This window comes from Callithrix jacchus, chromosome 9 (genome assembly GCF_049354715.1).
Source record: "Callithrix jacchus isolate 240 chromosome 9, calJac240_pri, whole genome shotgun sequence".
Lineage (NCBI taxonomy): Eukaryota > Metazoa > Chordata > Mammalia > Primates > Cebidae > Callithrix > Callithrix jacchus.
In genome coordinates this window covers 25,180,291-25,252,379 of record NC_133510.1, presented here as the reverse complement: position 1 = coordinate 25,252,379, position 72,089 = coordinate 25,180,291, and the positions used below count along the sequence as shown (strand labels likewise).

At 44.1% G+C, this 72,089-nt stretch overlaps 1 pseudogene across 1 annotated transcript; it reads right to left on the bottom strand.

The window, feature by feature from the left end:
- Positions 1-14,505: 14,505 nt before the first annotated feature.
- LOC118144128 (gamma-tubulin complex component 5-like) lies at positions 14,506-70,525 on the bottom strand (annotated as a pseudogene). The gene is made up of 12 exons (XR_013522295.1): positions 70,322-70,525; positions 69,692-69,733; positions 69,497-69,598; positions 60,242-60,377; positions 51,009-51,123; positions 49,949-50,038; positions 48,896-48,989; positions 47,782-48,028; positions 45,918-46,140; positions 44,203-44,364; positions 42,705-42,914; positions 14,506-34,625 (listed from the first exon to the last, which is right to left on the bottom strand). The product of XR_013522295.1 is annotated as a gamma-tubulin complex component 5-like (transcript).
- Positions 70,526-72,089: the final 1,564 nt, after the last annotated feature.

The following is a 72,089-nucleotide window of genomic DNA, read 5'->3' as shown; positions in this document are numbered from 1 at the left end:
CACATCTCACTTTCAACAATATACAGGTCATCCAGACAGAAAACAATAAGGACCCAGCCGACTTAAACAACATTATAGACCAAATGAACCAATCAAATATAAACCTAACATTTCAATGAACTGCAACAGAATATATACTCTTCAAATGGACATATAGAACCTATGTTAGACTACAAATTAAGCCTTAACAAATTTAAGAAGACTGAAATAATATTAAACATTCTTTCCACTCACAATGATATTAAATTAGAAATCAATAACAGGATGAAAATCAGAAATTTACAAATATGTAGAAATTAAACAACATATTCCTGAATACTGAGTCAGAGAAGAAATTAAGAAAGAAAATAAAAAAGTATCTTGACACAAGTGAAAATGGAAAAACGACATATCAACACTTACAAGATGCAGTAAAAGCAGTTCTAAAAGGAAAGTTTAGAGTAACAAGTGCCTACATTTTAAAAAAAAGAAATATTTCAAATGAACAATCTAATGTTATACCTCAAATAACTAGAAAAGAACAACTAAATACAAAGTCAGCAGAACTAAGAAAATAATAAATAATGGAGCAGAAAAAATGAAATAGCGTCTAGAATGACAATAGAAAGATCAACAAAACTAAGATTTGATTTTGGAAAGATAGCACTGACAGAACTTTAGTTATATGATGAAATAAAAGGAGAGATGACTCTCAGATAACTATAATTATGAAAGTAAGAGAAGACATTATAAATGGTAACAAAGAAAAACAAATGATAAGAGACTGCTATGAACAATTTTGCACAAATTTGATAACCTAAAAGAAATGGATAAATTCCCAGAAACAAACATCCTACAATACTAAACCTACAATGCTAAAAAAAATGAAACTAAGAAGAGACAAATAAAGGGTAAGGAGATGAAATCAGTAATAAAAACCTCCTAACAAAGAAAAAGTCCAGGACCTGATGAATATGCTGGCAAACTCTAATGAACATTTACAGTAGAATAATTGTTAATTTTTCTCACAGGCTTCCAAAAGAAATTGAACAATAGAGAACATTTACAAACTAATTTTAAAAGGCCAGCATTACCCTAATACCAAAGGCAGACAAGTACACTACAAGAAAAATAATTATAGGCCAATGTCCCTGGTAAACGAAGACGCAAAAATCCGCAAAAATATACTAGCAAACCTAATTCAACAGCATATTAAAACAATTATATACTGTGATCAAGTGGGATTTATCTCTGAGGTACAAATATGGTTCAATATGTACAATTTGATAAGTCAAATTAACAGAATGTAGGATAAAAATATAACTATCTTAATAGTACAGCAAAAAACATTCCATGTAATTCAACATCCACAAATTTTTAAAAAATCTCTCTACAAATGAAACACAGAAGGAATGTATCTCAACACAATGAAGGCCATAGATCAAAAGTTTATAGACTAACATACTCAATGTTAAAAATTTGAAAACGTTTCCTCAAAAATCAGGAACAAAACAAGGAAGCCAACTCACATCAGTTCTCAGTGTTGTACCTAGAAGTCATAGCCAGAGCAAGTAGGCCATAATAAGACATATGATGCATGCAAATCAGAAACAAAAAAGTAAAATTATCCATTTGCAGATAACATACTCTTATATATAGAAAACCCTAACGACTCCATCAAAAACTACTAAAACTAATAAACAAAATCAGTAAGGTTACAAGACACAAATTCAACATACAAAAATGGGTTGTTTTTTTATATACACAATGAACTATCCACAAAGGAAATTTTTTAAAAAAATCCCATTTACAATTGCATCCAAACATAAAATACTAAGTAACAAATTTAACCAAGCAGGTAAAACTTCTGCACATTAAAATCTAGAAAACATTATGGGAGAAAAAAAACTAATGTTACAAATAAATGAAAAAATATTATGTGTGAAGCAATGCTGACCAGCTCTTATAATCAGCTGGCTGATTATTCTACTTTTAGCTTTTCCTTAGAAAAATTAAATTTTAGACACACATAAGAGAGGAAAAATTCTCCAAATTATCTCTGTGCCTACTTCTGAGAAAGAGTCACAAACCTTACAATTAGAACATACAGATTAAGCTTCATTAAGCTTTTTCATTAGTGCACATAGATTGTTTCATTTTTCATTAAACATAGGTATTCCTAAAGCAACAACTATATTAAATGCAATTTTAAAGGGAAACATAGGAATACTCACTTTTTGGGTAATCCTTTTCTAATTAATAGTGGTTAAATCTCCAATGGCATTGTGCCCAGGTCTTAATTTACAAAGTTTACTGAGGGATAACATGGAGAGTCTGATGCCATTAAGAGATTTTTAATATTCAGAGTTGCTGAAGAAACAAGATGCACACAGCATGCCACACAGGGCCTCACAGGAAAGACACTAAGGTGGTCAGGAGGCAGAAGACAAGAGCAGGAATGTTTAGGCCACTGCCTTTATTGGGGGTTCTATAGGAAAGGACAGGAAGGGCAAGATTGGGATTGCCTAGCTTGAACAATTTTAGTAGGCATTGGGCTATAGGGGTCATCCCCAGTTGCCTGGCTCATGGCTCTGGGATAATTCAAGCACAGGAATATTGCCTCTTGGTATATCTGGACCAGTTATAGGAGATATGACTAATGGTTAAGTTTAACTGTTCAAGAGGGACAGCTCTTCTCTCCCTAGGAAATAACCTTTCAAAGAGAGTAAAAAACTTCATTACCATAGTTGACCTAAAAGCAGCCACCAATTAAGAAAGTGTTCATGTTCAATATTTAAGTATTTCAATTCTACTCACTTTACTAAATCCCTAACATCACATTGGACTAATCTATTAATAGAAGCAATAATGTTATCATAAGTAACCAAAGCATTCTCTCCTGCATAAGCTTATATCAGACTGGAATAACTACTGCCAGTTAACAGCCAAATTATAATAACTTATATTCTAAAAACGTTAGAATTAAACTGTTAAACCGACTCAGGCGTGTCCTTAAGGAAAGATTTTAAAAAGTAAAAGGAACTCGGCAAACCTTACCCCCACCTGGCTACCAAATACATCACCTCAAGCATTACCAGTATTAGAGGCACTGCCTGCCCATTGACACATGTTCAATGGCTATGGTACCCTGACTGTGTAAAGGTGGCATGATCACTTGTTCCCTAAATAGGGACTTGTATGAACTGTCTCTTACTCTTCATCAGTGAAACTGATCTATCCCTGAAGAGGTGGATATTACCAAATACGATGAGAAGATTCTATGGAGTTTAAATTTCCTAATACAAACAACACTCAAAAAACTTACAGGCATTAACTTATCATCCATGCATTAAAATTTTTGGTTGGGGTGACCTCAGTGTACAATATAACCTCCAAACAATGCAAACTATGACTGCACTAGTCTAACTAAATTAACACACATTGGCCGAATAACTTGATCAACGAACCAAGTTACCCTATGGATAAGAGTAAAATCCTATTCTAGAGTTCATATAGACAGTGGGGTTTACCACCTCAATGTTGGATCAGGATATCCCAATGGTGCAGCCACTATTAAAAGTTCATTTTTTTTTCAACGATTTAAGTACTACATGATCTGAGTTCAGACCAAATACATCCAGGTTGGTTTTTATCTAATATTTCTCCCAGTATGAATGAACAAGAGAAAGAGAGCCTACTTCACAAAGTTCCCTAACCCAACAGATGATATTATCTTAATCTAACAAACAATTTTCCCTGCCTGAGAACAGGGCTCGTTAAGATGGTAGAGCCTGGTACCCACATAAGACTCAAAGCTTTATAATCAGAGGTTGAATTCTTCTTCTTAACAGCATTTTCATGATTAACCTCCTCCTATTAATTATTCTTGCCCTAATTGGCATTTCCAACACTCATCAAACAAAAAATTCTAGGCTATATAAAACTACGTAAAGGGCCCAACATCATAGGTCCCTACTCAATATTTCAACCATTCACCAACACAATAAAACTTTTTATAAAAGAATTCTTACGACCCTCCACATTCACTGTAATCCTTTACATAACTGCTCCAACCTTAGCCCTTTCCATTGCCCTCATCCTATGAGCTCCTCTCCCCATGTCAGATTCCCCAATCAATTTCAACTTAGGCCTTCTATTTATATTAGCCTCATCAAGCCTGGCCATTTATTCCACTCTATGATCCAGATGAGCACCAAATTCAAACTCTGCACCAATTGGTGCATTACTAACTGTAGCCCAGCCAATTTCACATGAAGTCACCCTAGCCATCATTCCATTACCAGTCCTACTAATCAGCAGCTCATTTAATTTACATACACTCATTACAACACAAGAACATCTCTGACTTCTACCACCACGACTCCTAGCCATAATATGATTTATCACCACATTAGCAGAAACCAACCAAGCTCCTTTCGACCTGACAGAAGGAGAATCAGAACTAGTCTCAGGTTTCAACACTGAATATGCTGCAGGTTCACTCACTCTTTTTTTTAGCAGAATACATAAATATTTTTATAATAACTGCATTAACTACCACTATTTTTTTAAGAGCACTCCACACCATAATTACACCAGAACTTTACACAATACATTTTATCACCAAAACCCTTCTCTTAACCACTCTATGTTTATGAATTCTAATGAATCCTAAATTCTCATATGACCAACTAATACATTTAATATGAAAAAAATTTTTGTCACTTACACTAGCACTATGCATATGACATATATCTCAATAACTATTCAAATGTCCAGCATCCCACCCAAAACACAAGAAATATGTCCAGAAAAAGAGTTACTTTGATAGAGTGAATTTTAGAGTTTTAAATCCTCTTATTTTTAAGGCTATAGAAATTGAACCTACACCTGGGAATTCCAAACATTCCATGCTACGTATTACACCATGCACTAAAGTAAGTTCAGCTAAACAAGCTATACCCCAAAAATGTTGGTTTAATCTTTCCTGTACTAATTAACCCACTAGCGCAAATCACCATCTCCCTTATTATCCTTACAGGAAGTTTCATTACAATATTTTGCTCACACTGATTCCTCATCTGAAGAGGTTTAGAAATAAATTTATTAGCCATCATGCCAATCCTAATGAAAAATATAAGCCACAGCTCAATGGATGCAGCCACAAAATACGTCCTAACAAAAACAAGCACATCCACAATTCTTTTTTTCTATTTTTTATTGCATTTTAGGTTTTGGGATACATGTGAAGAACATGCAAGATTGTTGCATAGGTACACACATAGCAGTGTGATTTGCTGCCTTCCTCCCCATTGCCTATATCTGGCATTCCTCCCGATGGTATCTCCCCCCAACTCCCCACACCCCGCTTTCCCTCCCCTATTTCCCCCAAACAGACCCCAGTGCTCCCCTCCCTGTGTCCATGTGTTCTCATTGTTCATCACCCGCCTATAAGTGAGAACATATAGTGTTTGATTTTCTGCTCTTGTGTCAGTTTGCTGAGAATGATGGTTTCCAGGTTCATCCACGTCCCTACAAAGGACAAGAACCCATCGTTTTTGAGGGATGCATAATATCCCGTGGTATATATGTGCGACATTTTCCCTGTCCAGTCTATAATCGATGGGAATTTTGGTTGGTTTGAGGTCTTTGCTAATGTAAACTGTGCTGCAATGAACATTCGTGTGCCTGTGTCCTTATAGCAGAACAATTTATAATTCTCTGGATATATACCCAGTAATGGGATTGCTGGGTCAAATGGAATTTCTATTTCTAGTTCCTTGAGGAATCGCCATACCATCTTCCACAATGGCTGAACTAATTTACACTCCCACCAGCAGTGTAAAAGTGTTCCTATTTGTCTACATCCTCTCCAGCATTTGTTGTCTCCAGATGTTTTAATGGCATTCTAACTGGCATGAGATGGTATCTCAATGTACTTTTGATATGCATTTCTCTAATGACCAGTGATGATGAGCATTTTTTCAAATGTTTGCTGGCCTCATGTATGTATTCTTTTGTAAAATGTCTGTTCATGTCCTTTGCCCGCTTTTGAATGGGCTTGTTTGTTTTGTTCTTGTAAATCTGTTTTAGCTCTTTGTAAATTCCGGATATCAGCCCTTTGTCAGATGGGTAAAGTGCAAAATTATTTTCCTAGTCTGTTGGTTGCTGGTTCACTCTAATGACTGTTTCTTTTGCTGTGCAGAAGCTGTGGAGTTTGATTAGGTCCCATTTGTCTATTTTGGCTTTTGTTGCCAATGCTTTTTGTGTTTTGGTCATATAGTGTTTGCCTATGCCTGAATGGTTTTGCCTAGATTTTCCTCTAGGGTTTTTATGGTGTTGGGTCTTATGTCTAAGTCTTTCATCCATCTGTAGTTAATTTTAGCATAAGGTGTCAGAAAGGGGTTCAGTTTCTGCTTTCCGCAAATGGCTAGCCAGTTTTTCCAACAACATTTATTAAACAGGGAATCTTTCCCCGTTGCTTGTTTTTGTCAGGTTTGTAAAAGATTGGATGGCTGCAGGTATGTTGTGTTGCCCCCGAGATTTCTGTTCTGTTCCATTGGTCTATATCTCTGTTTTGTTACCAGTACCATGCTGGTTTGATTGCTGTAGTCTTGTAGAATAGTTTGAAGTCCGAGAGTGTGATGCCTCCCACTTTGTTCTTTTTGCTTAGAATTGACTTGGCTATGCGGGCTCACTTTTGGTTCCATATGAAGTTTAAGGTGTTTTTTTCCAGTTCTGGGAAGAAGTCATTGGTAGCTTGATGGGAATAGCATTGAATCTGTAAATTACTCTGGGCAGTATGGCCATTTTTACGATATTGATTCTACCTAACCATGAACATGGAATGTTTCTCCATCTGTTTGTGCCCTCTCTTATTTCATTGAGCAGTGGTTTGCAGTTCTCCTTGAAGACGTCCTTTATGTTCCATGTTAGTTGCATTCCTAGATACTTTATTCTCTTTGTAGCAATTGTGAATGGCAGTTCATTCTTGATTTCGCTCTCTTTAAGTCTGTTATTTGTGTATAGAAATGCTTGTGATTTTTGCACATTCATCTATATCCTGAGACTTTGCTGAAGTTGCTTATCAGTTTCAGATTTTAAGCTGAGACGATGAGGTCTTTTGTATATACAATCATGTCGTCTGCAAATAGAGACAGTTTGATTTCATCCTTTCCTATTTGAATGCCCTTTATTTCTTTTTCTTGCCTGATTACTCTGGCTAGAACTTCCAGAACTATAATGAATAGGAGTGGTGAGAGAGGGCATTCTTGTCTAGTGCCAGATTTCAAAGGGAATGCTTCCAGTTTTTGCCAATTCAGTATGATATTGGTTGTTGGTTTGTCATAAATAGCTTTTATTATTTTGAGATGTGTTCCTTCAATACCTAGTATATTTAGTGTTTTTAGCATAAAGGGCTGTTGAAGTTTGTCATAGGCCTCCTCTGCATCAATTGAGATAATCGTGGTTTTTGTCTTTGGTTCTGTTTATGTGGTGAATTACGTTTATAGACTTGTGTATGTTGAAACAGCCTTGCACCTAGGGATGAATCCTACTTGATCATGGTGGATAAGCTTTTTGATGTACTGTTGCAATCGGCTTCCAAGTATTTTATTGAAGATTTTTGCATCTATGTTCATCATGGATATTGGCCTGAAGTTTTCTTTTCTTGTTGATTCTCTGCCAGGTTTTGGTATCAGGATGATGTTGGTCTCATAAAATGATTTGGAAAGGATTCCCTCTTTTTGGATTATTTAGAATAGTTTCAGAATGAAAGGTATCAGCTCCTCTTTGTATGTTTGGTAGCATTCAGCTGTGAACCCGTCTGGACCTGGACTTTTTGTGTGTGGTAGGCTCTTAATTTCTGCCTCAACTTCAGACCTTTTTATTGGGCTACTCAGGGTTTCAACTTCTTCCTGGTTTAGGCTTGGGAGGAGGCAAGTGTCCAGGAATTCATCCATTTCTTCCAGGTTTCTAGTTTATGTGCATAGAGTTATTTGTACTAATCTCTGATGATGGTTTTAATTTATGTGGAATCTGTGGTGATATAATTTTTATCGTTTTTTATTGCATCTATTTGCTTATTCTCTCTCTTCTTTTTATTAATCTGTCTAGTGGTCTGTCTATTTTGTTGATCTTTTTGAAAAAACAGCTTCTGGATTTATTGATATTTTGAAGGGTCTTTTATGTCTCTATCTCCACCCGTTCTGCTCTGATCTTAGTTATTTCCTGTCTTCTGCTAGGTTTTGAGTCTTTTTTGATCTTGCTCCTCTAGTTTTTCAATTTTGGTGACAGGGTGTCAATTTTAGATCTCTCCTTGCTTCTCATGTGGGCACTTATTGCTATATATTTTCCTCTAGAGACTGCTTTAAATGTGTCCCACGGATTCTGGTATGTTGTGTCTTCATTCTTGTTGGTTTCGAAGAACATCTTTATTTCTGCCTTCATTTCATTGTTTCTCCAGTCAACATTCAAAAGCCAGTTGTTCAGTTTCCATGAAGCTGCGTGGTTCTGAGTTAGTTTTGAATTCTGAGTTCTAACTTGATTGCATTGTGGTCTGAGAGATGGTTTGTTATGATTTTCATTCTTTTGCATTTGCTGAGGAGTGATTCACTTCCAAATATGTGGTCAATTTTAGAGTAGGTGTCATGTGGTGCTGAGAAGAATGTATATTCTGTGGATTTGGGGTGGAGAGTTCTGTAAACGTTTATTAGGTTTGCTTGTTCCAGCTCTGAGTTCAACTCCTAGCTATCTCTGTTAATTTTCTCTCTGGTTGATCTGTCTAATATTGACAATGTGGTGTTCAAGTCTCCCACTGTTACTGTGTTGGAGTCTAAGTCTCTTTGTAAGTCATTAAGAACTTGCCTTATGTATCTGGGTGCTCCTGTATTGGGTGCATATATATTTAGGACCATTAGCTCTTCTTGTTGCATCGATCCTTTTACCATTACGTAATGTCCTTCTTTGTCTCTTTTGATCTTTGTTGCTTTAACATCTACTTTTATCAGAGACGAGAATTGCAACTTTTGCTTTTATTTCTCTCCATTTGCTTCGTAAATCTTCCCCAATGCTTTATTTTGAGCCTTTGTGTATCCTTGCATGTGAGATGGGTTTCTTGGATACAGCACACTGATGGCTTTTGGCTTTTATCCAATTTGCCATTCTGTGTCTTTTGATTGGGGTATTTAGTCTATTTATATTTAGGGTTAATATTGTTATGTGTGAATTTGATACTGCCATTTTGATGCTAGCTGGCTGTTTTGCCTGTTAGTTGATGCAGATTCTTCATTTTGTTAATGCTCTTCACCATTTGGTATGCTTTTGGAATGGCTGGTACTGGTTGTTTTTTTCTATGTGTAGTGCCTCTTTCAGGAGCTCTTGTAAAGAAGGCCTGGTGGTGACAAAATTTCTGAGTGCTTGCTTGTTCACCAAGGATTTTCTTTTTCTTTCACTTATGAAGCTTAGTTTGGCTGCATATGAAATTCTGGATTGAAAGTTCTTTTTTTTTTAAATTTTTTATTGGATTTTAGGTTTCGGGGTACATGAGCAGAGCATGTAAGACAGTTGCGTAGGTACACACATGGCAGTGTGCTTTGCTTTGCTTCTCCCCTTCACCCACATTTGGCATTTCTCCCCAGGCTATCCCTCCCCACCTCCCCCTCCCACTGGCCCTCCCCTTTTCCCCCCAATAGACCCCAGTGTTTAGTACTCCCCTTTCTGTGTCCATATGTTCTCATTTTTCATCACCCGCCTATGAGTGAGAATATGTGGTGTTTCACTTTCTGTTCTTGTGTCAGTTTGCTGAGGATGATGTTCTCCAGATTCATCCATGTCCCTACAAACGACACAAACTCATCATTTCTGATTGCTGCATAATATTCCATGGTGTATATGTGCCACATTTTTCCAATCCAGTCTATCATCAATGGGCATTTGGGTTGATTCCAGGTCTTTGCTATTGTAAACAGTGCTGCAATGAACATTCGTGTACATGTGTCCTTATAGTAGAACGATTTATAGTCTTTTGGATATATACCCAGTAATGGGATTGCTGGGTCAAATGGAATTTCTATTTCTAAGGCCTTGAGGAATCGCCACACTGTCTTCCACAATGGTTGAACTAATTTACACTCCCACCAACAGTGTAAAAGTGTTCCTTTTTCTCCACATCCTCTCCAGCATCTGTTGTCCCCAGATTTTTTAATGATCGCCATTCTAACTGGCGTGAGATGGTATCTCAATGTGGTTTTGATTTGCATCTCTCTGATGACCAGTGACGATGAGCATTTTTTCATAGGATTGTTGGCCTCATATATGTCTTCTTTCGTAAAGTGTCTGTTCATATCCTTTGCCCATTTTTGAATGGGCTTGTTTGTTTTTTTCCTGTAAATCTGTTTGAGTTCTTTGTAAATTCTGGATATCAGCCCTTTGTCAGATGGGTAAACTGCAAAAATTTTTTCCATTCTGTTGGTTGCCGATCCACTCTAGTGACTGTTTCTTTAGTTCTTTTCTTTAAGGATGTTGAATATCGGCCCCCACTCTCTTCTGGCTTGTAGGGTTTCTGCTGAGAGATCTGCTGTGAGGCTGATGAGCTCCCCTTTGTGGGTAACCTGACCTTTCTCTTTGGCTACCCTTAGCATTTTCTCTTTCATTTCAACCCTGACGAGTCTGATGATTATGTGCCTTGGGGTTGCTCTTCTTGAGGAATGTCTTTGTGGTGCTCTCTGTATTTCCTGGACTTGAATATTGACCTACCTTGCTAGGTTTGGGAAGTTTTCCTGGATAATAAAATGAAGAGTATTTTCCAGCTTGGATTCATTCTCTTCATCACATTCAGGTACGCTTATCAAACGTGTATTAGGTCTTTTCAAATAGTCTCATATTTCTTGGAGACTTTGTTCATTCCTTTTTATGCTTTTTTGTCTAATCTTGCTGTCTCATTTTATTTCATTGAGTTGATCCTTGACCTCTGATATCCATTCTTCTTCTTGATTAATTTTTTTTGGCTGTTGAAACTTGTGCATGCTTCACCGATTTCTCGTGTTGTGTTTTTCAGCTCCATCAATTCACTTACATTCCTTTCTAAGTTGTCCATTTTCGTTAGCATTTCCTCAAATCTTTTCTCAATGTTCTTAGTTTCTTTGCATTGGGTTAGTACATGTTCTTTTAACTCACAGAAGTTTCTCATTACCCACCTTCTGAAGTCTGATTCTGTCATTTCATCACACTCATTCTCCATGCTTCCTCATTCCCTTGCTGGTGAGGAGTTGTAGGAGGTGAGGTGTTCTGGTTTCGGATGTTTTCCCCTTTTTTTGCACTGGTTTCTTCCCATCTTTGTGGATTTATCCACCTGTTGTCTTTGTATTTGCTGATTTTCAGATTTGGTCTCTGAGTGGACATCCAGTTGATGATGAAGTTATTTCTGTTTCTTATTTTTCCTTCTAACATTCTGGCCCCTCTGCTGTAGGACTTCTGAGGTCCACTCCAGGACCTGCTTGCCTGGGTATCACCTGCAGCAGCTGCAGAGCAGTAAGGATTGCTACCAGTTTCTTCTTCTGCTATCTTTGTCCATGAAGGATACCCACCAAATGTCAGTCTGACCTCTCATTTATAAGGTGACTCTTTGGATACAGGGGTCAGAGAGCTGCTTGAGGAGACAGTCTGTCTTTATAGGAGCTCAAGTGCTGAGCGGTGAGCTAAGGTTGTTCATTCAGAGCTGTTGGGCAGTTACGTTTATGTCTGCTGCAGCAGAACTCATAAACCGCTTTTTGTTCCCAGGTGCTCTGTCCCAGGGGGTTAGGGCTTTATTTATGAGTATCCATTGTGCTGCTGCCTTTTTTTCAGGGCTGCCCTGCACAGCAAGGCGGCAGCCTAGTCACTGTCTTCCTGCAGAGGCTTTGCTGAGCTGCTGTGGGCTCTGCACAGCTGCCATGTGAACTTCCCTGCAGTCCTGTTTATATGGGAATTGTTAGAACTGCCTCAGCTATGGTGGCCCACCACTGTATTGACGGACTCTCTCTGTAATGGCGGGTTGCCTTGGCAATGGCAGGGTGCCTCAGCAGTGGTGGACTACCTCCATAGTGGTGGAGTGCCTCGGTAATGGCAGATGCCCCTTTCCCACAAAGCTGGACCTTCTTGGGTTCAGCTGTGCTTGCTGTAAAACTCTCAATCCAGAGAGTTTCTGATTGCTGTTCTTTTGTATGGGTAGGACCAGCTGAGCCTGATCACCTCACTCCCTGCCTCAGAGCCTTTTTTTTTATCTGAACAGTAGACTCTCTCGCAGGTGTTCCAGGGACCACCTGAGCCTGATTGCCTCTCTCCCTGCCTCAGAGCCTTTTTTTTATTAAAACAGTAGACTCTCTCCCAGGTGTTCCAGTTGCCTGTTTAAAAGTTGCTGGGATCTCCGTGATTTCTTGTGTGGTGACTTACTGCCCTGGCTTAAACAGTGGCACTGAGATTTGTGGTGCTTTCTTTGCCCAGGAATCTTCTGGCTTGGCTCCCTGTTTAGTCCCCTTTTTAATGAGATGAAATGGGTGCCTTCTCGGGGCTCGAATTGCCACCAAATGGCACCCAGACCAGTGTATTTTGTACAGAGAACAGCTGTGCCATGGCACAGACAAAGAAGCTGCACTGGGCAAAGCAGCCTCACTGGCCAAAACAGCTGCACCAGCCAAAACAGCCATGTTGGCGACCTGTGGGGCTCCTCCATTTTGGAATCTCCTGGTCTGTGGGCAATGCAAATCCATCTGGAAATGTGGCATCCACTCACCCTCTGCACTTTCACTGGAAGTTGCAATCCTGAGCTGTTTCTAAATGGCCATCTTGGATCTTCCCTCCATAATTCTTATAATAGCTACTCTTTCTAACAACCTGCTCTCTGGACAATGAACAATTACTCCCCACATTAACCACCTTTCATTTATAATAATAATAATAATAGCTCTGGGAATAAAACAAGAAATAAGGCCCTTTCACTTTTGACTCACAGAGGTAAGCCAGGAAACCCCCCTAAAACCTGCCATAATTCTTACATGACAAAAACTACCTCCCATCTCATATAATTTAAATCTTTCCATCAATCAACACAAATAATCTCCTATTAATTTCAATTTTAACCATTATAATTGGCAGCTGAGGCGGACTTAATCAAACACAACACATAGGTAAAATCCTAGCCTATGCTTCAATTACCCATATAGGATGAATAATAGCAGTATTAACCTATGACCCAAACATCACCATCCTAAATTTACTTATCTACTATATTCTAACAACTTCTATATCCATAATACTTAACTTAAATTTGAATACTAAAACCCTGTCACTATCCACAACTTAAATAAACTAACATAATTAATACCCATTATTCCACTAATTCTATTACCCCTAGGAGGCCTACCACCATTAATAGGATTCTCTCCTAAATAAGCAATCTAACAAGAGTTTACAAAAACAATAACCGAAATATTCCAATTACTATAGCAATAATAACTCTACTAAATCTATACTTTTACATATGCTTATTTCACTGTATTTCAATAACAATATTTTCTACATCCAACAACATAGAAATAGAATGACAATTTGAAAATATAAAATGCATACTGTTTCTTCCTCCATTTATTATTTTTTTCACTTTCCTTCTATATATAACTCTGTAAATATTAATCACCTGAGAGCCTTCAAAGCCCTCAGGAAGTAAATTATACTTAATTTCTGTATCAATTTTATAGACTGCAAAACTTTACTCTGCATCAGTTGAACGCAAATCACCTACTTTCATTAAACCAAGTCCTTCCTAGATTGATGGGACTTTAACCCACAAAAATTTAGTTAGCAGCTAAATAACTTATCAACTGGCTTCAATCTACTTCTCCTGCCATAAGAAAAAAAAGGCAGGAGAAGCCCCAGCAGGATTGAAACTGCTCCTTTGAATTTGCAATTCAATATGATAGTATCTCCTCAGGACTGGTAAAAAGAGGCCTATTCTCCTGTCTTTAGATTTACAGTCTAACCCTTCCTCAGTCATTTTACCTGTTTCTACCTATGTTCGTCAACTGCTGATTGCTTTTAACTAATCATAAAGATATCAGAATATTACATCTATTATTCAGTGCATGAGCAGGAATAGTAGGCACAGCCCTAAGCCTCCTGATTCCAGCAGAATTAGGCCAGCCAGCAACCCTACTAGGAGACAACCATATCTATAATGTTATTGTCACCACTCACACATTTAATATAATTTTCTTTATAGTAATACCAATCATAATTGGAGGCCTTGGCAACTGACTTGTCACCCTAATAATTGGTGCCCCTGATATAGCATTCCCTCCAATATATAACAGAAGCTTCTGACTTCTCCCCACATCCCTTCTACTTTTACTTGTGTCCTCAATACCAGAAGCCAGTGCTGGAACTGACTGAACAATCTATCCTCCCCTCGCAGGAAGCCTGGCACAAGCAGGAGCCTCTGTAGATTTAATTATCTTCTCACTCCATCTAGCAGGTATTTGTTCTATCCTAGAAACCATAAATTTTATTACCACAATTATTAATATAAAACCTCCAGCCATAACCCAGTACCAAACACCCCTTTTTGTCTCATCCATCCTTATTACAGCAGTTCTCCTACTTCTTTCTCTCCCTGTCCCAACCACTGATATTACTATATTACTAACTGACCATAACCTTACCACTAGCTGTTTTGATCCTGCTGGTGGAGGTGACCCTATTCTATACGAACATTTATTTTGATTCTTTGGGCATCCCCAAGTCTAAATTCTTATCCTACCAGGATTTGGAGTGATTTCTCATATTGTAACATACTACTCCTGCAAAAAACAACCATTTGGGTATAGTATCGGCCATAATATCACCTGGTTTCCTAGGCTTTATCATATGTGGTCACCACATATTTACAGTAGGAATAGATATAGATGCATGAGCATACTCTTCCTCCACCACTATGAGTATTATTATCCCTACTAGAGTATAAGTCTTTAGCTGACTGGCCACATCACACAGCAGCAACATTAAATGATCTCCAGCAATACTCTGAGCTCTAGGCTTTATCTTTCTCTTCACAGTAGGTGGCTTAACAAGAATTGTATTAGCCAATTGATCATTAGACATTATTTTACATGACACATATGGCCCTGTCACTAGCCTGGCCCTAGCTCTGTTTCTGGTCCTGCCATGGCCCTTGCCCTACTCTGGTTTTACCTTGGTCCTGACACTGCCCTTCTCTGGTCCTGGTCCCTGCCCCTGCATTTCTCTGGCACTGATCTGGACCCTGGCCCTGCATTGGACCAGCACTGTCTTTGTCCTGCCTTTGCTCTATGCTATTCTGGACTGGCTCTGCCCTGTGCCAGTGGTAACCTGTCCCTGCCTTGTACTGGCAAGGGCCATGGCAGGACCAGAAACAGAGCTAGGGCCAGGATAGTGACAGGGCCATGTAAGGGGTTAGGAACCGTGTACCAGGGCAGGATGTGCACAAACGGAAAACTATTTGTTTTTCTATAATAGGGCATGTGGCATTTTGGAGTCCTAGCTGGGCTGGGTGGGCCATTAAGATATATAGAGTTTGCTCTATAATTTAACTTGGACAAAGTTATGTAATTATTTTACTAATATCTTCTTGAAAGAGTTGTAGGGTTTATGGGATTAGCTTGAAACCAGTTTCTGGGGATTTAAATTCTTCCTTTTTTGTTTAAGATTTTACATAGGCTAATTCTTTGAATGTGTAATAAAAATTGGGACAGCTATAAAGTCATTCTAAGTTATTATTTAATTGTTCAATGGGAAAAACTTTCATTTTGAGAAAGAGTCTTCTCAGACTATGGAGGCTGTCAGTACCTCTGCAGTTAATGAGACGAATGAGCCTGCAGATGAAATAATATCTCATGCAGTGATGCATTGGGGTAGTTGGAGTATCGTCCAGGTATTCCAGATAAGCCAAGAAAATGTTGTGGGAAGAAATTTATACACCTACAAATATAACTGTGAAGTGATTTTTAGCATAGGTTTGGTTAAGTGTGTAGCCAGTGGATAAAGCCTGCTATAATGGCAAACACTGCCCCTATTGGTAGGACATAGTGGAAATGGGTTAATATATAATGCCCTACTCTGGTTTTACCTTGGTCCTGACACTGCCCTCCCCTGGTCCTGGTCCCTGCCCCTGCATTTCTCTGGCACTGATCTGGACCCTGGCCCTGCATTGGACCACCACTGTCTTTGTCCTGTCTTTGCTCTGTGCTATTCTGGACTGGCTCTGCCCTGTGCCAGTGCTAACCTGGCCCTCCCCAACCTTACCCTGGTCCTGAACCCTCCCTGGCCAAGCCCAAGTACTGTATTGAATGAAACCTGACTCAGCCCAGGACATTCCCTAAGCCTGCCTCAGCCATTTCACTCGGCTCAGTGTCACTCAGTCCTGGCACCACCTGGCCCTGCCTTGGCACTTGCCCTACCATCTCTGTGGCCTGGTTCTAGTGCTGCCCTTCCCTGGCACATCCCTGGTCCTGATCCTGCCATATCCCTGGCCCTAGCCCTAATCCTGGCCCAGAACTGCCATGTCTCTTCCCTCCATGTCCTGGTCTTGATCTCACCCTGAATTGGCCTTGAACTGATCCTGAACTAACCTGGCTCTGCCTTGCCCTGGTGCTGCCCTGGACTGACATCTGATCTACACTGTCCATGACATAACCATGGTCCTGCCCTGCCCTCCTCTGCCCTGGCCCTGCCATGCACTGGGCTCAGAGCTTCCCTGGTCCTGTTTCTAGTCCTGGCCCTGCTGTGCATCTGCCCTGCTGTTGGCTATGTCCTGTGATACCTTAGTCATGATCTGCCCTAGCTTTACCCTGCCCTGGCCCAGCCTTTGACTTTTCCTAGTCCTGATTGTGTGCTGGCTGTGCCATTGCTGTGAAATCTCACTAGCCCCACTTTGGCCTGGCACTACACTGGCCCTGGCAATGTCCTGGCCCTACGCTGGGCATCCACTGACACAGGATCCACCCTAGGCCTGCCTTTACCCTGGTCCTTCCTTGGTCCTGCATTGGTCCTGGACCTGGCTTGACTAAGGCACAGTGCTCACCCTACCCTGCCAATGTCATAGACCTGACCATGCACTTCCCTGACACTACCATGTCCTGGTTCTGCCCTGTACTTGTGTTATCCTAGTCCTACCTTGCCCCTGACCTTGCCCAGACCCTACCCTGGTCTTGCCCTGTCTCAGCACTCCCTTTCATCTGCCATGGCTCTAGTTCTGACCTAATCCTGTCCTTGACTTGGTCACTCTCTAGCCCTGCCTTTACCCTGGCTCTTCTTTGGACTTTCCCTTGCCCTTGCCCTTGCTATGCCTAGCCCCTTTCTTGTTCTGCCTTATTGTGTAATCTTTAATGTTCCTGCAATGCCATCCCCTGGCCCTGTCCTTACTCTACACTGGCTCTGTCCTGCATTGGCTCTCAGCTACCCTACCCCTCCCCTTCCCTGGCCCTGTACTGGCCATGCCATGTCCCTGACCTGAGTCTTCCTTGATCCTGGGTCTGCTCCTAGAATTCGTCTTGTCATGTCCCTGGACTGTGAGCTTACCCCTGGTTTTTCCCTGGCCGTGACCCAGCCCCAGTTCTGTCCTTTCTATGGCCCTGCCCAGTTATGGTCCTTCTCTTCCCCAGCCCAGCCCAGCCCAACACTACCCATTACTCTGACCCTGCCCTGCCCTACACTCCCCATGTCAGGGTTCTGCCATGGGCCTGGCCCTGACTTGGTCATGGTCCTTACCCTGCTGCTCCTCTTGCAATAGCCCTGACTCTTATTTGGCCCTAGTTCTGCCCTAGCTCTGGCCCTCGCAGTGCCTTAGTCCTGGTCCTGCCCAGGCCCCTAGCTACCCTTGCATTTCTGTGGCCGTCTGCTTGCTGGCCCTGCCTCCAACCTGGCCTTGCTCTCAGCATGCACTTGGAATTTGGCCTGACCCTGCAGTGTACTTCCCTGTCACAGCCTACTGTTACCTGCTCTATCCCAGCTCTGTCCTGGTCTTACCCTAGCCCTGCCCTTATCAAAGCCTTGACCCAGAACCTGCTCTTGCCATTCCCGTGCTCTTCCATGTCCTGGTCTTGCCTTCACCCTGAATTCCTGCACTGGCCCTCTCTACCTTCACACAGTCTTGGCCCTGTCTTCTCAATTACCTTGACCTGGCCCTGGCACTATTCTATCATTCTATATCTTGGCACTGTACTGAACCCACCATAACCTGACCCACTGCTTGCCCTGGCCCTAACCCTATTCTTTCATTCTGTGTCTTGGCACTGTACTGTCCCCACCATAACCTGGCCCACTGCTTATCCTGGCCCCATTTCTAGACCGGTCCGTTATGGCCCTGCCCTTCTTTTGGCCATGACCTCAGCTATCCTAGCTAGGTATTGCACTGTCTCTGGCCCTAACCTGGTCCTCTCCTGCCCTGTTTCTACCTTTCCTTTGTCCTGGTTTTGGTTCTGCCTGGGCCCTGCCCTTTCTCTGGACCTTCCCAAGTCCTGCACTCTCCATGGCCCTGTCCTTGAATTGGCCATATCCCTGCATTGGCCCTTTCCCTGGACCAGTTTTGGTCCTGCCTTGTTGTGGGACCTGCTCTGTCCATCGCAAGGGCATGGCCCCTGGCCATGCATTGATCCTGGCCTGGCTCTGTGCTATTCTAGTCCTACCTTGGTCTTGCTCTTGCCCTGTTTCTGGTCTTGCCCTTTTTCCCTGACCCTGTCTGCCTTGGCCCTCACTCTATCCCAAGCCAAGAGCTGGCCCCAGCCCTGACCTTTGACTGCCACTTCCCTTGTTCCTGAACATGGACCCTCCATGGTTCTGGTCTTGCCATTGCCCTGCCCCAGCTGTGTCCTAGAACTGGCCATGGATCTGCCACTGCCCAGGCCCGGGTAAAATCCCTGGCACTGACCCTTTCTTACTTAAGTCCTTACCTAACCTAGCCTGGCTCTGACATTGTCCTGGTTCTGATTTGACTGGGCCCTACCCTGGTACACTGCTCTGGCCTTAGCCATGACACTGGCACTGTCACTGTCCTGGTCTTAGTCTTAGCCCTACTGTGGCTTAATTTGGTCCAGACATTGCCCTTTCCTGTTCCTGGTCCTGGTCGTGGTCCTTGCCATGGCCCTGGCCCTGCCCCAGTGCTTCGCTCACCCTTGTCTGAACCCTAGCCCTGCACTGGGACTGCCCTGTCTTTGCCCTGTACTAACCTGGCCTGTCTCTGCTCTGTGTTGGCGCCGACCTGGCCCTGCCATGAACTGGTTCTTCCATTGCATTGCCAAACCCTGCCCTGGGTTTGTTGTAGTCTTTCCTTGTCCCTGAACCCTCCCTGATACTGTCCTAGCCCTTTTCTGTTTCTAACTCTCACTTAGCCCTTAACCTTTCCTGTCCCTTCCTCAGCCTTTGCACTCAGGGCTCTGTGTCACTCAGCCCTAGCACAATGTGGAACAACCGTGGCACTTGCCCCACTCGTCCTGCCATAGCTCTGACCATGAATTGGCCCTGTAGTGGCCCCACCATACCCTCTCTATGACCTGGCTCGGGTCCCTGCCCTGCCCTTGCCCTTCCCTAGCACAGCTCTGGACCTTGCCCTCATCCTGCCATATTCGAGCCTCTTTCCCTACCCTTGTCCTGGTACTGACCTGACAGGGTGCTGCCCTTCTGTGCCTTAGCCTTCCCCTCACCCTGCATTGTTCTTGCACTGTTTCTGCTCTATCCCAGCACTACCTTCGTTCAGGCCCTGCCTTCTCTGGGCCTGGAAATGTCTGTCCTTGTCCTGTCCCTGCCCTGGGACTACTCTGTCCATTTAATGACCCTGTCATTGCTGGGCCCTCATCTTCCCTGGAGCTGCCATACTCTGGGCCCAGTGCTTGCCCAAGCCCTGCTCCTAGTCCTGCCCCTGAAATGGTCCTGCCCTACTAGACCCTGTGCTTCCTTAGTCCTGCTCTACTCTGACCCTACTCTGGCCGTACCTTGCCCTGGACCAGCCTTTACACTATACTGATCCTGGTTTTGCCCTAGACCTGCCCATTCCCTGGACCCTCCTTAACACTGCCCTTCATCTGGTCCTATCCCTGAACCAACATGGCCTGGCCCTACACTGGCCATGGAAAGGTCCTGGCCATGCACCAGGCATGCAATGGCACTTGACCAAACCTATATCTGCCTTTTCTCTGACCCCTCCTTGTCCCTGCATTGTCCCAGGATCTGTCATAGCTAAAGTATGGTGCTGACCCTGCCCTGTCCATGCCAAGGACCTAACCCTGCTCTGTCATATCCTGGTTCTGCCCGACCATGCCCTTCTCCAGCAATCCCGTAGCTCTGGGTCATCAATGTCCTGCATCGACCCTGAACATACCCTGGCCCTACCCTGGACTTCTGTGACTCTCTCTACTCTGGTCTTGCCCTGCCTTTTAGTCTGCCCTGGTGCTATCCTTGCCATGGACCCTACGTGGCTCTGCCTTTTCATTGGACTTTTTCTGGCCTTGCCCTTGCCCTGGTCCTTATCTGGCCCTGCTTTGTTGTAAGCAATCTCCTGTTCCTGTTCTGGCCTTGCCCTTCCCTGTCCATGCCCCACCATCACCTGCTCTACACTCTTTGTGCTCTGTCTTGGTCCTGACCTTGCCCTGGCCTGAGCCCATGACCCAGCCATGTCCCTTCCCTGGCCCTGGTTCTCCCCTGTTTCTGATACTTTCCTGCTCTTTTTCCTGTCATGTTCCTGGATCTACATGCCCTTATCCGGGACCTAACATTGTCTTTTCCCTGGCCTGGATGGGCTCTAACCCTTTCCTGCCCTGCCATCTACCTGCCCTGGTCCAGCCTGGCCTTTCCATTGATCTTCATTGCACTTGCCTTGCCCACACCCTGCATTGACCCTGCACTTGCCCTCTCTGCCTTGGCACAGCCTTTGTACTAGCCCTGTTTTCTCCCTAGACTTCAGCAGGCCTTGGCCCTGATATGGACATACCATGTACATAACATGCCCTTTACCCTGACCTGTCCTCCTCTGTCCTGACCCTGAACTAGCCCCACCAGCCCCTCACCCAGTTCTTGCCCTGGCCCTGTTCCTAGTCCTACCCTGGCTGTGGCCCTGTCCTGATATTGACCATAACCTATGCTATAGTATCCTTGACCTGGTCCTAATCTGCCGTTGCCCTACCTTTGCTTTGTCCTGGTTTTCGTTCTGCCTTGGCTCGGGCCATACTCTCTCTGTACCTGGCACTGCATTGGTCCTCAACTGGCTCTGGACATGCATATCCTAGTCCTTCAATGGCACTGACGTCGCCCTGAACTTAGACTTGACCCTTTGCCATGGCCCTGCCCAGCCATTACCCTGTCCCTAGCCCAGACCTGGGCCGAACCCCCACCTTGGCCTACCACTGTCTCTGTTCCTGAACCTCATCTTGCCATGACCCTGCTGTTGTTCTGGCCCTGGCATGGACCCTGGTGCTGATGTTTCCCTTGATTGAGACCTTACCCTGACCCTCCCAACCCCTAGCTCTGACCCTGTCCTGGCTCCGATTTCCTGGACCCTACCCTAGTATGCTGTTCTGGTCCAAGCCCTGACCCTGGGCCCATCACTGTCCTGGCCCTAACTCTGTGGCTGGTCCTACCACAATCCTGGCCCTGTCCCTGCTGTCTTTGCCTTGATCCTGACACTTCTCTTTCCTGGTGTTGGTCCCAGCCCTGTCCTGGAGCTTCTCTAGCCCTGAACTGGACCCTGCCCCTGCTTTGGAACTACCCTGCCTTTAACCTTTGCTATTCTAACCTGGCCCTGCCCTGTAGTGGTGCTTACCTGGCTTTACCATATCTTGGTCATCCCATTGCCCTGCCCAACTCTACCTTTATTGTGTCCTGGTCCGGTCCCGGCTCTGACCCCTCGCTGGTCCTGTCCTGGCCCTGTCTTGGATCAAAACCTGACTCAGTCTTGAACCTTCTCTGACTCTGCCTCAGCCCTAGCATTCAGGGCACAGTGTCACTCAGCCCCGGCACTACCTAGCTCTGTCTTGGATCTTCCTCTACCCACTCTATGGCTTTTCTCTGGTCCTACCCTACCCTTTCCCTTTCCTGGCTCTAGTCCTCTCACAATCCTAGCTGCACCTGGTCCTGACCCACCATTACCCTGCAGTTTTTGCCCCAGCCTTAGCCTAAACCTACATTGGCCTAACACTGATCCTGCTCTACCCTGACTCTGCCTTCTTCTCCTCAGCCTTTCCCTGGCCCTGCAGTGGACCAATCCCAGGCTTATTCTGTCTATGACATGGCACAAGCCCTGCCCTTCTCTGCCCTGACCCTAACATGCACTGGGCCCAGTGATTTCTTGGCCCTGTTCCTAGTCTTGCTCCTACCCTGACCCTCCCTGCTTTTATCCATGGCCTGTGCTACCTTAGTTCTACTCTACCCTGGTCCTGTCCATAACCTGCCCTGGCATTACCTTTGTCTTGTTGTAGTTTAATGGTCTGGCCTTGACCAAATCCTGGACCCTCCCTAGGCATGAACTTGCTCTGGCCTTGTCCCTGCCCTAACTTTGACTTGGTCGTACACAGGCTCTGGAAATTCCCTGGCCCCAGACTGGCCATGTCTTGGCAGTAGAAGCATGCCAGTCTTTCCCTGGCCCCTCCTTAGCTCTGTGTTGTCCCTAGACCTACACCAGCTATGGCACAGCACTTTCCCTACCCTATCCTATTCCTACCATGCACTGGTTCTGCCCTAGCCCTGCCTTTCCCCCACTCATTCCCTGGCCCTGAGCTACGCTAGTTTTGCCTTGGCCCTCACCTTTCCTTGGTCCCAACCTGGTCTGCCACGGCCCTCCCTACACTGACATTGCCCTGCCCTGGCACTCTCTTTGGTCTGCCCTGGTTCTGATTCTGACCTGGCCCAGCCCTTGTGTTGGCTCCTCCCTGGCACTGCCTTTTACCTGGTCCTTCTCTTCCCTTACCCTTGTCCTTGCCTTGTCCCTTTCCTGGACCTGCCTTGTGGGCTCTGCCTGGTCCATGTCCCGACCCAGGCCTATCCTTCACCTACCCTGCCATCACCTGGTCCTTACTTTCTCGACACTGGCCCTGCCATGTCTAGGCTCCACACTACCCTATCCTGGCCCTTCCCTGGCCATGCACTGTCCCTGACTTTGCCATGTCCCCATCCCTGGCCCTATCCTACTTCTGGCTCTGGTCTTCATATTGTCATGTCCATGGCTGTGACTCTACCCCTGGTATTTCCCTGGCAATGAACCAGCACTGGTCCCACTCTGCATCTTGCCTTTCCCTGCTTCTGGTCCTGCTATAGACCAGCCCTGACTAGGCCCTGCCCTACACTGCCTATGCCACAGCCATGTCCTGGTCCCAACTTCACCATGGCCCTCACAGTGCCACTCATACTACCATAGTCCTGACGCTAACTTGTCCCTGGTCCTGCCCTGCCTCTGGCCTCTCCCTTCTATTGGCTGTCCCCATTCATGCCTGGCATGGTTTGGCGGTGTCCCTGCCCTAGCTCCAACCTGCCATGCCCTGTCATTGGCCCTCTAGATGCTAGGTCTGCTATGTCCTGGTCCTGCCTCTGCCATGGATCTGCTCTGAGTGTGGCCTTGGTATTCAGCATGGCCCTTCCCTAAACATGCTCTGTCCTGTACTTAGTCTTGCAGTGCTCTGCCCTGGACCAACCTTACCATTACCTGAACTCTCTGGGCCCCAACCTGACCCTGTCTTAGCCATGTCCTATCCTCCCCCTGTGCTGGATCTTCCCTGGTCACACCCTGACCCTGACTTTGCCATGTACTATCCTGGTTCTGTCCTGGATCTGCACTGGCTCTATCTTGGCTCTGGCTTGGCCCCTCGACTTGACTCTGCTCCTTACATGGCCCCAGGTCTGCCAGTGGTCCTGGTCCTCTTCTGCACTGACATGGATTTGGACACGTCCTGGGCCTGATTTGTCCCTGTCCTGCCTTGGCATATCTGTGTCCTGCCCCACCAGTGCTCTTCCTATTCTGTCCTATCCTGGCATTTCCATGGCCCCATCATGTCATTGTCCTGTCTCACCAGACACTGGTTGTACCCTGGCCCAGATTAGCCCTAAACCCTCTTTTGACCTGTACTGACTGTGACTTGGCTTGTGCCCTGTTCTCTTATGACCTGGCTCTGGCCCTAACATGCCCTAGTTGTGCCAGGCCCCTGTTCCTGTCTCTGGGCCTGGCCATGGTCCTGTCATAATCCTAACCCTAGCTCTGCCCATATCCTGACATTGCTCTGGCCTGTATGCTGTGCCTTACCCTAACCCTGGTCTGAGCATTGCTCTGACCCTCTCCTGGTTCTGCTGTGCCTGCAATCTACCTTGGTACATTGTTCTGGCCCTAGTTCCCACCCTGGTTCTTGCAGTGTCTTGTCCCTACTCCTGTTGCTGCTCCTGCCATGGCTCTGACCCTGCTTTTGCTCAGCCTTTGCCTTGGTACTGATATTGCCCTTTCCAGGTGCCTACCCTGGCACTTCTCTGGCCCTGATCTGGGCCTTTGCCATGCATTGGACCTGCCCTCCTTTGCCCTGTGCTATCCTCGACTGGCCCTGCTCTGTCTTGGTGCTGAATTGATTCTGCCATGTTCTGGTCTTCACATTACCCTGCCCAATCCTGTCCTGGTTGTTCTCTGGCCCTGACTCCTCCCTGGTCCTACCCTGGTCCTCTCTTGGATCTACCCTGACTGAGCCCTAGACCTTCCCAACCCAGTCTCACCCTTACATTCAGGGATTATTGTCACTCAATTCTGGCACTACCTGGCCCTGTCTTGGGACTTATTCTGTCCTCTCTATGACCTGGTTCTAGTCCTGCCCTGCCCTTCCCTGCTCTGAGAAAGCTCTGGTCCTGCCTGTGGCCCCACACATTCCTGGTTATACACCTACCCTTGTTCTGACCCTGACCCTCCATGGTCTTTCCTTTCCATTCCCTGATCTTGCCCTCACCCTCACTTGCCTTGCACTGGTTCTGCTTTACCCTGGCTCTGCCATGACCCTGGCTATGCATTCTCCCTGGACTTACCCTGGCCCTGCCCTAGAATGACCCCAAGTCTATTCTGTCTGTGACAAATTTTTGTCCTACCCTAACCTCCTCCACCCTGGCCCTGCCATGCACTGGACCCAGTGCTTGCCATGGCCGTGTTCCTAGTACTGCCCCTGCTATGAACATTCCCTGCTTTTGGCCATGCCTTGTGCTACCTTAATTCTCCTCTGCCCTGGCACTACCCCAGCTATACCATTTCCTCGTCCAAACTTTGAATTATCCTGGACCTGGTTTTTCCCTGGCACAGCCTTTACTCTGGGCCCTTCCAGGTCCTGCCCTTTCTGTGGCTCTGTCCCTGCCCCAACTTTGTCCTAGCACACATTGGCCATGGAAATTCCCTGGTCTTGCACCTGGCATACATTGGCACTTGACCCTTTCTTTGCCTACCTTTCCTTTGGCCCCTCCTTAGCCCAGCATTGTCCCTGGATCGGTCCTGCCTGTGGCACAATGCTGACTCTGCCCTGTCCTTCCTCTGCCATGCCATAATTCTGTCTTGGACTTACACTATCCTGGTCTGCCATGGTCTTCCCTATCCTGCCCTTACCCTACCCGGGTCCTCCCTTTGGTCTACCCTTGCTCTATTTCTGACATGGGCATGCCCTTGCCTTGGTTCCTTCCTGGTTCTGCCTATTCCCTATGCCTTCTCTGGTCATGACCTTTTCCTGGCCCCTTTCTGGCCCTGCCATATACCTGCCCTAGTCGACATTTTGCTGTTTCTGGCCCTCTTCCAGCCCAATCCTGGCCCTAGCCTTGATCCTGTCATGTCCCTGACTCTAAGCTGCCCTTGATTTTTCCCTAGCCATGACCCATCCCAGCCCTGCCCTGGTCCAGCACTGACTGGGTAATACACTACCCACTTCCTTGGCCCTACACAGCCCTTTCATTGCCATATGCTACCGTGTAACTTCCCCAGACCTGTGCTGGCCATGGTTTGATTCTGGCCCTGCTGTTCCTGCTGACTCTAGTCATGGCACCAGGGTCACTGTCCTGGTTGTACTCTGGTCCTGACCTAAACGTTGACATGTCCTGAGCCTGATTTGTCCCGGCCATGCCTTGACATGTCTCTGCCCTCGTCACTCAAGGCCATGCTAATACTGCCCTTTTGGTGCCCTTCCATGGCCCATGTGTGCCAATGCCTAGTCTTACCCTGCACTGGTTTTGTGTTTACCCTGCCCAGCATTAGCTGCTCCCTAGATGTGCTCTGACCCTGCCTCAGCTTTTGCCCTGCCTTCTCTATGACCTGCCTCGGCTCTGCCCTTGTTTAGCCAGGGCTCTACCCGGGCCCTTCCATAGTTGTGGTCCTAGACCATCCTTGATTCAGGCTCTGACCCCGCTCTTTCCTGCCCATACCCTTAGCTCTGTCCTGGTACTTCCCTTGCTCTTCGGTGCCCTTTGATGCTCTGGATTTGGCGTTACCCTGAATTGGCCCTGTACTGGAGGTCTCTGTCTTGGCATGGCCTTAGTCATGCCCTCCCCCTGGCCTCGTCCTGGACTGGAACTGCTCTATTGATGATATGGTCCTACCCTGTCATCCAATGTCCTTGTGCCACCATACCATGGCCCACTGCTTTTCCTGGCCCTGTTCCTGGTCCTGCAACTGCTATGGCCCTGTCCTGATTTTGGCTGTTCTCTGTCCTACCATAACCCTGATCTGTCACTAACCTAGTCTTGGCCTTCCCTGTACCTGCCTTTGCTTTGTTCTGGTTCTGGAATGCTGTAGCCCTGCCCTTGCTCTGGACTCTTTCTAATCCTACCTTTGTTCTTGCCCTGCTCTTGCTCTGGCCCTGTTCTTGGCCCAGCCTTGGCCCTGGACTGATCCCTGGCCTTATGTTAATCCTGGCATGGCCCTGGCTCTGTGCTATCATAGTCCTGCCCTGTCCCTGATCTCGCTTGGGTCCTGGTCTTGCCCCTTTGCCAAGCCCTACCTTGAACCTCATCCTTTCCCCGAAACAGGCCTGACCCCTGCTCCTGACCCTGGTACTGTCATGGCGCTGGTCCTGTCATAGCCCTCACTCAGCCTTGTTCTAGACCTGGTCATGGTCTTGCCCCGGTCCCAGTCCTATCATGGACCCTGACCCTGTCCTGCCTCTTATTTGCCAGTTCCTACTCTGACGTGCTGTTCTGGCCTGAACCTCCAACCTGGTCTTGTCACTTTCCCAGCCCTAGACCTGTTGCTGGTCCTGCCATGACCCTGATGCTGCTCTTTCTTTGCCTTGACCTTGCATTAGACAAGCCCTGCCTTTGTCCTGTGCTATCCAGGCCTGGCTCTGCTTGTCACAGCACCAGTGTGGCCCTGCCATGGGCTGGCCCTTCCACTTCCCTGCCTGAACCTCCCCTAGTTGTTCCCTGGCCCTGAATATCCTTGGTCCTTCATTGGCCTTGTCTTTCCTATAACCCCGACCAAGCCCTGGATTTTTCCTGATCTTGCCTCAGCCCTAGCACTTAGGATTCATTGTCACTCAACCCTGGAACTACCTTGCCCAGCCTTGGCACTTGCTCTGCCCTCTCTGTGGCCTGGCTCTGGTTCTGCTCTGCCCTGGTTTTGTAATATTCCTGGGCTTGGCCCTAACCTTGTACAGGCCTTGACCCATCATGGCCATGCCCCCTTTGGTGCTCTGGCCTCTCCTTCACTGGTCTTGCACTAGTGCATTGGTCTTGCACTAGTCCTGTTGTGGTCTGGGCCTACCTTCTCCTTGAACTTTCCCTGGTCTTGCACTGGACTGACCCCAGGACTAATCTGTTTATGAACTGGTTCTGGTCCTGACCTCCTTTGCCCTGTCCCTGCCACATACTGCGCCCTCTACTTGGCCTAACCCTGTTCCTTTTCCTGCCACTGCTAAAGCCCTCCTCTATTTTTAGCCAGGCCCTGTGCTAACTAGTCCTGCTCTGTCCTGGCCCTATACAGGCCATGTTATTTCTTGGCCCTACCTTTACCTTGTCCTGGTCCATCCCTGGACCTGTCCTTACCCTGGAATATTTCTGGCGCTGCCCTTTGTCTGGCTCTATCCCTGACCCAGACTTGGACTGGCTGACGGTAGCACTGGCAATGCCCTGGCCCCCACTGGCTGTCCCATGGCACTGGACCCATCCTATGCTTGCTTGGCCCTGGACCCTCTTGGCCAAGTATTCTTTCCACCTGCCCTATCTATGACATGGTGCTAAACATACCCTATCCGTTCTGTGGATTTGAACCTGCCCATCCCTGGTTCTGCCCTGGTAATATCCTGGCCCTACCCTTCCCTGGCCTACATTGGCCATATGTATTATAGTCCTGCCTTGGCACTGACCTTGCTGTGACTTTACCCTGGTCTTCCTTACCCTGGTATTGCCTGGCTCTAGCCCTACCTTTAGCCTGTGCAGGCTATAATTCTGACCTAGGCCTCTTCTTGCCTTGGCCCCTGACCCTTCTCCAGCCTTGCACTTGTCATGGCCCCTTTCTGGCATTGTCTTTGTGTGGGTCCTGCTCATGCCATATCATGACTCTGGGCTTCCATGTGCCTGTCCTGCCATAGCCTGGTTCTTTCCTTGTCTTGTTCTGGCACTGGCTCTACCCTGTCTTGGCTCTGTGCTATCCTAGCCCTGCCCTTCTCTGCCCTGGATTTGTGTTGGTTCTTACCTTGACCTGTGCCAAGTCCTGGCAGTGCATTGTCCCTGCCCTGGTCCTCGTTCTGCTCTGCCTCTTACTTTGTCCTGGTCCTGGTCTTGGTTCTGTCATAACACTGGCTGTGGCACTGCCTCTCATTTCTCCCTGGCCAAGGCAGCTCAGGTCCTGTCCAGGCTACAGCCTGACTACAGTCCTGGTTCTGCCCTTGCCAACCAATGACTGCACACTGCATTACGTAGTACCCTGGCCCGACTTGCCCACAGCCCTCACCCTGCCAATTGTCTTGACATGTTCCTGACCCTCTCTTGGTCCTGGACCTCCCCTAGGCTTGCCCTGCTTCTGGCCCTGGCACTGCCATGGTCCTGACATTTCCCTGCCCTTTCCTACCATGGCCTTTCCTTGGCTCTCTGCAATGCTGTACTTCTTCCTGCCATGAACAAGTCATACCATTGCCTTATCTTACTCTGCACGGTTTATGCCCTGGCCCTGCCCCTCTGTAACCACTTTCTAGACATGCTGTGACCAACCCTTTACTTTTACCCTGGACTGATCTGGTCCTGTCATATGCCTGGCCCTAGCCCTTCCCCTTTCCAGGCCCTGACCCTGACCCTGCCTTTCCCTGGACCACAGCCCTATCCTGGACATTACCTGACCTTCCATTCTCTGGTCTTGTCCTCACCCTGAAATGACCCTGCACTGGCACTCTCTGCCTTGGAACAGGCTTGGTCCTGGCCCCACCTTCTTCCTTGCCCTGGCCTTACACTGTCATCCTCTGTTATGGGCCTGTAATGGCCCCCACGTACCCTGGTCCTGTTCCTAGTCATAACCCAGCTATGATCCCTGCCCTGCTTTTTTCTGTGCCCTCTTTTGCACCTGCTCCTAACCTGGCCTTGCTCTGCCCTGTCCCTGCTTTTGCTTCTTGCTGGTTTTGGTTCTGCCTTGATCTTGCCCTCCTCTGGACCCTCCATGTTCCTGCTTTCTCCTTGGCTCTGCATTTACTCTGGCCCTGACCCTGGCCTAGACTTGGCCACAATGTCTTGGACCCTGACCATGCATTGCTTCCAGCCTGGTTCTTACCCAGCACAATCCTAGTTCTACCCTGGCTGTGACTGCATCCTGGTCCTGGTCTTGTCCCTTTGACCTGGCCCTGCCCTACTTTGACCTTTACCCTGACTCTAGCACAAACCTGGCCCCAGCTCTGATCTTGACCACTGGCCCCTGCTCCTAATCCTGGTCCTGCTATGGTCCTAGTCCTGTCATGGTCCTGCCCAAGCCTTGTCCTAGACCTGGCCATGGCACTAATCCTGCCCTGGTCCTGACCTGCTTAAGGCCTTATCATGGCACTGGTCTGGCACTGGCCCTGATTTTCCTGTGCCCTAACCCAGTACACGTTGTTCTGGCCCTTGCCCTGACTCTGGCCCTATCACTGTCTGCCCTAGCCCTGTTGCTGGTCCTGCCATGGCTCTGGCTTTGGCCCTGAGGATCTTTCTTTGCCGTGTTCCTGACATTGTCCTTTCCTGGTTCTGGTCCCAGCACTGGTTTTGTCCCAGTGCTTTTCTGGGTCTGGCCTGGACCCTGGCTCTGCAATGGACTTGCCTGTCTTTACCCTGTGCAACCCTGGTGTTGTCCTGCCCTGTGCCAGTGATGACTTGGCCCTGCCATGGCCTGGTCCTCCCATTTCCCTGCCTATCTCTGTGCTGGTTGTGCCCTGGACCTGACCAGATACTGCCCCCTCCCTATTCATGTCTTGAATTTGACCCTGACTCAGCTCTGGACTTTCCTTGATCCTTCTTCAGCCCTTGAAGTCATTCAGCCCTGGTACTACCTGATCCTGCCTTGGGACTTGCCCTGCCCTATGGCCTGGTTCTGGTACTTCCCTGCCTTGCCCTGAGCTGACCCTGGTCCTATGATATTCCTTGACCTAGCCTGACTCATCCTGACCCTGATCTGCCATGGTCTTGTCCCTGCAAACTCTGGTCTTTCCTTCACCCTGCAATGGTTCTGCTCTTCCCTGGCCCTGTCTTGGCCCTGGAACTGCCTTCTTATCAGGCTTTCCCTGGCTGTGCCCTGGAACGACAACCCCAGACCTACTCTGTCCAGGATATAGTCCTGGCCCTGCACTGCCCTCCTCTGCCCTGGCCCTGCCATGTCCTGAACCCAGTGTTTTCCCTAACCCTACTCCTTGTCCTATCCTGCTTATGGTCATGCCCTGAGCTACCTTAGTCCTGCTTTGCTCCAGTCCTACCCTTACCATACCCTGCCCTGGACCTGCCTTTGTCTTTCCTGGTTCTGTCCTGACTCTCTCCATGCTCTGGACCTTCCCTGGACCTAGATTTAGACTGGCCCTGTCCTTGATGCAGTGATGCCTTCTCACTGAATCCACCTTATGCTTGCCTTGTTCCTGAATCTGCCTTGGCTATGGCATGGCACTGACCCGGCCCTGTTCAAGCCATGGACCTGACCATGCCTTGGTTCTTCCTGGACGATGCTGTGGTGTTGACCTTCACTGGCCATGCCTTAACCCTGTGCTATACTAGTCCTGCCTTAGCTTTGACCTTGCCCTTGCCCTACTCTGGCCTGATGTGGACCTCCCTTCCCTTTGTCTTGCCCTGGTCCTGACTCTAGTTCTCAAACAGCCCTTTCCTTTCATTGCCTCCTCCATGGCCCTGCCATTTCCTTGACGCTTCAGTGGCCTTGCCCTTGTCCTGGCCCATTTCTGGCCCTGCATTGTTGTGGGCCCTGCCTGGTCCATGTCCTCAATATGGCCTTCTGTGATCCTACACTGCCATCTTCTGGCTGCACCCTTGCTCTACACTGACCCTATCCTGTTTTTGCTCTGCACTACCCTATCCATGTTCTGCCTTGTGCTGGTCCTTAACTTGCCCTGTCCAAATCCCTGGCCCTGCCATGTTCCTGTCTGGCTCTGGTCCTGCCCTGTTTCTGTTCAGTCCTGGCCCTCATCTTGGTCCTGTCACATCCATGGCTTTTGTTCCTGGCCATGACCCATCCCTCTTCCTGCCCTGGCTCTGGCATTGTCCCAGTTCTGGTCCTGCCCCAGCACAGTCCTGACTGGACACTGCCATTTTCCTTGCCCTGCACTGCCAATACTAGGGTTCTAACCTGGCCCTAGTTCTGTCATGGCCCTCACTTGGCCATGGTCCTGATGCTACCCACTCCTCCAGCCATCATCCAGTCATCCTCTAACCTGGCCCCACACCATACCCTGGCCCAGTGTTTGCCCTTGCCCTGATCCTAGCTCTTCCCCTGCCATAGCATGGATCTACCCTGATTTGGGCCATGCCCTGTACTACTTAGTCCTACTCTACCCTAGCCCTACCCTACCCTGTGCTACTTAGTCCTACTCTATCCTAGCCCTACCCTACCCTGACCATACCTTTGCTTTCTCCTTGTCCTGGTTCTTCCCTGGCTCTGCCCTTGCCCCAGAGCCTGACTGGCCCTGTCCTGCTCTGGCCCTATCCCTGAACCAACCTTGACCTGGCCCTAAACTGGTCCTGGCAAACTACTCGCCCTGCCATTGCTGTGACTTGGTACTGAACCCACCCTATGTCTGCTTTAACCCTGGCCCCTCCTTGGTTCTGCATTTACTTGCCCTGCCCATAGCATGGTGCTGATGCTGCCCATGCCATTGAATTAACCCTGACCTGTCTTGACACTAACCTTGTCTTGGTCCTGTGCTATTTTAATCCTATCTTGTCCCTAACCTTGCTCTGGCCCTACCCTGGCTTGCTATGTCCCTTTCTACCCTGGTCTTGCTCTGTCTGGGCCCTGCCTTTGGCCTCCCCTGGCTCAGGTTCTGAACTGGTCATTCTTACCTTGGACCCTCCATGGCTTGCTTTTTCTCTGGCCCATTTCTGGCCTTGCCCTTTCCCTTGGCCTTCCCTGTTCCTGCTCTGTCATGGTCCTGGTCTTTCCCTGACCCCTATCTGCTCTGCCCTTTCCTTGTCCCTGTACTACACTGGCCCTTGCATACCCTACCCCTTCCCTGGACCTGGGCTGGCCATGCCTTCACTATGACCCTGCCTTTTTTCCTGACCTTTTTCCTGACATAATCCCAGGCTTGCCAATGGTCGTGGTCCTGTTCCTTTTCTGTGAACTGTACTTAGACATGTCATGGGCCTGATTTGTCCCATCCTTGCCTTGACCCTCCCCTGCCCAGTCTCCATCATGGCCTTGCCTGTTCTGCTCTCTCCCAGCACTGACCAGGCCCTGCCATGGCCCAGTAGTGTCACTGCCCTGGCCTATTCTCCCTGGCTGTGCCCTGGCCCTGGTCCCTCCCTGGATCTGTCCTAACTCTACCTTGACTTATTCTCTACCCTCTGTATGGCCTGGCTCTGGAACAGCCCTATCATGGCCATGCTCTGTTTCTGCTATATCTGTGACCATAACCCTGCTCTTATCCAGGTCTGACCCTGACCTTTCCTTGGTCCCTGGACATGCCAAGGACCTGCCCTGACTCTGCCATCACCCTGGTCCTGCTCTGTCCCGGTATAGCCCTTGTCTTGAACCACCCTTCCCTGCCATACCCTGGATGTGTCTTCACCCTGCCCTGGGCCTGTCCTTGGCCTACTCTGACTTAGACCCTGACCTGGCCCTACCTTGGCCCTTAACCTAGCTTTGACAAGGCCCTGAGCTAAACTTGGCCCTAGTCCAGACCTGGCCCTGGTGCTATAATTTGATCTGCAATAGCCCAGGACCTGCCACAGTCCTGAACTGGAATTTGAGGTATCCTGGCCCTGACTTGACATGGCCCAGCCTTGGCTTATCCCTGCCCTGGCCTTACCATTGTCTTTCCCTGTTCTGTCCTGTCTTGGCACTGAAATGACACAGCAACATCCCAGTCGTACCAATGCCCTGACTTGGCTATGCCCTGGCCCTAGTCCCACCCTTGATATTCACTGACCCTGACTCATCACTGACTTTACCTTAGCATTGGCCCTGCCTTCTCTGTGAACCAGCACTGGCCATGCCCTGCCATGACCCTATCTTGTCACAGTCCTAGTCCTGCTCTCAAACCTGGTACTGGTCCTGATCCTTAACCTACTCAGGTCCTTCCTTGGCCTTGCCCATTTGTTATGGCCCAGCCCTGTCACTAACCTAGATCCTATCCTGGTTCTTCCCTGGTCCTGATTTTGTCTGACCCTGAAATGCCTGGCATTACCCTGTCCTTGCACTGCTCTGGCCCTTACTCTGGCTCTGTCACTGTCCTAGCCACAGTCCAGTTGCTGGTGATGCTATGGTTCTGACCCTGACCCTGGATCCTGTCCATGCCATGACCCTGCACTATTCTTGCCCTTGCTCTGTCCCTACCCTGGCCATTCTCTGTCCTTGCCTTCATCTTGGTACCACCCTGCCCTGGCCCCTGCCTTGGCCCTACCCTAGGTTTCACCCTACCCTGGCCAGCACTCTAGACTTGGCTTGGCCCTGTTTTGGACCTGACCATAGCACAGACCAAGCATTTTGGGAGGCCAAGGCAGGCAGATCACCTGAGGTCAGGAATTTAAAACCAGCCTGACCAACACGGTGAAACTCTATCTTTACTGCAAACATAAAATATAGCTGGGTGTGGTGGCAGGCACCTGTAATCCCAGCTACTCAGGAGGCTAGCACAAGAAAATTGGTTGAACCCTGGAGGTGGAGGTTGCAGTGAGTCGAGATTGCCACTGGACTCCAGCCTGGGTGACAAGAGAAAGACTCCATCTCAAAAACATAAAAGATTAATGGGCGAAATAGTTCCAGATTTCTAAATTTGAGTGTTCTGAGCAGGAAGCTTGCATTCCTGAAAAATTTACTTACCAGAACATTCTTCAGTGATGTTAAAGAAGTGCAGAGTGTCTGCTCTGCAGAGATGAGTCAGGAGCAGTCAGAAGCAGGAGGCTTGTCAACTCTGCCACACCAGAAATGATGCTCAGCAGGGGTTAGCAACAGCAGTCTCCCTTCTGAACCCACAATATAAAGTCTAGGAGAAAACAAGAGGGGAGTTAGCCATGTTATAGAGGAACTGCTGAGTTGGGAGGCCTCACAGGAAGGAAAATGCTGGGAAGATAGAAGCTTCTGGCCAGTGTTCTCACGTGGATTGTAATTAAAAAGTAGCTTTGGCAGCCATCCCAGAGCAAGCTCATTAGGAGAGACGGGGTCACAGAGATGCCTGGAAATTCTGGAGTTAAGCCCAGCCCCAGAGAAGCTGAAGTCCAGGGGGCCACCTGCATCTGCATGGCCAGAATCAAGTCCATCACTTATTCTCCTCTTTCCTCCAAACTGTCACTGTAAGATCCTGCTCTGCCACTTATTAGCTGTGTGACCTTAGGCAAGTTACTTAATGTTTCTGAGTCTCAGAAATGGCAGCTAATATTATTTATTGTTATCAAAAGTGGTTAAATTTTTATAGGGCCATGCACAGCCATAATCAGCACTGAGAAAGGCAACATTTCTTTTGACTCATTAGATGGTAAATATTTAGACACTGTAAGCCAATAAGCATTACATATATATATGTATATACTTCATACATACATAGCTACAAGCACTCAGACACTGGCTCTTTCACCAACAGCAATGACTTTCTGGCCAAGACGGGATTAAATAGTGGTTCTTCTCATGATACATTTTCATGTGAAGTATCAAAGGCTGCTGCTTTCTCTGCCCTGTCATTACACAACATTGAGTGAGCTCACTCTGGCCACATTCCTGAAACCTCAGGACCGGGACCACGAAGTGAGAGGTCAGGGGCCTCTCTTGCACTGAAGTTCTAGCTACAGCCCCAGCTCTGGGCTTACTCAGGGGCCCCATGTTTCTACATTTCCAGGCCAGTGCAGGCTACACTCTGCCCCCCTTAGAGCACCTGGGGATGCTGAAATGAACCAGATGTGTCAGTGGACAGAGAAAAAGGCAGCAGCTACTGTGGCCACTCACTGGGGCCTCACCTACATCACTGGACTGGTGTGGATAGAAAGATAAGAAAACTGAAAAGACCAATTATGAGTAACGAAATTAAAGTAGTAATAAAAAGTCTCCTGTGAAAGAAAAACACAAGAATCATGGTGTGAAAGAAAAACACAAGAATCATGGTTTTACTGATGAATTCAATGAAACATTTTAAAATTAGTTAATATCAATTTTACTCAAAATATTTGCCCAAAAATGAAAAGGAAGGAATACTTCCAAACTTGTTATATAAGGCCTGCACTACCCTGGTACAAAAACCAGAACAAAACACAACACAAAAATGAAAAAGACAGGCAAATATTCCTGATGAACACAGATACAAAAATTCTCAACAAAATACATTAAAAACTGCATTTGACAAGACAATAAAAGGATCATCTGCCATGATAAAGTGGGATTCATCTGAGGAATATGAAGATGATTCAATAAACAGAAATATACAAATGTGCTACATCACATTCAGTAAATTAAGAAAAAACATATAATTATTTCAGTACATGCTGAAAAACATAAAATTCAACATTCCTTCATAATAAAAATTCAAAAAAGTGATTTCATTACTGCTGCCACCAGCAAATGATACCTAGAAATACCCAAAAAGATGGCTAAATTTTAATAGGGCAAACAATGAAAATAGCTAGGACATGTTAGTTAAAACTTCACACTATAAAATATGTTTTACAAAGATAAAACCTTTAGAAAACATAGCATAAACTATCTCTTATACAGTTTTCTTTTTTTTGAGACGGAGTCTTGCTCTGTTGTTTAGGCCGGAGTACAGTGGTGTGATCTCAGCTCACTGCAACCTCTGCCACCCAGATTCAAGTGATTCTCCTGCTTCGGCCTCCTGAGTACCTGGGATTATAGGCACATGCTACCAGGCCTGGCTAATTTTTGTATTTTTATTAAAGATGGGGTTTCAGCGTCTTTGCCTGGCTAGCCTTGGAACTCCTGACCTCATGATCCACCCATCTCAGCCTCCCAAAATGCCGGGATTACAGGTGTGAGCCACCAAGCCAGCTTGCAGTATTTTTTCTATACATTATCTCATTTGGTCTTCACAATTTTTGTTTTTTGAGACGGAGTGTCGCTGTGTTGCCCAAGCTGGAGTGGAGTGTTGTGAGCTTGCCTTCTGGGTTCAAGTGATTCTCCTGCCTCAGCCTCTCAACTAGCTGGGATCACAGGCATGCACCACCACACCCAGCTAATTTTGTAGTTATAGTAAAGACAAGATTTCACCATGTTGGCCAGGCTGGCCTTGAACTCCTGGCGTCAATGATTCACCATGCCTTGGACTCCAAAAGTGCTAGGATTACAGGCATGAGCCACTGCACCAAGCCTGCTCCACATTACTGAAGGAAAATTGGCCATGGTGGGCAAAGCAATGTGCCGACATGGACTCAGGTGATTACTGCTGGAGCAGACATCAAAGGAAGCTAACCTTGCCAGCACCCAACTTGATCTTCTCTGCTGAAAAAGTCTGTCTTTCTTCCTGCCTGCTAGATGGGTGGCCCCAGGCACTGGCTGAACAGACTTCTCTGTAAGTTGGTGCTGGGGAAACATTTATCAAAAGCAGGAATATAGACAGGCACATAATGAGAGGTGCTGAGAGCGTGCTGGCCTATACAGCATGCAAAAGCTGCCAAGAGTGGTACCTAGCAAGTGCATGGCTTTCAAAGAACCAGAGCCACTGGTTCAGCAGGTGCGTCAGGGTCTGGCCACTAGGTCTAACATTTAGGAGAAGACATTTGGCAGCTTCTTTCTAATCTTTAAACTTGAAGCATGCAAGTCAGATGGATGGGTCAAAGCCTGACTCAGCAATTGATTAACCATGTCACCTTGGACTCCTCCTTTCTCTATGTCAGTTTCCTCATCCACAAAGTGGGGATAGTAACTGCACCTCCCTTGGAGGACTATGAGAATAATTAGGATGTATACGACTTAGAACAGTGGTCAAGAAACTACAGACCACTGCCTCTTTCTATACAGAGGTTTCAATGGGACACAGCCAGACTCATTTCCCATACATATTGTCCACACTGCATGGGTGCTACAGCCAAGAGATGAAACAGCCTACACAGTTTTCAGCAGTCACTACATGGACCTTGACAGGTAACCCTGGCTTAGAACAACGCCTGAAGCATGAGAAGTGCTCATGAAATGTTAGCTATTATTTAAAACCAAAGTCACCTTTAGCATGATAAATGTGACTACGTGCACAAAGATACATACACAAGCACTGATTGTACTGGTGTAAAACAGTAAATAACTATAACATCAATTAACAGGAGACTGATAAAATTATGAAACATCCACACTACAGAATACTATAGTCATCTGGCTGGGCACAGTGACTCGTGCCTGTAATCCCAGCAATTTGGGAGGCTGAGGTGGGAGGATCACTTGAGGTCAGGAATTCAAGACCAGCCTGGGAAACATGGTGAAACTCTGTCTATACTAAAAGTACAAAAACTAGCCAGGTGTGGTGGCACATGTCCATAATCTCAGCTACCTGGGAGGGTGACATGGGAGAATTGCTTGAACCAGGAGGCACAGGTTGCAGTGGGCCGAGTTTGCACCACTGTGCTCTTGTCTGGGCCACAAGTCAATACTCTGCCTCAAAACAAAACAAAACAAAACACTATAGAGTCACTTAAAAGACTAAGGAAAATCTGTGTGTATACACTGTGTACATCAACATGTAACGATTGCTAAATGTTTAAATAACCAAACATCATTAAGAGAAAAATGTATGTTGATAATATATGCAATTTGCTCTCACTATGTTATAAAAAATTTACATATGCACAGCGAAGACCATATACTACTTAAAAGTACCAAGGGAATTTCACTTTCAGCATATACGTTGGTTCCACACTACTTGATGTTTTTAATGAACTATAGTTTTGTAATTTTTCTCATCACTTTATCGTTTTAGTCTCTCTCAGGCTGTACCTGATAGCCGCACTTTTAAAACCTTTGTATCTTTATGCTTCAGGGGCAAACCAGAGCATGGCTGAATCCAACTCTTTATGCTAAGTGAAGCAAGCCAGACTCCAAGCCCACACATGACTTTCTGGAGAAGGCAAAGGAGCAGGACTAAGGACAGGTGGCTGCAGGAGCAGGGAGGAGGAGAGAGGCTGCCTTCCTCAGTATCATGACTGTGGTGGTAGTCACTGCAGTCTATGCATCTGTTAAAGCTCACTGAACTAATGCACACCAAAAAGTGAACCTTACTGTATGTAAATTTTAAAGTAAACTTAAACACACACACAAACTTAGTGTATACAGTTTCTTTCAGCACAGCACACAGACACTTGTCTTAACACAGGACACCAGGGTGCATCAGTCACAGGAACCCAACAAGTGCACACCTGCCATGGCCCACACCTACCCACAACATAACTCATTTTTCCAGGTTCCATGCCTGTGGGTCTAGACTTCACATGAAAAGCACTGGCCAATACAGGCAAAGGGAAGCACACGTGAGGTCCTGCAGGTCCTGGCCTGGCTGGGGCTCTGTTGCAGCCACCAAGCTGTCAGGCACAGCAACACACGCCCACACAGACAACCCCACAGCTCCAGCCACGCCTCACCCCAGAGTCCACCCGATGACTCGAGGAAACGCTGCCACTCCCAACATGGCCATGGTGCCCTCTGCTACCAGAAAACACTCCAAGCCTCAGTCCCCAGGGGGTCCACTTGGTGCTCTGTCCCATCTACAGCCACTCCCTGAGTGAACTTCACGGCAGAGTAGGCACCGTCCCAACGTCCCTCTTGGCTTATAAAAAGCTCCTTCAACCCCATTTTCCAATTATCCTTGCCCCCTTCTAATCACACCAACTGTGTGCTGCAAACGAAGCTCACATATTTCAGCCTGAAAATACACAATTCAGAAGGCTCATGTGAAACAGCGCTGCCCCTGAAATAATCATACCTCCTCAACAAAGCCCCAAACTACTCTCTCCAAGAATGCACAGAACAGCCCTGCAGACCAGGCTCCCTCATGTCCTCACAGGTCACGAAAGAAAAATGGGTTCAGCTCTCACTGCATAAGCTTAAAGCAATACTAGCAATATGCCTGCCTCTTACTTTTCAACAAAAAATTGTGAAACACAGAGGTGTCCCTTCCCCCAGGAGCCACACCACATGCCAGGAGTGAAATTGTGGATCCGGGCCCTGGGCCAAGAGTGCATGGGAGGGGAGCTCAGAGCTGAGGACTACAGGCTGGGAGTGCAGGGCTTGGGGGGAGAAGTTTAGGGTGTGCAGTGTTCTGGAGCCCAGGGGGCATGGTATAAGGGTGGGAGGACCTGGAATCTGGGGCCGGGAGCTGGGGACACTGGAGCCAGAGCGATCTTGGAGGCTGCACTGCCAGGGGGCTCAGTCCCGGCCCTGCCATCCTGGCTGGCCCAGGTTCTGAGGGCTACCTGGAACCCATGAAGGCTGCAGGGCAGATGTGGGTGTGCAGGGTTCCTCACCTGGGTCCACGGTGGCTTGGGGGTCTGGGCGGGGCCTGGGAGTTTCCTTGACAAAGTGAGTCAGTTGGGCAGGCAGAGAATGCACCAGGAAACACTTGGCCTTTTCTCCTTCCTCCTGGGGAGGGGGTTCTCCCAGCCCAGCCTCTTCCTCACAGCACTCCTCCCTCCCTGCTGCAGTCCAGCCCTGTTCTGCCCAGGCCTCTGCCGCTGCCTTCTCCTGTGGGGCTTACCCCTGGGTGGCCTGCCGCTGCCACTGCTGCTGCACCACCACCACCCATCCCAGCAAAGCCAGGCTACTGTTTTTTGTTTTGGGAGAGTCTTACTCTGCTGCCCAGGCTGGAGCATAGTGGCATCATCTTGGGTCACTGCAACCTCCGCCTTCTGGGTTCCAGTGACTCTTGTGCCTCAGCCTCCCAAGTAACTTGGATTATAGGCATGTGCCACCACATCCAGCTAACTTTTATATTTTTGGTGGAGACAGGGTTTTGCCATATTGGCCAGGCTGATCTCAAACTCCTGGCCTCAAGTGATCCACCAACCTTGGCCTCCCAAAGTGCTTGGATTACAGGCATGAGCCATCACACCTGGCCAGTTGTGCCACTGTTACCACTGTGTAGGTCACTGAGGTACTTGAAACATCATTGAAGTGGATTACTGTAGAAAGTACATGGAGACTGCACTACTGCATTCATCCAGAACCAAGACCAATGCATTCCACTGAACCAACACTCCAAGACCCATTCATGTGAATAACTCTTTCCCTACAAAACATACTTCCTTAAAATTGGAAAAGGTGACTTTCCCACCAGATGCGTAGAAATCAATGTAGAATACATCAAACACGAAAAAGCAAAGAAACATGACACCTCCCAAGGAAAACAGTAACTCTCCAGTAAGAGACTACAATAAGGAAATACAGGAAATGCTGGAAAAATAATTCAGAATTAAAATCTTAAGGAAACCCATGGATACACAATAGAGTACAAATAAACATTCAACAAAATCAGGAAAAGAATGTTTTGAAAGAAATTGAACAAAAATATGTATTTAACAAATGAGCAAATTTTACAGTGAAAGAATTCAATGAATGAGGCCAGACATGGTGGCTCATGCTTGTAATCCAAGCACTTTGGGAGGCCAAAATGGGCATATCACCTGAGGTCAGGAGTTCAGATCAGCCTCGCTAACATGGTGAAACCCCGTCTCTACTAAAAACAGAAAATTAGCTGGGCATGTTGGCAGGTGTCTGTAATCTCAGTTACTCAGGAGGCTGAAGCAGGAGAATCACTTGAGCCAGGGAGGCAGAGCTTGCAGTGAGGGAAGATCACACCACTGCACTCCAGCCTGGGTGATGCGAGTGAAATCCTGTCTCAAAAAAAAAAAAGGCAAATGATCCTAACAAACATATCTCCAAAGAAGTCATACAAATGGCTAACAAACAGATAAAAATGTACAGCATCACTAATTACTAGGGAAAATGCAAGTCAAACCACAATGAGGTATTACTTCAGCCCAGTCAGGATGACTATTCATCACAAAGACAAAAATAAGAAACGCTGGTGAGGATGTGGAGGAAAGGGAACAGCATGTTGACGGGAATATAAACTAGTGCAGACACTATGGAGAACGGTTTGAAGGTTCCTCAAAAAACTACAAATAGAACTACTATCTGATATAGCAAGCCCACTGGTGGGCATTTACCCAAAGGAAAGGAATCAGGATATCAAAGAGACATCTGCACCCCCATGTTACTGCAGCACTATTCACACAGTCAAGACATAGAATCAACCTAGGTGTCCAACAAAAGATGAATGGGTAAAGAAATTGTGGTACACACACACACACACACACACACACACAAACTCAGATATTAAAAAAGAATGAATACTGTCATTTGAAGCAACACTGATGAAAATAATGAACATTATTTGAAGTGAAATAAGCCAAGAACAGAACGTCAAACACTACATGTTTTCACTCATATGTGGCAGCTAAAAAATGTTTATCTCATGTTAGTAAAAAGTAGAACAGGATACTAGATGCTGGATTTTGCAGGGGGAAGGGAGGAAGATATTTGTTAAAGGACACAAACGGCTAGCTGGAAGGAATAAGTTCTAGTGTTCTGCATCACTATGGGATGCCTACAGTTAATAATATAGAGTTGCACATAGTTAAGAGGAGAATGCTGAATGTTCTCAACATAAAGAAGCATTAAATGTTTGAGGTGATGGAAGTGCTAATTATCCTGATCTGATCACTATAACTGTATCAAAAACCACTATATACTCCATGAATATGTACAATTATTATGTCAGTTTATAAAAACAATAAAAGAAAACAAATAGCTGGGAATTATTTTTTAAAGTTCCAGTCCTAAGGAATCCAGAGTGAGGAAAAGGAATGTGAAGCGTTTTGTGACTGCCTTTTTAAACACAGCACTGAAAGTTTTCAATAAGACAATCTTTTTAAAAATCAAGAGCAGCATTGATAATTATCACTGAAGTAAGAGGGTGTGATGACTTGCAAACTAAAAAATATTCAGGTATCAGGATGACAAGAGGGAGTAGGGTCAGGTGTCCCAAAACCAAGGAAGACACAGAACACGGAACAGGTACCTCTGGCTGCGGCCTGTGGGTGGTGCTTTCTGCACATTGCAGGTTCTTCAGCAGCTGCATGGACTTGTCAGCCATTATGATCTGCTTCAGGACATGTTTGAGGAAGGACACCATGGTGTGCTGCCTGCTGGAGGGCCCCTGGTCACTGCTAGAACTCGCACTCGAATTATCACTCATTTTTTTTCTTCACTTTCTGTCTTTTCTGACACGCTGTATAACATGTAAGTTTCATACCAGAAGGGTGATTATCTGGAATATTTTTGTTTCTAAAGAGATTCAAGATAACTTTAAACTTTAACTTCTCTTCAAAAGTAGTATACTTGTTCTAGTTTGTTGTCCAGACATTATAAAACACAATATTAATTATTGGTAAATTGAAACAATCTTTAGGCAAATGGGGTGGTTTTAATATGATCTCAGTTTAAAGAGAAAAGCGAATGAATATTTTCAATAGTATAGGTAAAATTTAAGTAAGTAGAAAAAGTTTCCTGAATTGGAATTATTTAAAATATGACAATTTTGGTCCTCTTTAGAAGTAGAATAAAAGCTTTTCCCATTTACCATCTCCTGTGAAACTAACTTGAACACTTCTCTACCATTTTTCCTACCATGATTCTTAACTGGACTAATTTTAACAATAAAATGATGGTCAATAATCACCCTACAAGAACAGTCAGAGTCCCGTTTTTCACAGAAATTCTCATGAGAGACTGATGAATCAGGACATAGTGACATACAAGAGACTACGTTGCAGGGAGATCTGTTCACTTATGTAAGCATCACATACATATTGCTATGCTTCCAGAACAGTATGGACTTAAAGTAACCATTCCTGATGCATTCAATGGATACCTATCAGTAGAAACCACATATCTAAATAAACCACATCATTTAAAATTGTGTTAAAAGAGTAAAAATAGCTCTACATTATAGTTCATATGATTCTGTTCAGAAAAATCAAATAACTGAAAGGATATTGTCATAAATGGATTAAAATTTTTCTTAATTGTTTTAATAAATATTATACTAAGGTTGGTTGAATTCATTTACTTCAGAGAACAGTAAAAAAATTATAGTAAGGTAAAAGAAATGAGTAGCTTATTCTGAGAAATAAATGTATTAGAGGCATACTCTGTAGTATTTCTGTATCTCTTTACTGATATTTTACACTGGAAATAGCAGAAACCATCTGATATCACCTAAACTCATTTCACAGGAAGCAGAGTATACTAGCTAGCCATAAATACACTATCATCCAAAAATATGATTTGCTTAGAAGTTGTGAACTAAAAAAACCTGGACAAAGATATTAATAATCAGCTGGTATTACTGAAGTCTTCCATATAAATGAAATAGAACTAGCCTATGATGGCAAGAAGTTCTGTGATGTGGACTGTACTTTCTCAGTACTGTTTGAAACTACTGAAAGATTTGATTTTCACGGGGAGCAAACTGGTGATGAAAGCCCCCAGCGACCTTGTGCCCTGCTGCAGCTCACCTCTGGATGATGAACTCCCTGGCATTGTCCCACAGGTGCCCATGCATGATCTACTCATCCACTGTCTGCAGGTAAGGCCACACCATTTCCACCCAGGGAGAGAACAGAAGGGAGACCTGAGGCAGAGAGTATGCATGGTCAACTCTCAGGGCTCCCTGGCCACTAAAACAAAAGGAGGTTTAAACATTTCTGAAATGCCTTGAAATTAAATAATCCAAAAACATATACTATAAAATCCTTATGAAAAACTCATCTAAGTATGGAAGGATCATATTGTTTGCAGTCCAGACTGGGAAACTTGAGAGTGAAAATGACACAGAGGCAGGTGTGACCTGAGAAAGCCCTGGCAGGTGAGCAAGGTTCTCCTATTTAAATCATACTACTAGCAAGGTGTCTATTAAAAGTGAGAAAATTACTTAATTTCAGTAGCTCTCAGAGGAAAAAAATGGCAGTGCTCAGATAAAATCAATCACTTTTATATTGAAATGCAATATTAAATTGGTGAGAAAAAAAGTTATGCCAACAAACTAGAAAATACACCTAATATACATACTCAAATAAAACCGTAGCATTCTAAATTACAGCCTCTAGATAGATTTTTAATCTATATACTTTTTGAGACAGGGTCTTGCTCTGTCACCCAAGCTGAAGTGCAGTGGTGCAAACATGGCTCACTGGAGCCTCGACCTTCCACACTCAAGCAATCTTCCTGCCTCAGCCTCTCAAATACCTGGGATCACAGGCATGGCTACTACTCCACAGCTCGCTACTTTTTTTTTGAGACAGTGTCACTCTATCACCCAGGCTGGAGTGTAGTGGCATGATCTCAGCTCACTGCAACCTCCTAGGTTCAAGTGATTCTCCTGTCTCAGCCTCCTGAGTTGCTGGGACTATAGGTGTTCACCATCATACTTGGCTAATTTTTGTATTTTTAGTAGAGGTGGAGTTTCACCATATTGTCCAGGTTGGTCTCAAATTCCTGGGCTCAAGTGATCCTCTCACCTCAGACTCCTAAGTAGCTGGAACTATAGGTGTGAGCCACTATGCCTGGCCTAGATTTGTATTTTTTAAATGCAATATAAAATATATAACACAAAGTTTATCATCTTACCTATCTGTTTCTTTTTCAAATTTTAATTTAACTTATTTTTTTAAAGACAGGGTCTTACTATATTGGCCAGGCAAGTCTCAAACTCCTGGGCTTAAGCAGTCCTCCCTTGGCCTCCCAAAGTGTTGGGATTATAGGCATGAGCCACTGTGCCCCGCCCTTGCCATTTTTAAATTCAGAGGTTTTAAGTACATTCACATGATTGTGACAAATCACAACTTTTTCATGTCATAAAACTGAAATTCTGTACCCATTAAATAAGAGCTCCCTATTCCCTAGTCCTTGATAACCACCATTCCACTTTGTTTCTGTGAATATGACTACTTCAGATACTTAATGTAACAGACTTAGCTTTTATGTAAGAAAGCAGTATTGTAAATATCTACATACATCAGCTAAGTATTTCTCACATGTTGCTTTGCCCTTGCCTTGTCCTTCTGAGGATCTTGGCAATTAGAGCTGAAAAGCTAGTTTTCTACAGCCTGTAATTTGGAACCTAACTTGAAAACTCTGAACTGTTCAACAAGTCACCATTCTAGTATCATTTAACACAGAACCATGACCAGCTGTTTCCCACCCCTCTGCTGTGCAGAATGGCGTTACACACTTTAGGCAGAAGTCTCACATATGGTTTGCTCAGAGGCCTCTCTCCAACATTGTCATATTTGAGAATGGACTTGTACAGGGTGTTGAGCAGGTGAGAGGCCCAGACATTTTGAATTTCAGGTGGAACTTCTGCTACTCTGGTACTGAACACTCTCTGCGAACCTTGAGCTGAGCCAATCGAGGTGACAACTTGTCCAGCACTATCCCAAGAGTTATTGTAGCATCTGCAAATATCAACAAATCAAGCTCAACAGCAAGGAAAAATATATGCATCTAAAATGTGACATAAATGCTGGCAACTCATCAGGTTTATGGGCAGGTGGGGCCAAATGAAGGATGGTGGATTTTGATCTCGCATCACAAGATCCTAACTTCCCTAAGGAAGAACTCTTGCAAGTCATGAAGAAAAAGATAACTCAGCAGAAAAATAATATATAAAGGAACTGACAGTTCACAGAAAAGGAAAGATGAGTGGTTCTAAAACAAATAGAAAGTCACTCGACCTTACTTACAATAGAAGAATGCAAATTAAAATTATACTAGGTAAAACAAAACACCTCCCCGTGGGCCATTGTTAATGCAGGAGGCTGTGCCTACTGCACAAGCTTCTTTGAGGCGATGGCACAGCTGGGACCTCAACATAGAAGTCACCATGTGGAGCTAGACATGTGATAAAATGGCTTGGAACTATACAAGAAGATACTACACCCACCCCTGCTCAAAGCAAGTTCCTGCAGCACTGGTAAACTCTCAGGCCTGCAGCTTGGCTAATGGGCTGTCCCAGTGTCAGTTTCCCAGTTTTGATCATGCACCATGTGAGGTTTTGCCAGTGGGGGAGGCAAAGAAATGGGAACACAGGACCTCTCTGTATTATTTTCCTCAGTAGTTCAAAATAAAAGTTAAGGGTAAAAAGCTACATGGGTTACCATTTTACATCCACTATAATGATGAGGACCAAACATCTGACAACACACAGATGGCAAGAGTGTGAGGAAACAGGTATTCATCTACATGGCTCAAAAGAGTATATATTTATTTACTTGTACCTCCCCATAAAGTAAAGTGGAAAAACTCATCAAAATCACACATGGAAATTCCATTTATAAGAACCTACTCTACATGGTCACGTGTGGTATAATCCCAGCTCATGCCTGTAATACCAGCATTTTGGGAAGCTAAGGTGGGCAGATCACCTGAGGCCAGGAGTTCAAGAGGAGACTGGTCAACATGATGAAACCCTGCCTCTACTAAAAATACAAAATATTAGATGGGCATGTTGGCATGTGCCTGTAGTCCCAGCTACTCAGGAGGCTGAGGCAGGAGAATTGCTTGAACCCAGGAGGCAGAGGTTGTGGTGGTGAGCTGAGATAGTGCCACTGCACTCCAGCCTAGGCAACAGAGTGAGACTCTGTCTCAGAAAAACAACAAACAAACAAATAAAAAACCAAGAAGCTCTTCATATTTTTATGGTATTATCCTCAAAATTTAAATTAGAAATATCTGAAGTGAGTAGTGTAATGACTGTTATGTATGAGTGTATGTATATGCAATGCTTCTGTATGTTGAACTCTTTCTGGAGGATATGTAAGAAGCCAAGGAATTGGCCACCTCGGAAGAGGGGAATTGACTGGCTGGGGAACTGGTGCAGGAAGAGTAATTTTGATTTCTCAGTCTAAATCCTTTGTAGTTTTTTGATTTTGAGAGACACTAATGGGTTAAAAATACAAATTTAATTTTAAAAATGAAGTATTCATGAGAACCACTTATTTCCAGGCAGCTTTCAAATGTTATACAATGAAAAATCTAAATGGCATTCCAATTATGAGTTATGTGTAGTATGAGCAAAACTGAAGAACATTTAATACCATTATTGATGATGCACTTCTCAATTTCTGCAAGTTCCTCTTTGAAACCAATGAAGCATTTGTACAGGGCTCACATGAAAGCTTGGTAGGTTCTAAAGGGAGCTTCAGGTGACTTCTTAGGAACAAACCCACTTCCAGGCAGCATGCTTTCAGAACTGTGTCCCATGACTTCATCAATGAACTACAGGAATCGAAATACAACCTGGCCATATGCTGCTATTTGTTCCAGCACAGATCATTAACAGCTCTATGACAGAAGCAAACCGCAATTATTCAAAGGTGATCTTCTGTAAACATTCAAATTCATTTCCTTCTCACTGCAAAATATTTCCTTTACAATTCTTTTAAACAGTATGTTTAGTAAAAGACAAAGTAATAAAATGATGAATAGCTTTATACTCAAAGGAAAAAGAGTGAGCATTAATTTCAATAGACTAGAGAATTATGACATATTTTTTAAAAATATACATAAGGTAATCTACTTAAGGCAATAAAATTACAGTATATAGCTTTTACAATACAGAATGACAGATCTAAACAACAGAAAATGCAAACTGAAATTAAATATGTCCCAAACAATATTAAGGAATTCTCTTAAGTACTGTAAAGATGCACAACTCAGTTTTTCTTTTTGGATATTAAATATTTATCTATTTATTTATTTATTTATTTTTGAGATGGAGTCTTTCTCTGTTGCCCAGTCTAGAGTGCAGTGATATGATCTCAGCTCACTGCAACCTCTGCATCCCAGGTTCAAGCAATTGTCTTGCCTCAGCCTCCCAAGTAGCTGGGATTACAGCTGCCTGCCACTGTGCCTGGCTAATTTTTTTATTTTTTAGGAGAGATAGGGTTTCACCATCTTGGCCAGGCTGGTCTTGAATTCCTGACCTCATGATCTACCCACCTAGGCCTCCCAAAATGCTGGGATTGCAGGCATAAGCCACTGTGCCTGGCCTGGATATTAAATAATCTTAATTAATCTTTTTTGCATAAGGAAGCACAAACGAGTTCAATTATAGTTAATTTTAATATTGCAAAATGTTCTAAAATTATATTGCCACAGTTTACATAAATTATATTATTCCTTAAATAACAATAAATACAAATAACTTACATGTGTTAAATGAGTTACTATAATATTGTTTCTCACAGTTACTTTCCCATCTATCAGCTGAAATATAAAGAGCTTTTTCACTCCTGAAAGTAACCTGAAATTAGATAAAAAAGATGAGTATACTTTAAGTCTGGAAAAATATTCATGACAGTATGCCCCCCCAAAAAAATTTTTTTACAGGGTTTCAGTTTGTCACCCAGGCTGGAGTGCAGTAGTGATCACAGCTCACTGCAGCCTCAACCTACTGGGTTCAAGTGATTCTCCAGCCTCAGCCTCCTGAATGGCTGGGGCTACAGGTAAATGACACCATGCCTGGCTAATTTTTGTATTTTTGTAGAGATGGGGGTTTCACAATGTTGCCTAGGCTGGTCTTGAACCCCTGATCTCAAGTGATCTACCCACCTTGGCCTCCCATAGTACTGGGATTATAGGTGTGAGCCACCATGCCCCACTTCAGGAAATTTTTATTAAATATTCAGAATTAAGGGGTAACAAGTTCAGATAAGAAAATGGAAGACATCAATCTTTTCATCTGATTACCTTATGACTCAAGATATTTCAGCATTGTCTTAGAGAGAATTCCAAGACATATTGCCAAAGCATCTCCCCCATATACTGGATGACCCAAAGAGATCTTCCTATTTCTAAGAATGCCAGCATGTCAATATCATACTTTGTAGTGAGAGCACTGGGACTTGGAATTTTAGGAGTAACAGCACCACATGCTGAATTAGATTTCTGGCTTCCAGGTACAGGTACAGGCCCTCACTGATACTCTCTGCCTATTAAAAATAGTAGTAAACCTTGCTTTGAACTCAGGTGTTAAAGAAGTGATAAACTAATCTAAGTAAATCATATGCTGAACTATTTAAAATAAAAATGAATATGTCAAAATTTCTCAATCTCCACAGTCAAATCTGGTCTGAACGTTACACCTAATGATCTATTTCTAGTTTGCATGTGAAAATCCTTTAATAGTTTTATTTAATAAAATTTTGCTTCTCAGTAATCAAGCATCATAATAAAACTATTAATTAAGTAAATATATCTTACCACAGGGTTTCCAGAATAACCTGAGTCTCGGTAACCAAAACCCTGTCATCTGGAACATACAATGGATCACTACTGTACAAGTGTTGATCCCTATGAGACAGCAAAGATAAACATCAACACAAAAGTTTCTAAGTAAGTAAATAACTACTCTCAAAGAATATTTGCAATTTGGTGCTAACCATAACTGGCTATGAATTAGCAAGTACACATAATAAATGGGTTAAATGCCCCCTATATTTTCACATCACTCAAAATCCTGAGAAACACTTTCAGAACAACTGCAATTATTATGTTTATTGCTGATTTAGGCAAATGTTTACAACTATGTGATGCTGTTTTCTGGAAAACAATATGTCTATTTTTATAGTAAGTATACCAAAACAGAAATCAAATAATGCCCTAATATGTACCAATTCATTTACCTTGAAATTAACAAAATAATTGAAATACAGTTTATAATTAAATAATACTATAATTTTATAATTTTCAACAATTAAATAATCAAAAACTATTCGACTAGAATTTTCAACACTGGTCAGGTATGCTGGCTCAAGCTTGTAATTCCAGCATTTAGGGAGGCCAAGGCAGATGGATCACTTGTGCACAGGAGTTCTAGATCAGCCTGGCCAACATGGTGAAACCCTATCTCTACTAAAAATATAATAATTAGCTGGGTGTGGTGATGGGTGCCTATAATCCCAGCTACCTGGAAGGCTGAAGCATGAGAACTGCTGGAACCAGGGAGGCAGAGGCTGCAGTCAGCCACGATTATGCTGCACTCCAGCCAGGGTGACAGAGTGAGACTTTCTCTCCCTTCTGCCAAAAATCAATAAATAGAAAATAAAAAATTAGTTGGGTGAGGTGAAGACTGCAGTGAGTTGAGATATCATCACTGCATTACAGCCTGGGCAACTAGAAAAAGACCCTGTTCAAAAAAGAAATTGTCAAAAGCAAAACAAATTAAATTTCTGAGAGGGACTGAAGTCACAAGTCAAAGTCAAATGTTTAAATATCAAAGTTTTTTCTATCATCACATTAAATGAAAACTTTAGCTTCTTACCAGATAGCAGCTAAACTGGAGTGCAAATGTAAGCTATGAGGAAACTGGGAGGGCCTGGCTGTCCAGTACTGATGAACCACGTGATGTTCCAGCCAGCTTCGGTCATCTGGCTCATCTGCTTGAAAGAAATGTAGTAAGTTTGAATTATAATAGTTCACAATAACAATAACAACAATAAATACTGGGTCACAATATCTGGATTTACAGATCCATTCAAATTCATGGTTGAAAATGGCTTTTTAAAAATAACAGCTACCCAATATTTACTTACATATGATCATTTATTTTAAACCACATATATCGGCTGGGTTCTATGGCTTACGTGTATCCCAGCCATTTGGGAAACCAGGGTGAGATGACCACTTGAGTCTAGGAGTTCAAGACCAGCAACACATTTAGAAAGAAACATACTAAATTTTATCGAGGTAATTGACTAGAAAGTTAAAAAAAATTGTCCCACATCTAAAAAGATGTAAACGGTATATGTCTAATAACCATTAAGAAAATTAAAATAATAACCAAAGACCTTCCCAACCACTCCCTAAGCCTCAGCACTGGTGCTAAATTTTGAAGGATTAGATAATGTCTATCTTATATGAGTCGTTTGAAAAAGCAGAAAAAGAGAAAGCCACCTAACATTTTATGAGGCTAATATAACAGTGATGCTTAAACCAGATAAAGACATGATAAATGCAACTCATCAAAGAAAAAAGATGAAAAATCTTACATTACAAAAGAGCTAACCTGCTGGGCTCAGTGACTCACACCTGTAATCCCAGCCTGGGCTGGTCTCTAACATAGGGAAACCTCATCTCTACAAAAAAAAAAAGTAATTAGCTGGGTGTGGTGGCATGCACCTGAAGTCCCAGCTTCTTAGGAGACTGAGGTGGAGGATAGCTTGAGCCCAGGAGGTTGAGGCTGGAGTGAGCTGTAATCATGCTACTGCACTCCAGCCTGGGTGACAGATTAGAACTCTGTCTTTAAATAAAAAGTTAATCCAAAATTGAACCCAATCTAATAATGTACTAGGAAATAACATGATCAAATAAGTTTAGGTGAAGAATTCAAGGATAATTCATTATCAGAAAGTCTATCAGTGTATTATTAGGATAAAGAGAAAAGTTAAGAGATTACGTCACAGATAAATAATAGCATTTAATAAAAATTCAACATTTATTTATGATTAAGGACTTGTAGAAAAAAAGGAATAGAAGAATACTGTCTTAATTTGATAAAGGTTACATACCCTGAACTGATACCAAACAACCACCACACTTAATGGAGGAGTTTCAGGCAAAACCCCCATTAAGATGAGACTTAGTCGTCCAGAAAGCCCACTCCTATGAGCTGTTGCTTCCACTATGGAGTAGAGAACTAGGCTGCTGGGCCAGAAAAGAGATTAGATCACAACATCACAGAGAAGACCGGCATAAGAACTAGAAGGAGGACATAAAACAATATTTGCAGATGATATTAAAACCATATTTGCTTCCTCCGGGTTTAGGCTTGGGAGGACACAGGAGTCCAGGAATTTATCCATTTCTTCCAGGTTTACTTGTTTATGTGCATAGAGTTGTTTGTAATATTCTCTGATGATGGTTTGAATTTCTGTGGAATCTGTGGTGATTTCCCCTTTATCATTTTTTATTGAATCTATTTGGTTATTCTCTCTTTTCTTTTTTATCAATCTGGCTAGTGGTCTATTTTGTTGATCTTTTCAAAAACCCAGCTCTTGGATTTATTGATTTTTTGAAGGGTTTTTCGTGTCTCTATCTTCTTCAGTTCTGCTCTGATCTTAGTTATTTCTTGTCTTCTGCTAGGTTTTGAGTTTTTTTGATCTTGCTCCTCTAGCTCTTTCAATTTTAACGATAGGGTGTCAATTTTGGATCTCTCCATTCTCCTCATATTGGCATTTATTGCTATATATTTTCCTCTAGAGACTGTTTTAAATGTGTCCCAGAGATTCTGGCATGTTGTGTCTTCGTTCTCATTGATTTCAAAGAACTTCTTTATTTCTGTCTTCATTTCATTGTTTATACAGTCAACATTCAAGAGCCAGTTGTTCAGTTTCCATGAAGCTGTGCGGTTCTGAGTTGGTTTCTGAATTCTGAGTTCTAACTTGATTGCACTATGGTCTGAGAGGCTATTTGTTATGATTTCAGTTGTTTTGCATTTATTGAGGAGTGCTTTACTTCCAATTATGTGGTCAGTTTTAGAGTAAGTGTGATGTGGTGCTGAGAAGAATGTATATTCTGTGGATTTGGGGTGGAGAGTTCTGTAAATGTCTATCAGGTTTGCTTGCTCCAGGTCTGAGTCCAATCCCTGGATATCCTTGTTGATTTTCTGTCTGGTGAATCTGTCTAATATTGACAGTAGTGTGTTAAAGTCTCCCACTATTATTGTGTGGGAGTCTAAGTCTCTTTGTAAGTCATTGAGAACTTGCCTTATGTATCTGGGTGCTCCTGTATTGGGTCCATATATGTTTAGGATCGTTAGCTCTTCTTGTTGTAGCAATCCTTTTACCATTATGTAATGACCTTCTTTGTCTCTTTTGATCTTTGTTGCTTTAAAGTCTATTTTATCAGAGATGAGAATTGCAACTCCTGCTTTTTTTTTGCTCTCCATTTTCTTGCTAAATCTTCCTCCATCCCTTTATTTTGAGCCTTTGTATATCCTTGCATGTGAGATGGGTTTCCTAGATACAGCACACTGATGGGTTTTGTATTTTTATCCAGTTTGCCAGTCTGTGTCTTTTGATTGGTGCATTTAGTCCATTTATATTTAGGGTTAATATTGTTATGTGTGAATTTGATACTGCCATTTTGATGCTAGCTGGCTGTTTTGCTTGTTAGTTGATGTAGATTCTTCATTATGTTGATGCTCTTTAGCATTTAGTGTGATTTTGGAATGGCTGGTACTGGTTGTTCCTTTCTATGTGTAGTGCCTCTTTCAGGAGCTCTTGTAAGGAAGGCCTGGCGGTGACAAAATCTCTGAGTACTTGCTTGTTCCCAAAGGATTTTATTTTTCCTTCACTTAGGAAGCTCAGTTTGGCTGGATATGAGATACTGGGTTGAAAGTTCTTTTCTTTAAGGATGTTGAATATTGGTCCCCCTCTCTTCTGGCTTGTAGAGTTTCTGCCGAGAGATCTGATATGAGTCTGATGGCCTTCCCTTTGTAGATGACCCGACCTTTTTCTCTGGCTGTCCTTAGTATTTTCTCCTTTATTTCAACCCTGTTGAATCTGGCGATTATGTGCCTTGGGGTTGCTCTTCTTGTGGAATATCTTTGTGGTGACATAGAGAACACACTGTGGTGTTCTCTGTATTTCCTGAATTTGAAAGTTGGCCTGCCTTGCTAGGTGGGGGAAATTTTCCTGGATAATATCCTGAAGAGTATTTTCCAGATTGGATTCATTCTGTTCGTCCCCTTCTGGTACACCTATCAAATATAGGTTAGGTCTCTTCACATAGTCCCACATTTCTTGGAGACTTTGTTCATTCCCTTTTGCACTTTTTTCTCTAATCTTGGTTTCTCATTTTATTTCGAGTTGATCTTCGACTTCTGATATTCTTTCTTCTGCTTGCTCAATTTGGCTGTTGAAACTTCTGCATGCTTCGTGAAGTTCTCGTATTGTGTTTTTCAGCTCCTTCAATTCATTCATATTCCTCTCTAAGTTATCCATTCTTGTTATCATTTCCTTGAATCTTTTTTCAAATCTTTTTTCAAGGTTCTTAGTTTCTTTGCATTGATTTAGCACATGTTCTTTTAGCTCACAGAAGTTTCTCATTACCCACCTTCTGAAGTCTGATTCCGTCATTTCATCACAGTCATTCTCCGTCCAGCTTTGTTCCCTTGCTGGTGAGGAGTTTTGGTCCTTTCTAGGAGGTGAGGTGTTCTGGTTTTGGGTGTTTTCTTCCCTTGTGCGCTGGTTTCTTAACATCTTTGTGGATTTATCCACCTGTCATCTGAGTACTTGCTGACTTTTCGATTGGGTCTCTGAGTGGATGTGCAGATTGTTGATGAGGTCTTTCTGTTACTTGGTTTTCCTTCTACCAGTCTAGCCCCTCTGCTGTATGACTGCTGAGGTCCACTCCAGGCCCTGCTTGTCTGGGGTATGCCTGTAGCAGCTGCAGAACTGTGAGGGATGCTACCAGTTTCTTCTTCTGCTATCTTTGTCCCAGAATGGTGCCCACCTAATGTCAGTCTGATCAGTCCTTTTTGAGATGACTCTGGATATACATGGGTCAGAAAGCTGCTTGAGGAGACAGTCTGTACTTTATAAAAGCTCAAGTGCTGAGCTGTGAGCTCCGTTGTTCATTCAGGGCTGTTAGGCAGGTGCGTTTAATTCTGCTGCAAACAGTTTCAGGAGTTTTTGGGCTGAGGCGATGGGGTCTTAGGATGCCTTTTTTCCCCCTCAGATGCTCTGTCTTGGGCGGTTGGGGTTTTTTTTTTATGAGTGTCCGTGGCACTATCCTGCCCAGCTAGGAGGCAGTCTAGTCACAGTTTTCCTGCCGAGGCTCCATCCTGCTGATGTGGTGTGGGCCCCATTGCTGCAGGCTCTGCCCTGCAGCCGCGGGCTCTGCGGCAGGCTCCACACTACTGCCACCAGCAATAACAAGGTCGAAGTCGAGGCAGCAATTAAGAGCCCACCACACAAAAAAAGCCCAGGTCCAGATGGGTTCACAGCCGAATTCTACCAGACACACAAAGAGGAGCTGGTACCGTTCCATCTGAAACTACTCCAAATAATCCAAAAAGAGGGAATCCTACCCAAATCATTTTATGAGACCAACATCATCCTGATACCAAAACCCGGCAGAGACCCAACAAGAAAAGAAAATTTCAGGCCAATATCCATGATGAACATACATGCAAAAATCTTCAATAAAATATTGGCAAGCCGATTGCAACAGCAAATCAAAAAACTTATCCATCATGATCAAGTAGGATTCATCCCGGGGATGCAAGGCTGGTTCAACATACGCAAGTCTATAAACGTAATTCACCACATAAACAGAACCAAAAACAAAAACCACATGATCATCTCAATTGATGCAGAGAAGGCATTCCACAAAATTCAACAGCCCTTTATGCTAAAAACCCTCAATAAACTCGGTATCCATGGAACATATCTCAAAGTAATAAAAGCTATTTATGACAAACCAACAGCCAATATCATACTGAATGGGCAAAAACTGGAAGCATTCCCTTTGAAATCTGGCACTAGACAAGGATGTTCTCTGTCACCACTCCTATTCAATATAGTACTGGGAATTCTAGCCAGAGCAATCAGGCAAGAAGAAGAAATGAAGGGTATTCAAATAGGAAAGGTGGAAGCCAAATTGTCTCTATTTGCAGACGACATGATAGTATACCTAGAAGACCCCATCACCTCAGCCCAAAAACTCCTGAAACTGATAAGTAACTTCAGCAAAGTCTCAGGATATAAAATCAGTGTGAAAAAATCACAAGCATTCCTCTACACCAATAACAGACTTAAAGAAAGCCAAATCAAGAACGAGCTGCCATTCACAATTTCTACAGAAAAATAAAATACCTAAAAATACAACTCACAAGGAATGTAACGGACCTCTTCGAGGAAAACTACAAAACACTGCTCAATGAAATCAGAGAGGACACAAACAGATGGAGAAACATTCCATGTTCATGGTTAGGAAGAATTAATATCGTGAAAATGGCTATACTGCCCAAAGTAATTTACAGAATCAATGCTATCCTCATCAAGCTACCATTGACTTTCTTCACAGAACTGAAAAAAAACACCATGAACTTCATATGGAACCAAAAGACAGCCCGCATAGCCAAGTCAATTCTAAGCAAAAAGAACACAGCGGGGGGTATCACACTACCGGATTTCAAACTATACCACAAGGCTACAGTAATCAAAACAGCATGGTACTGGTACCAAAACAGAGAAATAGACCAATGGAACAAAACAGAGGCATCGGAGGCAACACAGCATATCTACAACCATACAATCTTTGAAAAACCTGACAAAAACAAGCAATGGGGAAAGGATTCCCTGTTTAATAAATGGTGTTGGGAAAACTGGCTAGCCATGTGCAGAAAGCAAAAACTGGACCCCTTCCTGACACCTTACACTAAAATTAACTCCAGATGGATTAAAGATTATGTTTAAATAAGACCTGGCACCATCAAAACCCTAGAGGAAAATCTAGGCAAAACCATTCAGGACATAGGAGTAAGCAAGAACTTCATAAACAAAACACCAAAAGCATTGTCAACAAAAGCCAAAATAGACAAATGGGACCTAATCAAACTCCACAGCTTCTGCACGGCAAAAGAAACAGTCACTAGAGTGAATCGGCAACCAACAGAATGGGAAAAATTTCTATAGTTTACCCATCTGACAAAGGGCTGATATCCAGAATTTACAAAGAACTCAAACAGATTTACAGGTAAAAAACAAGCCCATTCAAAAATGGGCAAAGGATATGAACAGACACCTCACAAAAGAAGACATACATGAGGCCAACAAACATATGAAAAAATGCTCATCATCACTGGTCATTAGAGAGATGCAAATCAAAACCACATTGAGATACCATCTCACACCAGTTAGAATGGCAATCATTAAAAAATCTGGAGACAACAGATGCTGGAGAGGATGTGGAGAAAAAGGAACACTGTTACACTGTTGGTGAGAGTGCAAATTATTTCAACCATTGTGGAAGACAGTGTGGCAATTCCTCAAGGGCGTAGAAATAGAAATTCCATTTGACCCAGCAATCGCATTACTGGGTATATATCCAAAGGACTATAAATCGTTCTACTGTAAGGACACATGCACACGAATGTTCATTGCAGCACTGTTTACAATAGCAAAGACCTGGAACCAACCCAAATGCCCACTGATGATAGACTGGATTGGGAAAATGTGGCACATATACACCATGGAATATTATGCAGCAATCAGAAATGATGAGTTCATGTCATTTGTAGGGACATGGATGAATCTGGAGAACATCATTCTCAGCAAACTGACACAAGAACAGAAAATGAAATACTGCATATTCTCACTCATAGGAGGGTGATGAAAAATGAGAACACAAGGACACAGGGAGGGTAGTACTGAACACTGGGGTCTATTGGGGGGAAAAGGGGAGGGCCAGCGGGGGGGAGCTGGGGAGGGATAGCCTGGGGAAAATTGACAAATGTGGGTGAAGGGGAGAAAGGAAGCAAAACACTCTGCCATGTGTGTACCTATGCAACTGTCTTGCATGTTCAGCACATGTACCCCAAAACCTAAAATGCAATTTAAAAATAAATAAAATAAATAAATAAAAAACCATATTTGCACATAAAAACCAATATTTGCAGATGACACTAATCATCTATATAAGAAACCAAATGAAAACAACAAAGTATTATGATTCATATAAAAATTAAACAAAAAGGCTGCACATAAGAAAATCAGCATTATTTCCTCTTCATCAGGAATAAACAAAAGAAGTATCATTCACAAAATAAAAACTGTAACAGATGTAGAAATTAACAAAACACTCAAAATCTTCAAAAACAAAATTTCCAAAATCTAGTAAAAGATAGAGTTACAATAAATGTAGATATAAACGTGTTAAGGAAATCAAACCTCCCCAAATTAGATTTATAAATTCTCTGCAGTCCCAATAAAAATTCCAGCTGGATTTTGTTTTTGAGATGCACTTTTGCTCTTGTAGCCCAGCATGAGAATAACGGCATCATCTTGGCTCACTGCATTCTCTGCCTTGCATGGTTTGAGCGATTCTCCTGCCTCGGCCTCCCAAGTAGCTTGGATTACAGGTATGTGAAACTGTGTGCAGCTAATTTTGTATATTTATTAGACACGGGGTTTCACTATGTTGGTCAGGCTGGTCTCAAATTCCTGACCTCATGTGATCCACTTGCCTCAGTGGTGGGATTACAGGCAGGAGCCAGGTGAAACATTTTCTGTTTTTAAAGTTATCATCTTGCTTCTAAAAGGTCTATGGAAGAATAAAGTTTCACAAATAGCTAAGCCCATTTTGAAAAAGAACAAAGTGGGCTGGGTGCAGTGGTTGGCACCTGTAATCCCCACACTTTGGGAGGCAGAGGAGGTAGATCAGTTGAGGTCAGAAATTCGAGACCAGCCTGGCCAACATGTTGAAACCCTGTCTCTACTAATAATACAAACATTAGTTGAGTGTGGTGGTGTATGTCTGTAATCCCAGCTACTTGGGGAAGTTGAAAGGGGAGAAAAAAAAAGAGCAAACTGGTTTGGGCACAGGAGCTCATACCTGTAATCCCAGCACTTTGGGTGGCAGAGGTTGGTGAATTGCTTGAGTCTAGGAGTTTGAGACTAGCCTGGGGAACATGGTGAAACCCTGTCTCTACAAAAAAATAGCTTGGTGTGGTGTCACTCACCTGTGGTTCCAGCTACTTAGGAGGCTGAGGTGGGAGGACTGCTTGAGCCCAGGAGGCAAAGGTTGCAGACAGCTAAGATTGTGCCACTGCACTCTAGCCTGGGCAACAGAGTGAGACCCTGTCTCCAAATAAAAAAGAAAAGGAAAAAGAAAAACAGAGCAAAGTGATTCTCCTGCTTCAGCCTCCCATGCAACTGAGAGGAAACCTGCCATCTATGTATTAAGACATAGTATTATAAAGCCACATAAATAACAGTCTGTCTGTTTCGAGGTCACACTGACACCAAGAGCACAGATTAGAAAGTCTGGAATAAATACAGCTATTTTTCAATATCCACCAGGGATTGATTAAAAGAATGCTGCAGACACCAAAATCTGTAAGTGCTTGAGTCTCTGATTAAAAAAAGGCATAGTGTTTGCATATAATCTATGCATATCCTCCCTTATAGTTTTTTATTTTAATTTTTTTTAGACAAGGTCTCCCTCTGTTGCTGGAGTGTAGTGGCACAATCCTAGCAAAATCGATCCTTCTCCAACAACAACAACAAAAATAAAAACATTTAGGCCTAAGAAAGTTCTGAGAACTATAAGAAAAAAATTACACTTTGCATGCATTAATTCAACATTACTTCTATAGTACGACTACTTAAGCATCATGTAGAAAAGATTATTAATAGTTTTAAAAATTGGTTTTATAAAGATGATACCGCTTAGCCAATACCATGATCACATCAAACTGATCTCAAGCTTGCCGTTTCTTCTGGCGAATTTGTCTATTAGAAAATGCCAGCACCTCAAAACACACAGTACCTTTCCAACTGATACAAGGCCCCAGTTTCCTATTTTGATCTTGTTCTTCTAACGGTGTCCTGTCTACCTGAATTCCAGAGTCCTCTCTGCTTAATGGCTGTTGATTATTTTCCTCGTCACTTTCTCCAGACCACTTCTGATTTTAAAATGAAATACACTTTAGCCATACAAAGTATAACACTTAAAGCTATTTATATTAAAAGACTAAGAAGATTTAAAAGAAAAGCAAAAATTTTGAAGCAACATGAAACAGAAAATAAAAACAAATGTATTTCTTTTCTAAATCTCTTGGAAGTGCCTACCATAGGAGTGGAAATATAATTATTACTTTTTCTTTTTTATATAATATTGAAACAATAAGGAATGGAATTATTTTTGGTGGCAAAAAGTCCCAAGATCACAGGTCCTTAAGAGATATTTATACTCAATCCTTTTAACTTATCATTTTTTCTTTTTTGGAGACAGTCTCTCACTTTGTCACCCAGGTGACACCCGGGATACAAAGTGCAATGGCATGATCTCAGCTCACTGCACCCTCAACCTTCAAAATATTCAAGTGTCTGAGCCTCCCGAGTAGATGTGACTGCAGGCATGTGCTACCATGCCCAGGTAATTTTTTGTGTTTTTACTAGATGGGGTTTCACTATATTGCCCAGACTTCTCTCAAACTTCTGGCCTCAAGTGATCTACCTGCCTTGGTCTCCTAAAATGCTGGGATTGCAGGTGTGAGCCAGTGTGCCCAAACAACCTCTTTCTCTAAAATCTATTTTTAAAAAATAGACATAAGGTCTTACTATGTTACCCAGGCTGGTCTCAAATTCCTAAGCTCAAGCAATCTTTCCTCCTCAGCCTCTTAAAGTGCTGAGATTACAGGTGTGAGCCACCATGCCCACCCCCTTGTAACTTCTTAATACTAGTGATTTGGTGCAAAATCCTAACCAGACTTCCATATAAATGACTCTAGATTAGTTAAGAGTGTTCCTGTTTTAGCTTAGTTGACCTAGGGTAGAAAGACACATTAAAATCATCTCTATCACCTGGTGTGTATTTAAATTTTTAATAGCAAAACTACTGTGTCTTACCGGTGTGTCCATGTCTGGACCAATGTCCATTTCATCACCTTCCATCAAGTATTTTCCTGACTCAAAATCATCTGTCTTTTCTAAAATGTGACAGAAGAACTTAATCAGCTTTATTACATCTATCTTTGAAAAAAATCTCAAAACTAAAAAAAAAGACTAACAAGACTCAAAATGAAATACAATCAAATAAAAATTTAATGTTTAAAAATATTTAAATATTTATTAAACTGATATTCTAGAACATTTAACATTTTAATTAACTCATTCTCAAAGGTGAGTGTTCTCTTTCTCCTATGGTTTTCTGCCTTCATTCATAATGGAAGGAGATGCTACTTTTCAGTTAGAGATTAGTATAATTTTTTTGTCATCCAAATTAACAAATGTCTGAATTATAAAAATTATTATCATATATTATACTGTGATTAACTTTTGTCTCTTTCTTAAAGACAGAGGCTATAACTTACTCATTTTTTAATTTATAGGGCCTAAAATTCTAAATGGCCACAAGTTTTAAAAATGTAAATATGAACTATTCATTTTCCTGATGGTTTAAAGTGTCATAATATTAGAGCATAGCCTATGCAATAAAAATTTTGCCTTTTTAATTATCAAAGCCAGCAATCTGTATTTAAAAGAAAAAAAATTTCACTACTGAAAAGCACAACTGATTCTATTCCAGTAAATGGCTGAATAAAACACAACTCTGCCTATGATTTAGGTATAGGTAATGTAGTGTTTCATTTTATGAAGATAAAGAGTAACCTTTAATGTCTCTCCCAGCTCTAAAATGATGAACATCTGGCTACTGTCATTTAGAAATATAAATAGAAAAATAACTTGGGATTCAGCATTTATGTTTCTGTATTATATAAACTATTTCACACATTGTATATTTTTATAAGTTACAGTTAAGAATTCAGTTTAGAAGATGGTGCTGTAGGAGCAGCTCAGAATTGCAGCTACCAGTGAAAGCTCAGAGGGTGAGTGGATGCCACATTTCCAGACAGATCTTTATTGCCACAAACCAGGAGATTCCCAGGTGGAGGAGCCCCATGGGTAACCAGTGTGGCTGCTTTGGCTGGCGCAGCTGTTTCAGCCGGCACCGCAGTGCAGCAGCTCTCCATACAAAATACACTGGTCTGGTTGCCCTGTTAAACTGGTAATTGGAGATCTGGGAAGGCAGATTAGCCCATTCATCTGATTAAACATGACTGAAATATAAAGACAGGCCAGGAGATTCCCAGGCAGCGACATTGTTTCAGCCAGCACAGTGGGTCGCTGCACAGGAAATCACACAGATCCCAGCACCCTTTCAGCAGGCAACTGGAACACCAAGTCAACTGTTCAACTTAAAAAAAAGGGCTCTGAGGCAGGAAGCCAGGTAATCAGGCTCGGCAGGTCCCACACCCACAAAAACAAACAAAAAATACAGCAATTGGAAATGCTGGGGGTTGAGAGTTTCATGGCAAGCACAGCTAAAACTGGGACAGCCCAGCTCTGTGGGGGAGGGGCATCTGCCATTACTGAGGCACTCCACCCCTACAGAGGTAGTCTGCCATTGCTGATGCAGGCTGCCATTGCCGAGGCAACCCTCCACTGCCGCAGTAACCTGCCATAACAAAGAGAGTCCGCCATTACAAAGGTGGGCCAACATTGCCGAGGCAGTTCTAACCACACCCATACAATCAGGACTGCAGGGAAATAGACATGACAGCAGGACAGAGCAAGCAGCAGGGCGGAACCCACAAAGCCTCTGCAAAACTTCAGCAAAGCCTCTGCAGGCACTGACTAAGCTGCCTCCTTGCTGGCCAAAACAGTCCTGAAAAAAAGGCAGAAATGCAATGGATACTCATAATTAAAGCCCTAACTCCCTGGGACAGAGCACCGGAAGAAAAAAGAAGGTTTATGAGTTCTGCTGCAGCAGACTTAAAAGTACCTGCCTAGGAGCTCTGAATGAACAATGGAGCTCAAAGCTCAGCACTTGAGCTTCTATAAAGAACAGACTGTGTCCTTTCAAGCAGCTCCCTGATCCCCCTATATCCAAAGAGTCACCTCACAAATAACTGATCAGACTGACATTTGGCAGGCATCATTCTGGGACAAAGATAGCAGAAGAAGAAACTGGTAGCAACCCTTACTATTCTGCAGCTGCTGCAGGTGACTCCCAGGCAAGCAAGGCCTGTAGTGGACCTCAGCAGTCCTAAAGCAGAGGGGCCAGACTGTCAGAAGGGAAGCTAAGAAACAGAAAATACTTCATCATCAACAATCTGGACGTCCACTCCTTTGGAGACCCAATCTGAAAATAAGCAACTACACAGACGACAGGTGAATAAATCCATAAAAATGGGAAGGAACCAGCACAAAAAAAAGGAAAACACCCAAAACCAGAACACCACACTTCCTACAAGGGATCACAACTCCTCACCAGTATGGGAACAAAGCTGAATGGATAATGAGTGTGATGAAATGACGGAATCAGACTTCAGAAGGTGGGTAATGAGAAACTTCTGTGAGCTAAGAAAAGATGTTATAACTCAATGCAAAGAAACTAAGAACATCGAAAAAAGATTTGATGAAATGATAACAAGAATGGACAACTTAGAGAGGAATATGAGTGAATTGATGAAGCCGAAAAACACAACCGGAGAAATTCACAAAGCATGCACAAGTTTCAACAGCCGAATTGACCAAGCAGAAGAAAGGATATTAGAGGTCGAAGATCAATTCAATGAAAAAAAATGAGAAGGCAAGATTAGAGAAAAAAAGCACAAAAAGGAATGAACAAAGTCTCCAAGAAATGTGGGGCTATGTAAAGAGACCTAATCTATGTTTGATAGGTGTACCTAAATGTGACAAAGAGAATGAATCCAAGCTGCAAAATACTCCTCTGGATATTATATAAGAAAATTTCCCCAACCTAGCAAGGCAGGACAATATTCAACTCCAGGAAATACAGAGAACACCACAAAGATATTCCGCAAGAAGAGCAACCCCAAGGCACATAATCGTCAGATTCACCACTGTTGAAATAAAGGAGGAAATGCTAAGGGCATCCAGAGAGAAAGGTCGGGTCACCCACAAAGGGAAGCCCATCAGACTCACAGCAGATCTCTCAGCAAAAATCCTACAAGCCAGAAGAGAGTGGGAGCTGATATTCAACATCCTTAAAGGAAAGAACTTTCAACCCAGAATTTCATACCCAGCCAAACTGAGCTTCATAAGGAAAAATAAAATGCTTTGTGAAGAGCAAGGACTCAGAGATTTTGGTCACCACCAGGCCTGCTTTACAAGAGCTCCTGAAAGAGGCACTACACATAGAAAGGAATAACAAGTACCAGCCATTCCAAAAACATACCAAATGCTAAAGACATCAACAAAATGAAGAATCTGCATCAACTAACGGGCAGAACAGTCAGGTAGCATCAAAATGGCAGGATCAAATTCACACATAACAATATTAACCCTAAATGTAAATGGGCTAAATGCACCAATCAAAAGACAGACTGAAAAGTTGAATATAAAGCCAAAACCCATCGGTGTGCTGTATCCAGGAAACCCATTTAACATGCAAGCATACACAAAGGCACAAAATAAAGAAATGGAGGAAGATTTACCAAGCAAATGGAGAGCAAAAAAAAAGCAGGAGTTGCAATTATCATCTTTGATAAAATAGACTTTAAAGCAACAAAGATTATAAAAGACAAAGAAGGACATTATATAATGGTAAAAGGATTGATGCAACAAGAAGAGCTAATGATCCTAAATATATATGGAACCAATACAGGAGCACCCAGATACATAAGGCAAGTTCTTAATGACTTACAAAGAGACTTAGACTCCCACACAATAATACAGGGAGACTTTACCACTCCACTGTCAATATTAGACAGATTAGCCAGACAGAAAATTAACAAGGATATCCAGGACTTGAACTCAGACCTGGAACAAGAAAACCTGATAGATATTTACAGAACTCTCCACCTCAAATCCACAGAATATACATTCTTCTCAGCACCACATCACACCTACTCAAAAATTGACCACATAATTGGAAGAAAACCACTCATCAGAAAATGCAAAAGAACTGAAATCATAACAAACACTCTCTAAGACCACACAGTGCAATCAAGTTAGAACTCAGAATTCAGAAACTAACTCAGAACCGCACAGCTTCATGGAAACTGAACAACTGGCTCTTGAATGTTGACTGGATAAACAATGAAAAGAAGGCAGAAATAAAGAAGTTTTTTGAAACCAATGAGAACAAAGAAACAACATACCAGAATCTCTGGGACACAGTTAAAGCAGTCTATAAAGGAAAATATATAGCAATAAGTGCCCACATGAGAGGAGTGGAGAGATCCAAAATTGACACCCTATTATAAAAAATGAAAGAGCTAGAGGGACAAGATAAAAAAAACTCAAAACCTAGCAGAGGACAAGACATAACTAAAATCAGAGCAGAACTAAAAAAGATAGAGACACAAAAAACCCTTCAAAAAATTAATAAATCCAAGAGCTGGTTTTTTAAAAAGATCAACAAAATAGACACCTAGCCAGATTAATAAAAACGGAAAGAGAATAACCAAATAAATTCAATAAAAAACGATAAAGGGGAAATCACCACAGAGTCCACAGAAATTCAAACCATCATCAGAGAATATTACAAACAACTCTATGCACAAAAACTAGTAAACATGGAAGAAATGGATAAATTCTTGGACACTTGTGTCCTCCCAAGCCTAAACCAGGAAGAAGTCAAAACTATGAATAGACCAATAACAAGGTCTGAAGTTGAGGCAGCAATTAAGAGCCTACCTCACAAAAAAGCCCAGGCTCAAATGGGTTCACAGTCGAATTCTACCAGACACACAAAGTGGAACTGTTATCATTACTTCTGAAACTATTCCAAATAATCCAGAAAGAGGGAATCCTTCCCAAATCATTTTATGAGACCCACATCATCCTGATACCATAACCCGGCAGAGACCCAACAAGAAAAAAAAAACTTCAGGCCAATATCCATGATGAACATAGATGCAAAAATCTTCAATAAAATACTGGCAAGCCGATTGCAACAGCACATCAAAAAGCTTATCCACCATGATCAAGTAGGATTCATCCCGGGGATGCAAGGCTAGTTCAACATACACAAGTCTATAAAGGTAATTCACCACATAAAGAGAACCAAAAACAAAAACCACATTATTATCTCAATTGACACAGAGAAGGCCTTTGACAATATTCAACAGCCCTTTATGCTAAAAAACCCTCAATAAACTCGGTATTGATGAAACGTATCTCAAAATAATAAAAGCTATTTATGACAAAATGACAGCCAATATCATACTGAATGGGCAAAAACTGGAAGCATTCCCTTTGAAATCTGGCACTAGACAAGGATGCCCTCTCTCTTACCAGTCTTATTCAATGCAGGACTGGAAGTTCTAGCCAGAGTATTCAGGCAAGAAAAAGAAATAAAGGGTATTCAAATAGGAAAGGAGGAAGCCAAATTGCCTCTATTTGCAGATGATATCATTGTATATCTAGAAGACCCCATCGTCTCAGCCCAAAATCTCCTGAAACGGATAAGCAACTTCAGCAAAGTCTCAGGATATAAAATCAATGTGCAAAAATCACAAGCATTCCTATACACCAATAACAGACTTAAAGAGACCCAATCAAGAATGAACTGCCATTCACAATTGCTACAAATAGAGTAAAATACCTAGGAAAACATCTTACAAGGGACGTAAAGGTCCTCTTTAAGGAGAACTACAAACCACTGCTCAATGAAATAAGAGACGGCACAAAGAGATGGAGAAACATTCCATGTTCATGGTTAGGAAGAATCAATATCGTGAAAATGGCCATACTGCCCAAAGTAATTTACAGATTCAACACTATCCCTATCAAGCTACCAATGACCTTCTTCACAGAACTGGAAAAAAACACTTTAAACTTCATATGGAGCCAAAAGAGAACCCGCATAGCCAAGTCAATTCTAAGCAAAAAGAACAAAGTGGGAGCCATCACACTACCAGACTTCAAACTATATTACAAGGCTACAGTAATCAAAACAGCATGGTACTGGTACCAAAACAGAGAAATAGACCAATGAAACAGAAGAGAGGCATCGGAGGCAACACAACATATCTACAACCATACAATCTTTGATAAACCTGACAAAAACAAGCAATGGGGAAAGGATTCCCTGTTTAATAAATGGTGTTGGGAAAACTGGCTAGCCATGTGCAGAAAGCAGAAACTGGACCCCTTCCTGACACCTTACACTAAAATTAACTCCAGATGGATTAAACACTTAAACATAAGACCCGGCACCATAAAAACCCTAAAAGAAAATCTAGGCAAAACCATTCAGGACATAGGAGTAGGCAAGAACTTTATGACCAAAACACCAAAAGCATTGGCAACAAAAGCCAAAATAGACAAATGGGATCTAATCAAACTCCACAGCTTCTGCACGGCAAAAGAAACAGTAATTAGAGTAAATCAGCAACCAACAAAATAGGCAAAAAATTTTGCAGTTCACCCATCTGACAAAGGGTTGATATGCAGAATTTATGAAGAACTCAGACAGATTTACAAGAATAAAGCAAACAAGCCCATTCAAAAATGGTCAAAGGATATGAACAGGCACTTTAAAAAATAAGACATACATGAGGCCAACAAACATATGAAAAAATGCTCATCATCACTGGTCATTAGAGAGATGCAAATCAAAACCACATTGAGATACCATCTCACGCCAGTTAGAATGGCGATCATTAAAATATCTGGAGACAGCAGATGCTGGAGAGGATGTTGAGAAATAGGAATACTTTTACACTGCTGGTGGGAGTGTAAATTAGTTCAACCATTGTGGAAGACAGTGTGGCGATTCCTCAAGGACCTAGAAAAAGAAATTCCATTTGACCCAGCAATCCCATTACTGGGTATATATCCAAAGGACTATAAATCGTTCTACTGTAAGTACACGTGCACACGAATGTTCATTGCAGCACTATTTACAATAGCAAAGACCTGGACCCAACATAAATGCCCATCGATGATAGACTGGACTGGGAAAATGTGTCACATATACACCATGGAATATTATGCAGCAATCAGAAACGATGAGTTCATGTCCTTTGTAGGGACATGGATGAACCTGGAGAACATTATTCTCAGCAAACTGACACAATAACAGAAAATGTAATACCACATGTTCTCACTCATAGGCGGGTGATGAACAATGAGAACACATGGACACAGAAGGAGAGCACTACATACTGGGGTCTATTGGGGGAATAAGGGAAGGACAGTGATGGGGGTGTTGGGGAGGGATGGCATAGGGAAAAATGCCAGATGTGGGTGAAGGGGCGGAAGGCAGCAAATCACACTGCCACGTGCGTACCTATGCAACTATATTTCATGTCCTGCACATGCACCCCAAAACCTAAAATGCAATAAAATAATAAAAAATATGAATTCCCTGTTTGTACCCCACTATACAAAATAGAAAAACTCTCAAAATACTCTATAATGGAAAACATACAATGTCCTTTTGTACACTTCTAGAAAATATATACACCATCTAGATACACTTTTTAATAACATATATTCTATTTGTAAAAAAAAAAAAGAATTCAGTTTATTACTTTGGAAACTTGGCATGTTTTAGAAGAATCTGACCGCCCTGTATTCCTATTATAAACCAAGTAAGTAGACACTTTACGGGCTATGATCATTAAGGTAACTAAGATTACAGGTTTTGAAAACCTAATCTTTACTCAAGAAGATTTTTACTGAAATTAAATAGGTAGAACATTAACATTCTTTTACTAATAACTTCATTATGAATAACAAACTAATGTATTGTTTAATTTACATCTCCCAAAAAGAAAAATAGGAGCTCTCGCTCCACCTAAATATCTAAACTCTGTAAGTCTTTAAAAATTAGTTACAAGAGGCAAGGCATGGTGCTCAAGCTTGTAATCCCAGCACTTTGGGAGGCCAATGGGGGCAGATCATGAGGTCAGGAGATGGAGACCATCCTGGCTAACATGGTGAAATCCTTTGTCTACTAAAAAATCATATACATACAGACACACACACTCACACACACACACACACACACACACACACATTAACCAAGCGTGGTGGCACACACCTTGGGGAGGCTGAGACAGGAGAATCGCTTGAACCCAAGAGGCAGAGGTTGCAGTGAGCCATCATCATGCCACTTCACTCCAGCCTGGACGACAGAGAGAGGCTCCATATCAAAAATAAAACAAAACCCAATCAACCAACCAAACAAGAAATCAGTGAAGAGAAAACACATTAGCAATTGGATTAGGTGACTTACCCTGCTACCTGCCAGGAGCTGTTCAGGGATGCAGCATTCTGGCTGGAGTGGAAGCAGAGGAGACAGGAATTACAGGTTAAATCAGTGTCCTGACATGCGTTTTGGAAAAAGGAAAGCAGAGTGAGAGGGAAATTTGTACTGGCTGACCAGAGAGCAGGAATCAATGAGAATACAATCTCTTTACTTAAAAAGAAAAAGTTATATAGAGATGGAGTTGCTAGTCATGCAGGTTGGCTTTGAGTGCCGCCTGGGCCTCCCAGAGCCCTGAGGTTTCCCCGGCCCAAAAAAAACCAGTCCCACGCTTACCCCAAGAGCCTGGTCAGAGGCGAGCAGGCGGCGGCAGGGCCTGCAAAGGATCCCTAGGCTTCCTCCGCCTCAGCCGCGTGCCCCACCCCAGCACATCCTTTCCAGGGAACTCGCTCCCCTCCGCTCTGTGATCCCCCAGCCCCACGCTGCGACCACCCCGCGATCCCCCAGCCCCAGGCCGCGACCCCCCTGCGACCCCCCGCCCCTTGATTCCCCAGCCCCGCTCTGCCCCGCCATCCCCCAGCCATGCGCCACGACCCCGGGCCCCGCCCCGCCCCACCCCACGAAGCCCCACCCCATGCTATGCTGCGCCATGCCCTGCACCTTAAGTTGGACGGGGCGAAGTTTAGGCCGAGCTGGAAGTTGGGGGTCTGTCTCCTCCTGGAGGCCGACAACACTCCAGACAAGCTCTGGCAAGTCACGCTTCTGCTGTGGGTCCAGCTGGCTCCAAGACTGCCCATGCCGCGCCATGTTTGTGCAAGAGTTTGGGCTCCCATGACAGTCACTTTCTGAGCTGGCGGTTTTCTCACCATAGTTCGAGCTCTCGTGCCAAGCAACTGGCCAACTGGCAGTTATTCTCAGGACAGTTCAACCTCCCACTGCGCCGGGTACTGTCTGGTGCTGTCCGTTGGCAAGGGCTGGAGTGTGCATTTTCTGGTCAGCAGGTACCCTCTCTGGGGTGCGGTTTAGAATTGGGGGGACCTGGAGTCCGGTTTAGGGGTGGGGGGACCTGGAGCCTGGGGCGGGAGCTGGGGACGCTGGGATCCCAGAGGCCGCACCACTGGGGGGTTCAGTCCTGGCCCCACAGCCCTGGCTGGCCTGGTTCCGAGGGCTACCCAGACCCCACAGAGGCTGCAGGTCGGACACGGGCACACAGGGTTCCTCACCTGGGTCCATGGCGGCTTGGGGGTCACAGTGGGGCCTGGGAGTTTCCTTGGCCGAATAAGTCAGTTGGGCGGGCAGGGAATGCACCAGGAAATGCTCGGCCTCCTCTCCTTCCTCCCGGGATGGGGGCTCTCCTGGCCCAGTCTTTTCCTCCTGCTACTCCTCCCTCCCGGCCACAGCCCTGCCCTACCCCACCCCTGCCCCTGCCACTCCCTCCTCCCACAGGGCTTACCCCTCGGTGGCCCACCAATGCCATTTCAATCTGCAAAACAGGCCCCAGATGATCTGCCCTTCTGATACCCCTTGGCCTCAAGTTCTGGTTTCTTTTTTAGGTACTTGGAGAAACGATAAAGGGAGAAGGAAATGTCAAAGAAAAGATCAGTGTCACTGGGGCAAGCCATGGCCTGAGTCCTGGCTCTGATAGACCACTTCTAGCCTCCAAGTGGTACTGAGGCTAAAAGTGCTGTGCTCCTCAGGCCTCCCTGTTTTCCCTAGTGAGTGCCTTCACACTGAAGCAGAAAGATGCCTGCTCAAAACACTCTCACTTTTCCTCCAGTGACTGGGAGGCCTGGGGAGCAGGCCCTGGGTCCTGCCACAGTTCCATGTAAGGCCCTGGCTTTGCAAACACCTACCCCAGTTCTCCTATGTACACTCTGTGAAGGCAGACTGGGAGTCAGGGGAAGGGGAAATGGACACAGTCATGGTCTTGCAAGGCCCTCATCAGTGTGCCTCTCATAAATGCTTCCAAGTCCTCCTCAAAGCGAAGGGACTGTATTCATCTGTTTATCACACTGCTATAAAGACATTCCAGAGAATGGATAATATATAAAGAAAAGAGGTTTAATTGGCTCACGGTTATGTGGGCTGTACAGGCATCTGCTTCTGAGGTGGCCTCAGTAACCTTACACTCATGGTGGAAAGGCAAAGGGGAAGCAAGCTGTGTTACATGGTGGGAGCAAGAGGAAGAGAGAGAGGAGGAAGTGATGCATACTTTTAAACAAGCAGATCTTGGGTTAACTCTATCACAAGATAGCACTAAAGGGATGGTGCTGAATCATCAGAAATCACCCCCATGATCAAATTACCTTCCACCAGGCCCCATCTCCAACACTGGGAATTGCAATTTGACATGAGATTTGGTTAGGGACACAAATCCAAACCATGTTAGGAATGCTGCCGTGGGCCTGTCAGGAAGGCCTGGAAAGCA